The sequence below is a fragment of the Mastomys coucha genome, unplaced genomic scaffold (assembly GCF_008632895.1).
Source record: "Mastomys coucha isolate ucsf_1 unplaced genomic scaffold, UCSF_Mcou_1 pScaffold13, whole genome shotgun sequence".
Taxonomy (NCBI): Eukaryota; Metazoa; Chordata; class Mammalia; order Rodentia; family Muridae; genus Mastomys; species Mastomys coucha.
The window spans coordinates 24,620,571-24,680,512 of NW_022196895.1; the positions used below are offsets into that span (position 1 = coordinate 24,620,571).

The following is a 59,942-nucleotide window of genomic DNA, read 5'->3' on the forward strand; positions in this document are numbered from 1 at the left end:
TCTGATAGTCTATGTCTTTTTATTGGAGAATTGAGACCATTGATATTAATAGATATTAAGGAAAAGTAATTGTTGCTTCCTGTTATTTTTGTCGTTAGAGCTGGCATTCCATTCATGTGTTTATCTTCTTTTAGTTTTGTTGGAAGATTACATTTTTGCTTTTTCAGGGATGTAGTTCCCCTTCTTGTGTTGGAGTTTTCCATTTATTACTCTTTGAAGGGCTGGATTTGTGGAAATATGTTGTGTGAATTTGGTTTTGTCATCGAATACTTTGGTTTCTCCATCTATGGTGATTGAGAGTTTTGCTGGGTATAGTAGTCTAGGCTGCCATTTGTGTTCTCTTATGACATCTGTCCAGGATCTTCTAGTTTTCACAGTCTCTGGTGAGAAGTCTGGTGTAATTCTGATAGCCCTGCCTTTATATGTTACTTTACTTTTTTCCCTTACTGCTTTTACTATTCTTTCTTTGTTTTGTGCATTTGGTGCTTTGACTATTATGTGGCTGGAAGAATTTCTTTTCTGATCCAGTCAATTTGGGGTTCTATAGGCTTCTTGTATGATCACGGGCATCTCTTTCTTTAGGTTAGGGAAGTTCTCTTCTATAATTTTGTTGAAGATATTTACTGGCTCTTTAAGTTGGAGGTCTTTACTTTCTTTTATATCTATTATCCTTAGATTTGGTCTTCTTATTGTGTCCTGGATTTCCTGGATGTTATGGGTTAGGGTCTTTTTGCTTTTTGCATTTTCTTTGACTGTTCTGTCAATGTTATCTTCTGCCCCTGAGATTCTCTCTTCTAACTCTTGTATTCTCTTAGTGATGCTTGCATCTATGTTTCCTGACTTCTTTCCTAAGATTTGTAATTCCAGAGGTGCCTCATTTTGTGATTTCTTTATTGTTTCAACTTCCATTTTTAGGTCCTGGATGGTTTTACTCAATTCCTTCACCTGTTTGTTTGTGTTTTCCTGCAATTCCTTAAGAGATTTTTGAGTTTGCTCATTAAGTGCTTCTACTTATTTACTTGTGATCTCCTGTAATTCTTTTTTTTTTTCCTCTTTAAAGTCTTGTACCTCTTTACCTGTATTCTCCTGTATTTCTTTAAGGGAGTTATTCATGTCCTTCCTAAGTTCCTCTATCAGCATTGTGAGTTATGATTTTAGATCCAATTCTTGCTTTTCCGGTGTTTTGGGATATCCCGAACTTGCTGCAGTGGGAGTACTAGGTTCTGATGAAGCCAAGTAGTCTTGGTTTCTGTTGGTAGGATTCTTGCGTTTGCCTTTCTCCATCTCTTGGTTTTTGGTGTTAGATGTTCTTAGTGTCTCTGACTAGAGCTTGTTCTGTCCCTGCCACCCTGCAAGTCCCCTAAGACTAGTGGGGCCTGTGCTTCCCAGCTGGCTGCTCCTGTCTTAGAAACTCACTGGAGAGAAAATGGCAGATCTCACCGAGTCTCTGAGTTAAGATGCTCCCTGGAGGTAGGCTCTCCACTTGCAGGGAAGGGGCAGAGAAGGATGCTGATCCACCTCTGTCACTCGGAAGCTGAGAGGATCCAGTCCCTGCCACCCTGGAACTCCCCTGCAACTTGTGGGGCCTGTCTTTAAAATTATTATTGAACATGTTCATGCACATACATGCTACAGTGTGAAAGAGGATGTCAGGGGACAGCAGGTGATGAGTAGCTGTCTTTGCTACCAGTCTAACTTGGGTATAAAACTTGGGTTGCAATGCTTGACAGCAGATGTCTTTACATACCAAGCCAACTATCAGCACTCACATAAAATTGTGATTAAATAAAAATGTTATACTTTCCTCTCAACCCCCAAATTAGTTGTTACAGCAGTTTCAGGCATGATCTTTATGACACCCAGAGACCAGTTTCTCATGTTTGGACGAGCTTGAAGTTCACTTTCTAAAGCTCAGTTTCACTCAGTGACTCACTTTCTCTCTTCTCTATCAGTGGGTTCACAGCTCCATCCCCACCCTCCACTTCTAGTGCCTGTCCCAACAATACCTGACAATCTACATGTTGCCATTTCTGCCTTTACAACTTTTAATTTCATGTATCATGAAATGTCATGATATCCTAACATATTAGTACTAATCTTTATTAATTATTTCTGTGTTGTTTGTCAACATTTTTTTTTTTTTTTACTGTGAGAGTAATTGAGGCCTTTAAAGCTACTTAATCCTCTCATTGAATTTGTTAGGTTACATGCCTTGTGTATCAAACTTGTGACTTTAAGGAATTGTGTAGGGGATAGATTATCTTCTTCCTGTCTCAGTACTTAATCATTAAAACTCTGTATGTTAGAGCTTCATGCAGATCTTACCAGAAGGGATTGTCCAAGTCTCTTCACAAGAATCATAGATACAGGAGCTAATAATGTGAGAATATTTTCACCATACAGTTTCTTAAAAAATTTTGAACCAAGTAAGAGTTAATATTTAAGGAGGATAAATTCTAAATTCAGCATTATTCAATTAGTTTAAAAATTTTAAAATGAACAGTATATTTTATAATCATTCTTATATTTCAAAATTCTAAGTTTCTAGTACCTTCAAATTAAAGAACATTTAAATATAATAACAATGTATATGAGTTTTACTATATATTAACTCACCATTAAAACAACTTAATGTGTATTATAATGCTTAGAAAAATATTTTTAAGATAATTGTCTATTTAAATAGCTGGGGAATAAATTCTAAAGAAAAATGTTTATTCTTTAAATATTTTTAAAATAATTCAAAAGCTCTGAATGCAATAATAATTATTTTAATAACCCAAGCAAAAAACTAAAGTCCTAATCAAGAAACGATTTTATGTACTTTATTACTACATTCTAGGTTGTTTAATGAAGATTTATTAGTTTTGAGATCCATTTCTCTCGTTCTTAAAATAGTTTACTTAACTTTCTTTGGTATTCAATGCAACTGGATGTTATCATCATTAATCTAAATTGGAATTATTATAAAATTTTTGAAATGATGATTAAAATCATCAGCACCTTGCATGCTGGTTTGATGGATTCTCTGCTGGATTACTTCATTTCCTAATTTCCCAGTTCTCAACATCTGTCAAACTAAATTTACTAGCAAATGGCCAAGACCCAAACAAGAAAATGAGAAACAGCAGCTGCAGCACAAGGACCCAAGAGGACCCAAGATCTGTTCCGTCCCTTTTCTATTCATAGATAGAAGGATCACTTTGACAGGATGTCATTTTATAAATTTTATTTATTCCTTAGCAACTTTACCATCTCATACAATGTTCTTTGATCAAGTGCTCCTGCCTCTTATGCTCCTTTACCTGTTACCAAATTACCCTTTCTTCTAAGTCTTCTTCCTACTTTGATCATGGAGGTGTTCTCTATGCACCTTGCCTCTTGTACAACTGTAGAGATTTGATGCTATCATTAGTAAAAAAGAGAGAGAGAGAGAGAGTGTGTGTGTGTGTGTGTGTGTGTGTGTGTGTGTGTGCCTTCTATGCAGCTGTTCTCAGTGAGACAGGTGCTCTGGGACTGGGGATGAAGCCAATATAAGGAATATGATAACAAAAAAGAATGCTGTAGAAAGTGTCTTCTCCCTCTAATGTCCTTGCTGATAAATTGTCCCAGCTATAACAGAGAAAGAATTCTGTGATTTCTGTGCAATAGACCCTTCCCTGACCATCCTGCACAGCAATTACAGACTTTGAGCTCCCTGCTCTAATGTAAACACACTGGCTGTTGGATCCTCCACCTCCCTTCCCAGTGTAGTTGGACACCTCCTTGCCTTTTTGTTTGTCTTGTAAGCAACTTTCTCATGTTTCAAAAATAAGCTTAACCATGACATTGTATAGAGATCTTCTTCAATAGTATCCTTGAAATCAACCAGACTCCTCTCTACTGAGAGCCTAACGTATCTCCGTGGTGGTTATTCCCTCATTATCATCCACATGGGCTAAAGATCTCTTACTTGAAACAAAACTAGGATTATAAGTATTAAAAATTTGTATCATTTCCCCCTGTATTTTAAACATCTGCATATGCAAACAGGGATTAGATCTCAAACCACAATATAAAATGCATTTTAATTTTACAGAAGCTTTCTAGATTTATTTATTTGTGTGCCTTTTCACTCATGTCTTTATTCAACAAATATTCACTGAGCACTTATTGTATTTTGGTGTCTTTTTTTTTTTTTTTTAAGGCTGGAGAATTTTGGTGCACAAAAGGCCAGAAGTCTGCTCTCATAAATGTTGTGGTCTAGCAATGTAGATTCATATAAGTACATAAGCAACAGCACAAATATAGTCTTCAGTGCTGTGTGGGAGTAATGCCTGGCAGTTGGAACAGGAAGCTGTTCTGCTCTGGGCATTAAAGGGTAATTGGCAGGAAAGCATGCCTGCACAGAATTCTGAAAGAAGAAATGTTTCATCAACTGAGACTTCAACAGGAAATCAGTCCAGATTTAAAACAGTTATTTAGAAGCAGCATGGGAGCTCTGCATTGAGTAAGCATTTGGTCTTCAGTAGTCCTTATTCTCTCTGTGTTACTGATTATATGACACTGAACTTTTGAAGCTGCATCTTCAGCTTCCTACTTCTGGACAACCATCCTTGAATTATGAAAGCCTGCATCTTCTGCATCCAAGAAATATACTATAACAATTAAGTTTCATTTTCATCCAAGGTCTGAGAATATTTTGTGGAAAGGCACAATTTAGGAGAAATGAGAAAACCAAGCTATGAAGTAGACAGTTGTATACAACAGAACTGGCACTGGGCCTGAGAGATGGCTCTGTATGTAAGAGGGCTAGAGTTGCAAGAAGCTAAATTGAAATAACTAAGCCTCTGTGTATAAAGCCAGGCTGTTTGTTTACATCACACTGGCCTTGAGACCCAGAAGACAAAGGAATCTGTGGGTGAAACTAGTAAGCTTCTAGTCCAGAAAAACTGTCTCAGAGGAATAAAGCAAATAGCAATAGAAGAAGAAAAGTATTGCTCCAGCACCTGCATGTGTGGACCTGGCCATATGAAGCTACACACTGAAATGCATGGGTTACACATAGCACATGGACACATAAATATTCAAGTATGTAAAGAAATCAATAGTGAGGATTTCACTGGGACTGGACAATAAGAGTCACTGTTAGGAGAATTGGGGAGAATACACATCAACAAGCTCAATGGAGAGAAAGAGGAGGGAAGGGTGGGGATTTGGGAGAGGTCCTGATTTAGGTTCTCATGTCACTGAAGGATGGGTTACTGTGTGGAGTGATGGGAATGTTAGAGTGGTGGTATAAAGGATAACTGGTAATTCTGTTGGGGAAGACTGAATTCAAAATGTGTATGAAACTTCTGAGCAGAATTGTCATTATGTACTTGATAGAAAAATCGAAATTTATTCATCCATATATATAGCTAACCTACACTTTAATGAGAATGGTTTCCTCATTAATTGCATTTGTACTCTGAAGCTGTGTGGCATCACGACTTTGCTTCCTTCTCCACAGACTTCCAGATGCCACTTCAAGATCAAATCCCCAGTGCTCTTGAGGCACAGGCTGGACATGTTCTCTTCCGTGAGCAGTCCCTGAGGCAGCTTCAAGGGCTAGACACATATCACAGTTCAACTTTGCCCTTACTAATGGGACGTTCTTGTGAATTTGCAGGTCGTGTGTCTTCTGTAGTATGCTCGTTTTGCTTGTATCTTTTCCCCAGTGTAGACACCTTTTCATACTTCTTATTCTTATATCAGTGTGTACTTTGTGAGGGTTGTGGGGGTCCCTCACCATTTTTTTCCATGAACTTTAGGTCTAGCGTGTAACACTTTATCTGGGATTTTTGATCTGGTAAATTTGTGAAGAATCCAATCTGTATCAATAAGAAATTCCACACCTTTATTCACAGTCTATACTCTGCCTGAAGGTCTCCAAAATACTAAGTGCAAAACCCAAGCAGTAAGTGTTTAAAATTTTCTCTTTAGAGGTGGCATGTGACTGCTGTGTCCAGTATGAACTTCCATGTATCCGGAAGAAGCAGAACCATAAGTGTATATTAATTACATGTATTATTTCGGGAAAATATGGTTCCAAACACAAATAAAAAAGAATACAAATCTGTCATTTAGTAATTGTTGATGTAAAGAGATAATGTGTTGGGGATTTGTCTGTTGCTATCTACATAAATGCTAAATTCTGAACCCCAAGATCTGGCTGCCTCCTGATAAGTGAATTCTCATAAACATGGACCAGCCTTTTTGGTGTAAATCTTGCTCCACAATTTGAAGCTATTGGTTAATAAAAGGCTAGAGCCTGTGATGGCACAGTAGAGAAAGAAAGGCTGGACCTGAGAACTAAGTGAGGGTTCTCGAGAGAGACCACAGAGAGAAGTAGAAAGAAGACAGAGAAAGGGGATCTCTCTAAAATGGGATGAACCAGGAGCATGTGACTGAGAGAAATGCACCCTGAAGACAGACTAATAGAGCAAAAGTAACCGAGGTCCGTCTCAAACAGCAAGTAACAAGGGCCTTAAAGCTGTGAGATGGGTGAGAACAGCATGGAATCTACCCAATCTAGGTTTACAGCTTCTAAATAAAATAGAAGACTTCTGTGACTTTTATACAGACTAACTACAATACAATTTCTTTACAATAAAGAAATTCAAACATTTTCCCCATACAATAGTGGTATACGAGAGAAATATTTTCTTAGTTCTTTCCCTATTCCAGTGCTAGTTTCATGGCTGAAACCATTGTAACAAAGATTAATAAAAGAAAACATATTGTTTCTTTCTCTGTTTGTTTATTTAATTTTCGATTCTTTGAGATAAATTTAAGGTACAGAATTTTTGTCTCAACATCTTGAGTGGCAGTCTGACCACCTCCACGCTTATTCATTTAAGTGTTTCTATTCTTCAGGATTTAAGAACCCTTGTAAGAAAGGGAAAACAAGCAAACGGAAAATCCGTGTTTTTTTAGAAAGTCAAGTTGTCAGATTGGTGATAATTTTGACCTGGAAGCAATGATTTTGGCAGAAGTGTGCTTTTTCAATCTACTCTCAATGTCTCTGGATAACTTTCTTTCCCTCTGGGTAAAAGAGCAGAAAGCGCCATACTAGGGAGTCACCAGGGAAGAAAGGGGTTGGGGATAGAGCCAGAGAAAGAACTTTGTAGGTTATGGTCTATTTCAGGAAACTCTCATTCTGTGTGCTTCTTGGGGGAGGCATGGTTTCAGGCATACAGGTTTCTTTTCTTCTCAATTTGCAGCTTTCTCAAGTTTGTTTCCCATGTTTTCACAAAGTGCCTCTGTGTCCCTGTATAAGTCAGGGTTCTCTAAAGTCACAGAAATTACAGGTAATCTCTATATAGTAAGGGATTTTGTTATGATGACTTACAGTCTATAGTCCAACTCCCCAACAATGGTCAGCTGTGACTGGAAGTCCAAGAATCTAGTAGTTGGTCAGTCCCACAGGGCAAGCAGGTAAAGAAGAGTGAATTTTTTTTCTTCCAATGTCCTTCTGTAGGTCTTCAGCAGAAGGAGTGGCCCAGATTAAAGGTGTGTACAACTACACCTGGATCTGGGACTTGCTTTATCCCAATGACCTTGAACTCAGAGATCTTCTTGCCTTAGTCTCCTGGGATTCATAGTCACTATGCCTCAAGATCTCCATGCTAGGATCCAGGTCAGAAACTTGTATCTCCCAGCTTTAAGATCTGGATCACAGGTGAGCCTTTCAGTTATGGATTGTAGTTCATTCCAGATATAGTCAAATTGACAATGAGGAATAGCCATTACAGTCCCCTTAATAGGATAAAAGGTTTCCTGATGACCATCGGAGCAATAACCTATTGGGGTAGTAGAAAAAGACTCTCCATTCTTGCTTGATGTTGGTTAAGAATTATGGCAGAACTGATTTGTTGTCTCATACTTGAAGGATGTGTAAGTCTTAGTGAAGTCAACAGTAGGGTTCAGGGTGTTATGGTGCTCATGTTTTGCAGCACTGTTCAAATTGTTTTGTTACTGAGATTTGAAGAAGACATTATTATTAAAAGCATAAGGCAGATATTCAAAACTGTATAAGTTAGTGGTTAAATTACTGCTAACATGTTTACTCTGCACTTTGCCCCATTCCCATTTACAGATTCAGCATCTCTGGAAGCAGTCAACTATTGGTGGAGAACAAATGAAATGAATTTGGTCTCCACAGAACAGGTACACAGAATTTTCTTGTTATTATTTCCTAAACCATATAACAAAACTTTTATTAATAGCAATAATATAGTCTTAGAGGTAAATTCAGATTATTCGACATACAGAGAGAACTATTATAGGCTATGTACAGGCAGTCATTGGCTTTCACTGGGGCTTGGAGAATTCATTCCTGTTATCTGTGAATACTTCTGGACACACATCTTTACAGGCACTACAAAAGATTAAATTTTTTCTTTATCTCTTCTTTCTGTCTTCTTCCTCTTCTTTCTCTAAATTAGGCCAATTCAATGCCTATTTACTTTTCTATAGTATTAAAGTTAAGAATTATTTAACAGTTACCAATCATATGTAAACATGATGGTATAATATTCATTTATTTTCACAGTATAGAAGACTGAAACTAAGACCACATCTTCTTTACTACCTCCATCAGACAACATATGAACTTACAACACTGTCATCTTTATTCTTGAAGTAACATGAAACAAAGGAAAAATGAACGTAATGGCAGTTTCATTTCTAAACAAAGGAGAGACATTCATATATGTCAAAGATAAAAAATACATTTATACAAAAGTTTTGATAGGCATTTTAGCTTTGTGATTTTCTAAATATATAGCATCATTAAACTGGTCTGTGTGAATGCTGCATTATGCTGAGATACTCTTTTTTCCAGCATGACCCATATTTTCAGCAATGCCTGGAATATTTTTCTCATTGGAAACTTCTGATGGAGTTAGTATCCTTGTCTGGACCATATGTATCACACACACACACACACACACATACACACACACACACACACACACACACACACACACACACACCTGTTTGTTCAAAATCTTATCTTTGTATCAAAATTCAGTTCATCTCAGTAGATGCATATTTATGTTATAGGATTCTCCAAGATGTTGACGAAGACCCAGCTGATAAGGTTTCACATTCAAGCTCTATTTTTAGCCAAGTCAGATATATTTCATTAAATGTAGGAATTCAGAGTTTATTTGTTTGTGAATGGCTTGTGATAGATATGGTCATTTTTGCCACTTTCAGCCAACTTACACAGCAAATAATATGTTCACTGCCCATTCAGAAATAAGAATGCCCTGTTTGCACTTTTAAAACTTGCATTTAAGTCACTATGAATATCTTTCATCCTTAAGTCATGACAAACTTCTGCCAAATTTCACTCATGAGTTTTTCCTTGGTCCACATGTCCTACTTTTGAGTTTATCTCTCTGGTGTACACCACTTACTGAATTAATGCCTGACTATGTGAATGAATAGTGATGGTCAGAAGTATCCATTGGAAGGCTTGACAAATATTATTTTTGTCCCTCTCTTTTGAATTTACTTAGGAGCCAATGGTTTATCTGTCTATCTTCTTTAAGAGAGGACTCCAAGAATTTGATAAAGTTGAAACATTAGGGGAGAGAGTCAAGCAGCCAGTCTGACATCCATAAGGCACTTATTTCAAGTCAGGGTTTATTGTAGACAAGGCTAGCATAGGGAAACAGAAGTAATGTTGGATAATGTTGCACTATTTTTATTCCAATTTGGGTGGCATCTTTTTCTGTTTACTTAATAAAATTCTTGAATAAGGATCTTTTTCCCGTCTGGCAGTTGTGGCTCATGCCTTTAATCCCAGCACTTGGGAGGCAGAGACAGGCAGATTTCTCAGTTCGAGGCTAGGCTGGTTTACAGAGTGAGTTTCAGGACAACTAGGGCTACACAGAGAAACCTGTCTCGAAAAACCATCTGTAGCAGTCGTGCTGATTCACAATTATGAAAGAGTGTGCTCTGAGGTTCTAGGAGCAGCCACAGAAGGAAATGGAGGCTGAGTTCAGGATTCCTTATGGAGATCCTCACTAGAAATTGAGGATAAAACTGGTCAAGGAGAAACTACTTTGACTTTGTCACATTGTACCTTGAGACCAGGGATGCTTTTGAGCTTAAGCTCCTGTACACAAGATACTATAATCCCTGTATCCAAAGAGAGAAACCCATGATATTCATAACAGATGAATGAGCACATAGAAATTGCCCTGCAGCTCAGGTCCATTTACTTTCATTGTTTTAGAATATTAAATTTGGTACATATAAGACAATGTTTTTATCATTTCTCTTTAAAGAGCAATGCCGTGTCTCAATGATTATATGGTGCTGTTGTTGATATAAATGCTACTGGGTATGAAGGTTCCTGAATGTGTCTTCATGTGAACTCGGGCACATGTGAAGACTTTTTGAAATTCATAGGTAAAAATGACAGAAATTGGTTTCAGGTATAAAAGAAATCACCTCATAATAAAAATTATGCAAAATTATTTGTCACGGACTCTATGATAATAGTCACACTTACTAGGGCTTCACAAACATATAGCTGTATTTATTTACTATGGGCTTTATTTCAGAAAAAGGCACTATTTTTATTCCAATTTGGGTGGCATCTTTTTTTGTTTATTTAATAAAATTCTTGAGTAAGGATCTTTTCCCCACCGGGCAGTGGTGGCTCATGCCTTTAATCCCAGCACTTGGGAGGCAGAGACAGGCAGATTCCTCAGTTTGAGGCCAGGCTGGTCTACAGAGTGAGTTCCAGGACAACTAGGGCTACACAGAGAAACTTGTCTTGAAAAACCAAAAAACCAAAAAACCAAAAAAAAAAAAAAAAAAAGAAGGATCTTTTTCCCATTTCCTAGATTCTCATGGAATGGTCCCTTATGGCTTTTATGTGTGTTTTTCTGCGCTACTTAAGACTGGCTCCTGACCATGAGCATGCTAATAAGACAGTCTTCTACAGAATGGTAGCTCTAACTATTTGGCTGACATTTGAGATATTTAGGAAATTTAAACAAGGAACAATATGTGGTAGAGATCCAAATAAGTTTTTGTAGTAGAAAAAAGAGATTGCTCTTGCAAACCTTTTACACTATATTGCCCTTCCTCTACCAACCAGGAGCTTAACTGGTAACTAATGTACGTCTCTGGAAAACTGATTCTATGTCTGGCTCTTTAAAGTTTCCTCCTTGTATCTGTAATTTTTTTTTTCACTTAGGGCTTATTATTTGCTATTGAACTTTGCTTTTGATCACATAATTTAAAATATAATTTTGACACTAAGAACTAAAAACAAGTTTTGGGATTTTGTTACTGAACCTGTGAGTGTTTTGTGGAAGTTGCCTATTTTTTTTAACATCGCCTTCTCCTATATATAGCAGCAATGAATTCATGTCATCAAATATATTTCTCACTTACGATTTACATATTTGTCCATAAGATGTTTGTAGATTCTATATTTCAAAAGATTAATGTTCAACTTTTGGAGTTTCATAGTGTAATAATTTATTTTTTATATTTTCCAATTATACACAGTTTAAAGAAATGCAATTTATTGCATATATTCATTTATATCTAGCAATTTGCTAAATTATCATAATAATTTTCAATCCAAATGTCCTTAGGATGCATAATCTGACTATTCAAAAGGAGAGTTCAAAAGTCTTTGAAAAGGGAAGGCAAAAGGAGACAAGCTCGAAAATCTATAAGCCTTCCAGACCACACCATCCCAGTGATGGAAAAATTTACAATAAATGCCTCATGAATGGATTTTCACAAATCCAGCTTTTGTGTTTGTCCTTGGAATGTGTCTACTGCTAAGAAATAGTGTTCTGCTGTGTTCAGATACCAGGTGCTATTCTTGTTGGAATAAGGCTTTGGGGTTTACGATAGATAGAAAAGTAAAATATAACACCTTTGCCCATACCTCCATCCATACTTCAAAAGAAACAGCTTGTTTTGATCCTCTTCCTGGAGTCCCTATAGACAGGCCATCAATCATCTTATTTGTATACCAGTTTTCAGAGCCTTAATATTTTTTCATGGGGCTGGTCACATCCTAGTACCTAACTCAGACTAACGCTGTCATTGTTCAAAGTGGAGGCTTATCAAGTGTGCACTGCTTACCTTTCTCGTGCACACTGGTACTTACTGAATGGGAAATAAGGTAGAAATTTGGTACCAGTGTCATTTATTTGACATCAAACAGGCTGCAGGCTGCTTGGAGACTGCCTGCAACAGGTAAGTAGGCGTGCCACATTTTACAGCAGCCTTTTGTAAGGAACTCAGTTGCACAGCACACGGATCTTCAAGATGAAAAGTATTATGGAGGACAAACCATCTAAGAGGCAGCACACAGCAAAGAAAGACGACTCACACAGGTTAGGTGTATTTACATAAAATTAGATTCAAATATCACTAACTGCCAAGTACACAAATATTCTATTAAAAAGTCATGTCTGCTCCACCCACCACAAACACAGGAGCCGTTGAGAGACAAACCAGTCAGGTCTTCTCACTTTATGTGTAAAGAATTCATGGACTCCATGACACTTTTCTCAAACTGTCAAGAATTGCTTCCCCTGTCTATTCAATAGTCTTATTATACTTACCTGACTCTTAATCCTCAGCAGAATGATGCAATCACAATTTAAGCTACAATATCTGGGATATATGAACATATGTATTTAAGCCATATGGGATACACGTATGTGAACATGTTTCCACGCTGTGTAAAATATATTCATATATGAGCATCAGTTTTGTTGTTCTGAGACAGTGCATGATGTGGATTTCTGATTGAGTTCAGATGGCCAGGTATGCAACTGTGATGCAATTGTTAACACACACATGGAGATATTAAACATTATTATTCCCGTGTTACTTTGAGAAATCTCCTAATTTACATTGTTTGCATATATATTGTGTTAAAATATTCTTACAAACTCGAGAAGAGTATATACATAACTGTTTTTTAAATTCTGTCTGGAAACATTATAACAGAACTACATGTAATTAGAATATACATAACAGTTAATACCTAGCAGTTGCATGATTTGGAAACTAAGAATTGCAATGCTTTTGATCAAAAGTAACAGAATATGGTAACATAAAGATTGTACACATTTTAATTATTATTTAAGTAACTATAAATATAATTATGTATGTGCTCAAAGTAATACTTTTCTATGCATAAATATTTTAAAGTATTCAAGAAGCTGGGCATTTTTACTATAAAACATTTATGTATTATACATTAGAATTTTGGTTCATAATTATATAAATGTAATTGCAGGATGAAGTATTTATTTCAATAACTGAAGAAAAAGTAAATGTCTAATGTCTATTTTTATTTGATTTCAGTGGATTAACACTTTAGGACAGCAAAATCTAGTTGTTTTCATTAAATAAACCAGTTATAGCCTGGAAACTGTATATTTGGAGCCTCTAACTTGTGCAAATATTTCCCTCTCAACAAATTCCTCTATTAACAAGTACATGCAGAGACATAAAGCAACCTTTAAGCTACATTTTACTAAGCCCTACAGCAGATGAAAGTCAAATGCAGATGTGGAATGGGATCCTAACAGATGCTGAAAACACCATCAGTACCCTAGAGGAAAGCATTCCCTATCAAACAGAAACTTAATTTCAACTATAAAGAATTTGATTATGTATTGTTATACAAAATGTGATTAATGTTTTGTACTGATTAATCAACTACAAAATATATAATTATGCCATCTGTATTTCCAAGCTTCTTGTCACTTACTCGTTCCATGGGGAAGCTGAGAGATAATGTAGGGAACTTGTGGCTTTTGAAGAGCTTTTAAACCCTGAGGACTAGTGAGTGGAACAAGAGCAACTTAAAGACTCATTCTAATGGAAAACAACTAGAGATCATAAACAAAGAGAAGCCCAAAGACCACAAGCTCCTTGTGGACTGGAAGACTAGCAAGGGAGGCTGCCAACCTCCCAACATTGCAAGAAGAACTCTGTAAGATAAATCATAATTTTTTTCTGCATCCCACACCACACTTCTGACTTCTCTTGTCTTTTGAAAGTTAACATTTTAATATCATGCAAGATTTACCATTTATTTCAGAATGCCAACACAATGACTCTGCTCATATTCCAATTTCATATCAGTTAAAGATGCAAATCTAGGATTAAGGTGTTTGTCATGACTAGTATTTACATCTTTCTCAAGTGAACATGGTGCTGTATTTACATCCGAGTCCCAGCTGGAAAAGTTTCAATATGCTTGAAAGTTGCTTATTAAGTTGTATTCTACAGAGTATCTGGGGTTTTAATATATATGATTTTAACCTAGATAATGCTGGATAATGTATGTCATTGATTTTTCTCATTGTACCCTTGCTTGGAGGGGCATGATAGGTAGAAACAGTTTCAGATGAGTTCTTCTTAAAGCTCCTTGTGGTTTTTATGAAAGTAGTGCCCTCCCATAGTAGAAAGAGTTGCTCTTGAACTGGCTTCTTTTCTCAAAGTGGACTTTTAACCTTGAATGTACATGAGAATTTACTCTTTTTATGCAATAATTAAGCATAGCCATTCTAGAACAGCTTCCAAACACCAGGTTTTAGAAGTTCCAGATAACTTTTCACGTGATCATCACCTGCAATGAATGTCAAGCAAACAATAGTTCATCAAGTGTGTCTTCAGGTCTCCATTATCAGCATCACTAGGAAGCTTTGCCAGAATTCATGAAGTCAGTCAGGCTCTGTGGCAGCTTCATACACATAGATCCAAGTTCAGAAAGCACCTGTTGAGATTTCCAGGTTCTGGTGTGTCATAGCAAATAATTAAACCAGGAACACAAAAAGAATGGTAGAACTCAAGTTTATTAAGAAAAAGAAAGATATTGTTGAGTGTGTAAAGACTAGTAAGCTCAGAAGGAGTACAAATCTTACTTCTGTAGCTATAACAAAGGTGATCTTTGTGGGTTGTTTACATAGTGGCTGGCCTCCTGACCATGTTTCTCACACATGGTCTGGTTTGGTATACATGGCCCTGGTTTGGAGTGCTTCTGGTCTTCCTCAGCCACTAGCTTATTTCATGTGGTAAACCCCAATGCCTACTATCCTGACACACTACTAAATATAATACTCCAGATGAGTATCCATAGTTGTGCAATGCAATGAGCTGAAAGGTGATGTCACTGTACATATGACCCTGAAAACTTCATCCTGTATCACCCTAACTGATACAGCTGCTATGAGGCACGTAAGCACTTAGCTTAGTAGATGGAACAAATAGCTCTCATGTGAAGGATGGTGGCCTGACAACGTGGATCCTTGTGTTTTAAATAGGAAAGTTTCAATGCAGTAGCAATTTCCTGAACTTTCAATAGTGTTAGAACAATGAAAGCCATAAGGAATTCCAAATGCATTGGTGGGTACTTGGGGGCAGGGAAAACATAGTTTACAGCAAAATGGGGAAAACTCTACTACTGGCCTTGCCTCACATGCAATCTGACAGCATTGGTATCTGTTAGTTTGCTTGGAACAAGGGTATTTTTCATACATTTGAAAGGAAATACCTAATTATCTTTTTGTCTCCATCTCTGTCTCTCTCACACACACATACACACAGGCATACACACACACATACACACACAAACACACACACACACGCACACATACACACAAAGATAGTTCGCACACAAACAGCTACTTAGAGACACAAGTTTTCCCTACATAATTTGATTTTGGATGCGTAACATCCTTATGTCTACATATCATTGAAGTTCTACTCAGCTACCCATTCTTTCAGCCAATGCTTCCTTCTCGGAATTCTCCTTCACAGCTTTATTCTAAACTGACCTGTGGACTCTGTCTGGTGCTCTGCTCCCATAACCCTTGCCTTGGGTGCTCTTGGACTAAAGTATTCCTGCGAAGTCATTGTGGTAACTATGAAAATGTGCTTAAGGATTGTTGAAGTCTGTTGCAGAGTATATTCTTTTGCTAAATCCAATCTTTCACATAAGGTAGCCTGTAGTTTCAGACCCCACCAAGTAACATTGGTGAATTGCAATCCTCCGTCTATAACAATAGTCACAACTAAACCAGAAGCTATCAGCATTGAGTCTTGAGAGCTCTAAAATTAGCACAGACCAGCTTTCCAAATAAGTAAGTAAGTAAGTAAATAAATAAATAAATAAAAATCAGAAAAATAAAGGCATTATTGAAGATATATTTCCACTCAATTCAGTATTAAAGATGTGGGCTACAGTTCTATGTTATCATTTCCGTATTTGTTTTATTTCTTGACAGGTTGCTTGAAACAATATCAGTCAAATACATTTCAGTTAGGAGGCTGATTTTTTTTTCCAGTTTGGAAACCACAACAAAGGCTAGCTAGGCATGTATTGGGTTTGGAGCCACGATTCCTCGCCAAAGTTAATGAAAGTTGTTTGGATGCTGTGGCTTCAGTTACTTACTATTCATATGGCTTTAAAGTCATAAGAATAAAGATAAGCCTTTACTCTTGTGTTGGGCCCTGCTGGTTAAGGTACAAGTTTGTCGTTGCCCAGATAGCCTTCTATGCTCATAGGCAAAGGGGGGGTGGATCAGGGATTCTCCTTCTCTGACCTTGTCTAGTGATCTCAAAGCCCTGTACCCACTACCTGCTATCTGCTGACTGTCTTATAGCCTTGGATATCCTTGGTGAGATTACAGGTTCAGCTTTGTTTCTCCCTCTGAGGAAGTACCTGGGATTCCTGGAATTCCTTTCCATGCAAAGGAGACGTCTGTAGAACTTTAAACTCTAGCTAATGATTTTTATTAACGCTGGAAACTCCTTCCCACTCTCTAAAGTCCATTATACAACCCTGGTTCACCCTGAGTAATATGTATGCGTACAAGCCCAACACGAATAAAAGTATATGCACAAGCTAAGGCTCAGAGAGGTGTTTCATTGAAGATCTTCACAGAACGCCTTCTCCCCTCCCTCACAACCCTCTCAACCCTGGCACTCCCTCCCAGATCGACCTGGATCCCGCACAATCCCACTTGCCCTGGACTCTTTTTCATCTTTCAAGCTTGGTATGTAGCAGTGATGTCTGAGAGGGAAAAAGTAGTGGACAATGCTAAACCACAGCTGGACCACAAAATGTACTATCACACTCTTCCAGCCATAAAATGATGAATCTGTTGTTACCAATTAACACAGAACAAGGGTGGCCACCATGTATGGGGAAAGCATATGAGGAAGAAAGAAGATGTTCAATAAGAAATTAGAATAAGGAGTCCTCCTTGTCAGTATCTTCACAAGAACTGGATCCTAAATTACTTCATTAGGGATGCAGTTGTCTGGCCCCATAGGGCAACTGCCCAGGCTCAGTGCTCTGACCCCTTGACCAGGACTGAACTTGATCAAGTTGCACTGCTTTCCTTTACATTATATTTTCCAGACAGAGATTGTACAATGGGAAAATGATTGTATTGTGGCTCTTATTGACACCAGTGAATCAGTCCTCATCATGACTAGAGTGACATGATAGGAACTTGTTCTTATGCACTCAGGAAAGCCACAACAATTATGCATGGATTTCATCCAAATGGGGAATCCCACTGTGGTGATTTGAATGGGCAATATTTGCCTTAGACTCATGTTAAACACTTGTTCCCAGGCATCCCAGGTGTTAGTGCTTTTCCTAAAGATCCTGGAATGTTTAGGTGGTGCAGCATTGCTGGAGGAAATACGTGATTTAGGTAGGACTTGGGAGTTTATAGCCTTGTCCCATTTTTTTTATTCAATCTCTTTGCTTCCTGTATGTGGATGAGATATGATCATCTAGCTTCCGGTTCCTGTTGATTCTCCCTGTTGCCATGCCTTCTCCACCATTATAAGAATGAACTTCCTGGAGCCTTAGCCCAAACCAAGCCTTTCTACCATAATTTGCCTTGCTTATGGTACCTTGTCACTGCAATCTAAAAGTAACTAATTCAGCCCCTGCAGCTGGTTTGCCCTCTGCTCTCCTTAATGCTCTAGTTACTGCCCTGACTGCTGTTCTCCTGAGTGCACTCAATAAGGCATTTCTGTTCTGGTCTAAAGGACAGAATTATTTCCTACTTTGACAGCACTTTCCTGCTGCCACAGTGGTGGCAGGCATCCAGAATTACACAACTCTTTTCTCATTCCTTACCCATTTTCTGATAGCTATGGAATATGAATGGACATGCATATGTAAGAAGCTTCATTGCACTTGAATTAGGTTGGGGGCAATCTTAAAATTTTGTAGACAATGTGTAGATTGCAATAGGACAGCAGAAAGTGGCAAGGAACATTTAGGAGGCACATGTCTTTTAGAAGGGCAATGGCTTTTCTTCCCCTTCACTAGGACAAAAGAAAGAGGTGATTTGATCAGTTAACCTTTTAGGACAGAAAGAATAACTCATAGGAAGGAGTGACATGGATAGTGTAGGCTCTTCCCTACAGTTACCTGGCAACAGCCAGGTGTGCCTGACTTACAATAAAAGGGGCTGCTTGCGCCCTCCTCACTCTCTTCCTCTCTTCTCTTGCTCTTGCTCCCTTACCCTCTTCCCCTTCTCTCCCCATTCACCTCCCACTTCTCTCTCCACATGCTTATGGCTGGCATTTACTCTCTCTCTCTCTCTCTCTCTCTCTCTCTCTCTCTCTCTCTCTCTCTCTGCCTTTCTCTCACTTGTAATTCAGGGAGAAGGAATGCCTCAGAATGGGCCTGCAGAGACACCCCCTCCCCCATACCATACGGAGCCTCCACCAAACATATTCCTGGCCTTCTTTTCTTTTTATAAAACACAACAGATAGAGTCGTAAAATTTTTATGATGAACAGGATTTTGACACGTTCATCTTGTTTTTACAGAAATTTGGGTGCAAGTCTCAACACTTATAAGCCTGCTCGGGAGCAGACTTTGTACTACCATGTCTCCCTGTGCATCAAAACATTGTATTTAACATATTTACCTGTATCACAAATTACAGCACAATCTAATTAAGCATATTTAATGAAAAAAATCAAAGAAGACATTAATAACTTGGTTGATTCATTTAAGTAAGGGCATGTGACTTGAACCACACATTTCAGTTGGCCACTCACTCCCTTAAAAAAAATCACAAAATCTGCAAAGAGCAATGATGCCAATGGCTCAAGCAGCTTTGCCACTCATTCTGATAGCAAAGCACACTGAAATGATTGGTTACTTAGAATTTGGAGTTGGTCATCATAAAGAAGGGTGATAAACACTTGCAGGAGAAAAAGAAAATAAAATCATAACTTAGTGACCTGAGAAATCATATTTTAAGCTAGAAGAATAGTGAAACAAAGCATTTGTATGTAATCTAAATGCATGGTAAGTTATGCCAATGGTCTTATGATAAATACAATAAAACAGACAGCTATATTTGTTTAAGACAGTCTTTGTATGTTTCCCAGGTAGTCCCCAAGTACATGACTCTCCTGCTTGACCTTCCAGGTGGATTATCCTGGGACTGAAGGCAATCTTCCATCACATCTAGCCAAAACTTCAAAAGAGTTATCTAGATAGAAAAAAGTGAATCAATATGAAATATGTGGTAGCGTCTAGTACAACATGAAGACAGGAATATAATTCACAATTTAAAAAGAACTTGAAAACAAACTGTAAGAGTCACAAATTGTGATCAACTTGAGTCCAGGGCTAAATCTATCCCTTGATAGTCAGAAGGACAAGGCTAGATACAAAAATCAGCAGCTGTCACACATTCTTGGTGTTGAATTTCCTCTTTTTGAAGATTAAATTTCTTTATAATGCCCCAAGTTTCAAATATCCAATAAAAGTAGAACTCATCATTTGCGTACAATTATAATATTATGTTCGAATAATACAAGTTAGTTCGATTAGGAATAAATGGAATAATCTATACAGGTGTGATATGCAGTTAAAATTGTACTGTTGAGTGAAAGAGAAATCTGGAACACAATGAGAATCAAGCTACAGGACAAGACACAAAGCTCTGCAAGTTTATGCTCGGTCTCTGAGAGTGGTTCCCCCAAGATTACCTAAGCAGGAGAATATTGAAACATCTGCAGTCTGATTAGACAAAAAAAAGTACAGAGAATTAAATGTTTTTCTCAGAGGTCCATTAGATCTCATTCTTTTTACTTTAAGAAGTGCAAAAAATACACATAAAGGGTACCACGTAATTCAGCCACTGTGAGAAGCAAAAAAACTACGAGGGCTAAGGTGAGAAGTAGCTCAGAGGCAAAACGTTTGCCCAGCGTGTGCCGAGCCCTGGGTTCAATTACCAGCACTGAAGGAAGGGAAGGAAGGAGGAAGGCAAGGGAAAAAAGAAGGAATGAGAGGGAAGTATTGAGTGAAGGGTGGAAGGGAAGGGAGAGGAAGGGAGAAGTGCTACTGGGATCCTGTGTTGCTTATTCCCTCAGTAGACAGTTCAGGAATGAAAAGGCGTGGTAATTAAAAAGATATGTCCCTACATGTGAACATAAAAAGTGTTTGAAAGATCTGCGTTCCCTTCCTTTTCTCTCCCATTCTTTCCTTTTCCTCCATAGTGTCACTTCCCCTCCCCTATCTCCCCCTCTCCTCCTCCCTATTTCTCCACTTTCTCTGTGTTCCCTCTCTCAGGCCCTCTCTCTATCCCTTCATCCTCCTGTTTCACACCCCCCAAGCACTGGTACTACAGGTATAAGCCACCACACCAGGATTTTGTGATTTTAAGTCCTCCTCCATGCCAATGAGAGAAAATGAAAGGAAGCTGAAATTTTAAGAAACAGTCCCTGAAACGTTGTGAAGTCTTATGTAAATAGATCTTACTTGACAGTGCTATCGTCTCTGTTAAACTTTCATATGGTTGGACAAATGAACTCAACTCAAAGGAAATTGAACTATAACTGTTTTCATTAAATGGTCTAATATTGAAAAAACATTATTTCCACATGTTTGTATCATTACAAGCTTTTAGAGGAAAGCAAGCACTAATGCCTTATTTCAGCCCTTCAAAGATATCATATCAGACTAACCAATTAACAGGACCATTAAAGAAATGCATTGCAATTAAGTTTACGTTCACCAGAAAAGGCTTGTTGGTAGATAAGAGGAATCATTACTTGCAAGACATTTATTTATTTTTACATTCTATAATCTTGGTTACCACTGTCTTTTTCAGTTGACAACATTATGAAAAAAAAAAATGAAAAAGCCAATATGAACAGTTAAAGGTATCACTTTTTACCTCTATTCACAATGGAAAATAAGCAGGTAAGACAAGAGCATGCATACACTGTGTTCTATATTCTTGCTTCTGGGGCAGCTCTAGGGACATGTAACCTTGGGTTGCTGGGCAGAGACTGCCATCCCTCTCCAGGAAGGGAGTAGAATTCAGCTGAGTCAGCCTGGAATGTGGATTCCCCATCTTGAAGAGAGATGTTTCTTGTTCACAGGTAGGGTGTGTGTGTTTAAAAACCAGCACTTAATGCAACGGCATCTGTGCATCCTTTCTCTCAAAATAAGTCTTTCATGCCAGTCAGCATCTTGTAAGTTTGTAATGTGAGGCAACACACACACACACACACACACACACACACACACGTGACCGATATATGATGATGACAGAGAAGCTTGAGAACATGAAGCAGTAATTAAGGGTTTCTGTCACTTTGTTTAAAACAAACAAGCTAACCAAAGGACACCGCCACCACAACAGGATAAAACCACATATATTCTTGTGGACCAAGAAATAGAAGAGAGAAGAGCTACAGAGGAGAGTGAGGCCAGTTCTGGTGTTTGTCCAACAGGACTCCATCAGGTAATTACAGTTGCATGTAATTTTGTGAGCCCAACAGAGCTGATGGAAGTGTTCTTCTTTGAAACTGGCTTTAGAAATGAGAGATGAGAGATTCAATGAATGGAATCTAGGCATAAGTACAAGGTGATGTGACAGAAGACTTAGGAAAGTCACATGGCTACACAAGGTTAGTCCTGAAATTTTTGAAGATATGGAGCGCAGGTCAGGGTGGAAGCTGAGAGATGAAGAAACAGAAGTCAGAAATAAGAAGAAGCTGGATGGCAGAGAACTGTATAGGGACATACAACTGCTCATGCAAGCTAACATTTAAAGAAAATTGGAAAACAGATGATGACACTTGGAAAAATATACATATTATACATTCTGCCTGAATTTTGTGATATATATTTTAATATAAATTGAACTACTACAGAAAAAATTAATTTTATGTTAATATCTTAGAATAGTTTTAAACATATTCAATTAAAATAAAATTAAATCTAAACTTCCCTTGAGAAGGGCACATAAAAACAAAGTTAATGAATATCAAACAGCAAGAAAATACTTAAATTATCCTAAATGACAAGACTATGCTCTGGAACCCATGAAGAACTTAACAAATTAGTGGAAAAAGACAACTCAAAAATTTATGGACTGAAGACATAAAAGGCCAAATGTTCATTACTGATATGAAGAGACATTTAATAAAAATCATCAGACGCTGGAAATTCAGATATTTCTCCTGCAGCTGACTGACAACACATAACATTTTGACACTGGGCAAATGATTCAATTTATTATGTTAATAAAATTTAAAGACAATATTAGTTTTTAAACATGTAACTTAAAAAGGTAGCAGTATAATATACTAATGTTGTAATTTGTGTAATCAATTAAAGTGGGAAAATATGAAGACAGTAGAGTACTCTCTGACATAGTAGTAGACTTTAATGCATAAATACTTACACCTAATGGCTTATGTTAGGGTTTTGTAGGTCTGTCACTAAGAAAAAACAGCTAGGATGCAAACTACAGATAACATTTATAACTCAGTGGAGCTTAAGAGGTAAATATTAATGGTATGAATGATGTGATTATTCATAGTAATGACTGATATACAATGTAAAAATATAGCAATATATAATATGCATGTTGCATATTTATAAAAGCACTATATATTAATAAACTCCTGTACAAATAACAACAATGCATGCATATATCTTCCTACATATTCTGTGATGGTCTCAACCACTGAAGACTCAGTTCAGATTGAACCTGAGTTTTTATGAATGCTCATTTTCAGTGTGACAGATAACTCTACACTGTTTCTGCAAACAAGCTTTGTTTTTTAACATTCATGGACATTCTGTTTTATATTCCATTAGGTGGTGTACAAAGGATTTCTTCCTTAAGTGCAGTTTGTCATAGATTTCGGATCCCACCAATCTTTTGGTATCAATTACAGTTTGAAATTATCATAACAAATCACAAGCAGAATCATAAAGGTCCAATTACTACTGGATGAGATTCTGTCCCGTGCAGACCACTGACATGTGTGGAGCAATATCAGGACATTGACTCTGTGAGTCGTAAGTCATTGGCTCTGTGAGGACAGTCTGTTAACTAATGACTTAAAGCCATTGTCTAGTAGCCTGAGATTGTAGTCACTAACACTTGAAAAAAAAGAGTTCAGGCCTGGGCAAAAATACATTTGATTATTGCATTAGCAAGAATTGAACCCATCAAGTATCTACACATGGTAGGAAGCAAATATCATATCCTTACAAAGACAACAGTACTCATAAAATGTTTTGAAGTCACATATGTCAGAATCGATTAATTTCAGGCAATATACTATTCAGAGAAAGTTGAAAAGTTTGATTACTATTATGGAAATTTTTAAATCATGTGAAGTCCATACCTCATTTAAAATACATTCATAACTAGTGGACAGACAGTGGTTCACACAGAGTGTTGATAATCTTCTGCACTTTAAAGGATAATGGTATTTATTTACTTAACAAAATATTCAAAGTAGAGACATCAAGATGTTTATAGTTTTTAGCCTGGCATATAATTATTTTTTATATCATTTAAAAAATTATTTGGAGCCAGGCAGTGGTGGCACATGCCTTTAATTCCAGCACTTGGGAGGCAGAGGCAGGTGGATTTCTGAGTTTGAGGCCAGCCTGGTCTACAGAGTGAGTTCCAGGACAGCTAGGGCTACATAGAGAAACCCTGTCTCGAAAAACCAAAAAAAAATTATTTGAAGTTTTGTTTACATTTATATATATGGCAAATGAAAGTTGTTATCTTTCCCAGGACATTCGATTTATTTATTAACATTAGAGAGAAAAGATTTCCTTGTGCATTTATCTCATGGTTGAAATGCAACCTCAAAGACAAATTAATTAAAATAAAGGGTTTTTCAATGTTCAATGTCCAAAATTTAATTACAATTTTTTTGCATAAAAAATCAAAGGTGTTTCTGGTAGTGCTCACCTACATGAATCTTTCAACTTCCCTGTAGCCTGGGTCTGAATACAAGATATATGCATTCCATGGATATACTCTCCATTGAAGCGCACAATACCTATGAATGCTTCATAATATCTCTGCTGAGATTCAAGAGTATCCTGTTACGAATATTGATGTTTTCATGAAACATACAAATTTTGTTTCTTATAAAAACATAATGGCTTTATTATAGAAAACAAAGATTTAACGCATTTCTTAGTATCATTCTATAGTGCATATGCATCTAATTATTGTAATTAGGATCTTTCTGCACCAGCATGTGTTACTATAGTGTTCCTGTTGGAATTTCTGACCTTGTTTCAACTAATAGTCATTAGTAAATTTTTGCTTGGGATTTATACAAAATCATTGGTCATTTCTGAAATGGCCCCAAGTATATTTCTGTCATTTTGCAATATATGTTCATGAAGCAATATTCTCAATATTGACAAGTATAAAAATATGATATAGGTAAACAGTGATGTGCACTGAAGATGCTCCACACCAAACACAGAACAAAGACTTAATTTGTTATAAATATAAGCCGATAGATCCTTTGATAATCACATTAGCTTTTATTTATTTTTTATTTTTTTTTATTTTTTATTTTATTTTATTTTGTTTTTGAATATATATAGGAAAGCTGAGTGGCAGGTGCAGGCACTGTGATGACCTGGGATGTCAAAGTCTCTCCATTGTTACTCTGGTATGCAGTTGGAGATCCCATGGCTACACGGAGCCACAGTCCTTTGGAAACATGCTTTAGCTTTTATTTTTAACTAACTGTATTATATACTATATACAATATACTGTATACTACATGCTAAATATTATATGCTATATATTATATATTGTATGTGGTATGCCATACGTAATATGGCATATGTTATATATCTATTATATATGTGTATATACATTACAAAATGTATATCCATATGATTTTTATCAGTGGTTGGTTTGTATATATATTTTATTAGTCAAAGATAGTATAAAAATTCTTGAACAAAAAGAGGTCGTTAGTGGAAAGAGTATAACAAGTCATGACTTGGATAACTTAAATACCCCTTCTGTTATATGGGAAAACTTTATTTATTTTATTTCTTTATTTTACTTTTTTACTTTTATTTTTACTTTTATTTTTACTTTTTTTACTTTATTTATTTTTATTCTTTATTTATATTTTACTAAATAAAGAATGTGTAATATACATTTTTCATTTTATATTCTAAAATAACTATAGTGTGTTTATTCCTTGTGGGAAATACTTAAATATCTTGAGTGTGGGAGAAGATTATGTGTGAAAATAAAAACAGATGGAAAGAGTGCCCTATACCAGCTAGCGCAGATTCACACTGGAGAGATGGTTCATGAAGTCTCATAAGTCATAAAATGTCAAAATTATTTCATAGACTCGATTTGTGTAGTGTAGAAACCATGTACCATATTAGAAGAATATAACTTACTTTTACTTATGTTTATTTTCCCCCTCCTTTTTAAATTCCAAAAATATGTACACAAAAATTACTATCAGTGTAGTACATAAAGCTATGCTCCACAAGAGGTGAAAGCTCATGTCTCCTTGGAGATTTCTCTTATTTGATGGTGTTCAATGCTTTTTTGTGGTGTAACTGTCAAATAAAAAGGACAAGTATTTATGAGCTAGGGAGATGGATCAGTCTTAGTGATGTGGACCTGTAACTCTATGGCTAGAGGAACAAAGACATATGGAAACCCAGACAGAGATCAAGCCTGGCAACTGGTGGGCTTAGGGTTAGTAGGCAACCCTATGCCAAGAAATAATGTGACTATCAATGGAGGAAAATACCTAACTTAGCCTTTTAGCAATCAGGATATAGGCAATAAATATAAGCAAATTATAAATAAATAAGCAGTATTTATTTATTCATTCTCTGTGTCTAACATATGTATATATATGTATACATATGTATATATACATATATGCATGTGTCTGTGTGTGTAATATAATATAATTTATACTTTACATATTGATTTTCAGTGAACATTATTGGTGGTTATACATCTGGACTACTTTGCATAATGTACAAGTGGGTCAGTTTATTCTTTTTGGATATATATCAAGAAGTAAGATTACTGGATTAATTTCCTATGTATATATATCTAAAGAAAGATTACAAGATTAAATTTGTTCAGATATATACTTAGAAGAAAAATTCCTGAGGCAAATTTTTAATTTTCTGAGGAACCTTCATATTGATTTCCTGTATGATTATAACAAATCACAACATCATCATAAGTATTCAAGAGCTCCATACTAACAAACAAGTACTTTATCTTCACTAAGAGTTTTTTTCCACTTCTTTGTTTATAACATAGGTGAGTATACTGCTTGAATATAATTTTATAATTATCTTTTATGACTATGATATTAAGCATTGTTTTCCTAACATTTGAGATTTTCATACATGAATATTTCATTATAGTTGCCTCATTTAGAACTTACCTTCTCGGTCGTCAACACATATCATATCTTGGGTCTCAAATTTATAATCTCTCTATAATAAATTATTCTTGTTTTATATATGTCTATATAGATCCTACTGAGTTCAATGTGTTATTCATGTGTGCATATATTTAGGGCTGACAACTTTGGATTGGAAGCTTATTCTTTAGGAAAACTGGATCTTTTTCCATTAGTAGTCATTGACTGATAGATAAAGAACTCTCTTCTGTCTCTCTCTCTCTCCCTCTATCTCTCTATCTCTCTCCCTCTTCCTCTCTCTCCTTCCCTCCCCCTTTCTCTGTTTGTCTCATACAGAGTCTCTCCAGGTATCTCTGGCTTGGCTAAAACTCATTAAGTAGACCAGGCTCACCTCAAGTTTTACTTGCTTCTGTTTCCCAAATGATGGGATTAAAGGTATAGTCTCTTGCTAAGAAAGAAAAGAGGGTGCAAAATTAACTTTTAACACATCACACAAATCTTTGAAATATATATATACTTCTTGTCTACTATGCATATTATTTCTACAAATAATCTCTAATTACTGTGGACTTGTCTCTCAGCTAGCGAATATATATTATGAATATGTTTCTTGATGATAGAGCCCATTTGCAAAAGAAGACAAGCTTTTAATTTGTTTTATCCTGAACAAACTATAGAATCTCCAAAACTAATTCCGTGATTATATCTGGACATTGTTATTTGTAAGATGTTCATGTTCATTCAATTATTTATGAAAACTCTGCTTCCATACCATTCACATGGTATTCAAACACTAAGAGTCACCAGGAATGTGCTCTGCCTTTTAACTTACATGAGCTGCTTCCTCTACGACTTCATTTAGTACTGTGTATTCTAGTTAGTTTTAAAATACTTATGTTTGGTACTTAGGTATATTATGTTTATTTTTGTAATTAATTTTTATATTTCAGTGAGTTTTCCCCCTTGTAACCGCAAGCACCCTGAAGATAGAAAATGTTTGCTGCACCCAAAAAAAACTTCAATACACATCTCAGTCAATCATCACTCACTTCTTACCCCAGGCAACTTCTCTCTGTCCTCTATCATTGCAGATTGAATCTGTCTTTTCTGTGTTTCACACTGATGGGATGAAACAAAACTAGTCAGTTTTCCCCAAGTTCTTTCAATCCGCATACTGTTTTTAGATTGATTGTGTGGCCATGTCTGCCAATGAGGTGTATTTCACTGTCAGTACATCCCAGTTGGTTCTTCCATTCGTTCCATGGAGGACATTTTTAAGACTATTTCCTATATGAGGTGTTTATGAAGTGTTTCTAAACAAGCCTGGGCAAGGCTTTGCTGAGACTCGTTTTCATTTATAATCCTCATCCCATTTTAATTCCTCTATTATATAAAAGGAAATATTAATTTTCTACGAAACTGTAAAACTAATCTCAAAGTGGTTGATTCATTATTAAGCTCAATGACAATTCATTAGGCCCTCAGCAACTACATGGCCATGTCTGCCCATGGTGATTTAAATACCTTATGAATCTATCTCCATGAACTGAAGCTTTATATACTGGGTAAGGCTAATAACATGTTGCATTTTTCCTTGATTTCATTGACTATTTCTAAGTATTTATTCATGATGTATCACATTGATTGTTTTTCTCATTGAAAAATTAGGATTCAATAGTGCAATAGTTAAGTAAGAGTAATATATCCATATATATAAATATATTTCATATAAAATTTTATACTGATAATCTGGGCATGTGGATACTGTTATTTCAAGATAATATTAAAATAGTAAAATACAAATGCCCTCATATTAAAATATTGTAGCATAACATTAAAATTCCTGTACCCTTCATAATAATTTTATGTCTTAAATGCCACAGCAAAAGAAACTACTGATTTAGAAAGCATATGGTAAGACAATGAGCCACATCTCAAATGGATGGTGAATCTGCTTCATACCTTCAATATTGCTATGCCACTGTCCTTTTTACAGTAAGCAACTTGTCAGAAGAGCTAGCAGAGATAACAGGAAGGCAAAGTACGGGAAGCCAGTAAACCTTCCTCCCACAGTCTCTGTCATGGAGATGACTGACCCTATCAGTCTGTTCCAGGGACTTGGGTAGTTCACAGTTTTGAGTAAGTAACATATATGTTGAATAAATATCATAATTCACTCCACCATTTCTAAGAGTTTCAGAAATTATAAACTGTGGGTAAATATCTTTATGAAGCATAAATATAGTTGGGAGTTTTAGTATAGATTTGCAATTTTAAAGTATTATTCTCTAAATGAAGATCATTGTTGTAATAGTGTTAGATTTCAATTTGTGAAAATCACCTGAGACATGGGCCTCTGGCATGTTGGTGGGAATCATCCTGAGTAAATTGATTAAGATGAACAGACACACCTTCTCTGGGTGGCACCTTTCCTTAGGAAAGGTTCCTGGACTGGAAAAAGTAGAGAGGGTAGGACACTATATGTTATGAACTTGTAGATTCCACCTCCAGCAGAAAGACAAGTCATCAAGTGACGGATGTGGTTGCCATCCCACAGTCAAAAACTCTGACCCATAATTGTTCTTGTCTGAAAGAACTGCAGGGACAAAAATGGAGAAGAACCTGACAAAAAAGAGGTCCAGTGACAGGCCCAAGTTGCGATCCACTCAAGGGGAGGCCCCAAGACCTGATACTGTTACTGAGCCTATGGTGTGTTTACAAATAGAGGCCTATCATGACTGCCCTCCGAAAGGCCCAACAAGCAGCTGAAAAAGTGAGGTACAGATAGTTACAATCAACAAATGGTCAGAAGTTGGTGATCCCTGTGGTTGACTTAGGAAAAAGCTGAATGAAGCTGAGGATGAAGGTGACCCTGTAGGAGGACCAACAGTCTCAAGTAACATGGAACACCTCGAGATCTCTCAGACACTGGGCCACCAACCAGGCAGCATACACCAGCTGATATGACACACCTAGTACATACACAGCATACTCAGCAGAGGACTGCCAGGCCTGTACTGGAGAGGTCTGATGGGGTGCGGGTGGGAGGTGGGGACATCCTCATGGAGATGGGGGTTGGGTAGGAGGCATGGCATGAGGAACATTCAGAGGATGCACCGAGAGGGGAATAAAATCTAGACAGTAAAAAAAGGTTAAATAAAATTGAAACACACACACACACACACACACACACACACACACACACATGGATTGAAAAGGACCGTTTTAGATTTTGTTTTTCATGTAAACACCACTTTAACTGTTATTTTCATAGGTAAAATTAAAATAAAGTGATATATCAAAAATAATAAAGATAATAAAGAAATTAGTTCATTTGCAACCAAAATTCTTAATTCTTGCTTGGCACCTTATGTATTTTTTTTCTTCTGTCAGTCATCTCCAATCTAGTATTTCATAATATACCTTCTTGTTGTGATTTCTGCTTCCCATAAAGAAATGTTAAGTAATTCCATGGGGGTTATATTGCCTTTGCATCCTTCAAGGAACCTAGCATACTGGTATGGAACTATTCTGTAATATATTAGTCCATGGATATTTCTTGAGAAAATTGGTTACCTTTGGATGTTATCTCATAGGAGATCCTGTTTCTTAGTCCTTCTCCTGGAAGTGTAGACACAATAATAGATATTTGTCCCATTTCTCACCTACAAAGCACTGTCCTGACTGTGTATCTACCACCTTCACCTAATAAAAACTCATGATGTCATGAATTCTGCTTCACTGCTTTCCTACAAGAGCTCTGGAGGTTTAGCTAGGCTGCATTGTAATTTCTTATCAACTAGCTTGCTTGACATTTGATTTTTTTTTTTTTTTTGCACTAGACAACCACGGATACTTTCATTACAAACCTTATGGGTTTTATATGTTTCATTATAATGTGGATCCACAGAAATTTGAGGATTAGGAAGTAATATCATTAGTTATATCTTCAGGGGATAACTCTGGTCATCAAAAACATTCTTGTAAATTTATCACAAAATGGTATGTGAGACATTTTAAATGACTTATGAAACAGGAATGCTACTGGGCAGCAATCTCTCCTATAGAGAAGGATACAAGAATCATTGTGCTGGAGAAGAAGACCTGAAGTGTCCCACACATAAAACACAGGGCTCATGAATATTTGAAGGCACCATTTAAACTTGCAATGAAGAGGACAGTTCAATCTTCTATCATTCATAGAGGCAGGCAGAACACAGTTTTCAGAAATGGGTTTATTTCCCTCCATGTGTGTAGTATGAATTAAGCAGAATTCTATCTTGTTAGTTTCTACAACACAGCTTGTCATGCAGGTCCAGTGAACTTTTCAATGGTATGTCAAAATTGCTGTCTTATAAACCCTTTGCTTGTCCCCTTGATAAGTTGTTCTTACCATCTATAAAGTCATCTCACACACAGGTGATTTCAGTGACCTTATTGCTGATATCAAACTCTGCCACTGTTCACTGGCAAAAGTAGCATTTTAAATGTTGTTCATCATTGGTTTAGAAATCTTGCATTCCCAAGCCGTCTAATACAGAGTATAACAGTCTTTGTTTGTGCTACATGAGTCTTCTCTCCCATTTACTATAACATTTTTGTTTGCCCACCCCTCTCTCTTGCCTTTCAGGCACAAATCCTTCTTTCCCTGACTATTTGAATTACTAATTTTTCTTCTTGAAATATTACTCAACATGTTAAGTTGGTTAAATGAAATTGACAACCAAAAATCTATTTAAGTATTAATATTCAATGTTCAATATTGTATTAGTCAGTTTTCTCATATGGCCAGGAGTAAGAAGGACATACACAAACAAACATAGATGTTTTTTATATGAGACTGTGTTTCAACAGAGTTTGACTCCTAAGTAAAAGCCATGAAGTCCCCTGGTAATCTGGTGGTAACCATGTAAACTGGCAGATATGAGATATTAATGGTGTATTTTAGACCAAGTTTCTAATGTAGAACCCAGGGAATCCAGTAATGTGAATCTTCCTGACAGACCACTAAGAAACATACTGTGAATTGAACACATGAGGGTGTTTCCAAGGCTAGAGAACCCATAGTTCCCATTTCCAATAAAAAGAGTGGAAGTCATCCTTTCTAATTTTGATATAGTCGTTCAGTCCAGGCCCCATTCAGTAGATGCTGACTTTTCACTTGGCAGAGGATTTCTCAGGCTTCTCGAACAGCACTCAGACTTTACCACCTGTCTAGAGACATTTTAACCCAACATGTTCAATTCCATTGTTAGCATACACAAAGTTCTAACAGTTTTATGACATTTGTAGAAGACCAGTTAAAGATTGTAGAAAATAAGAATTTATCTAAAATTTACTTCTAACCCCTTCGAATAGAGAAATGGAAGGAATGACCCATGTATGTCTTAGGTTTCTGTTTCTGTGACAAACACAGAGACAAAGCACACACTCTGTACATGTTCAGTACACTTACTAGGTGGTTTTTATGCCCCCAGTCCCATATAAAAATCCAGTGAGCCTAACCACTGGACACCTATGCAAAGAACAGGAGACATCTGTTGCACCCAGTCTAGTATGATTAAATATTTTCATAGTTCTCCATGGCTATGGATTAGTAATTCAAGATACTTGAATTTTTAGTATATACAAACTGGGCCTACTATATTTTATACTATAGCTCAGATAATGAGACAAATTCCAGTTCTTAGGTAAAATGATGAGAGAAAGAAAGATTAGTGTTTAGTGTTTATTAATATATATGTATATATAATAATTACATATTAATATATATGTATATACATATATATTAATAAACACTAAACACTAATATATATACATATATATACATATATATATATGTATATATATATATATGATCTTTTCTTTCCTCAGATCACTGACCCATATACCAATATTCCAGGCTCCTCTGGCAGCACTCAGGTATGACTTTGCCACCTGTCTAGGGATAATATATATATATATATGTATTATACATTGGAACCACCTTTTATTTTTTACTTAGAAACAATCAAAAAAGTATACAAGATGAAAGAAAAATTACCCTTTAGTTTTCAAAAGGAGGTAAAAATAATTCTCCTCTTACAAGTGTTCTATAATAAACTACTAAATAATGTACTTGAAGATTCTTTGAAAAACTTAGTTTATTCAATATTTTAATAGGCTTATGGGTGACATTTTAGGCTACTAGAATTGTTAGAAAGAGAGTATATTGAAGTTGTAACTGCCTCAATAAAAAAAATTGTGCCTTTTAATATGGATAGTACATACTGTGAATTGAAGTGTACCTCTCTACTATGATACATGAAAAATAGAAGTTATACAAACTTATCTGTATTCAAAATGTGCATAGTTCCATGGTATATAGTTACCTTTTGATACAGTCTTGGTATATTTTACATACTTAATGGATTTCCTATGTAACATCAGAGTTAGTTCAACTTAAATAGCCTTCCAAAGTTTTGTTCTGAAAGGAAGAAGTTCTTTGAAAATCCCAGATGACCATGACAAGAGCAGTTGGTTTTGATGTTCTGACGTCAGGGAGGAACCTGGGTATGGAAAATGTATTCAGCCTTCTTCTATTTTCAGTGTTTCAGCATTTGACATCAGGTACAGCAAGTGACACTGACATTCTTATTCCCCCAAGGCTTAGCTGGTAGTTCCTAGGAATATGGCTTATGGCATGGCCTTTAAATGCAAAGCAATCAATCCCATGAGACATCCACATTGACTTCTACTTCTGTACAGCTATTATACATTGGTAGTCTCTCCTGTTCCATTACTTCTAGGCTAAGGACAAGGGGAGCATATCACTGTGCCACAACAGTCAACTCACAGTTTTTGGATTGTCTCTTTCTCAACTCTCATTTCTTCCCTGACTTCTTCCTACAGAAATCACACTGGAGGCTCTTTCCCATATTTCCTGTTGGTACCTCGACTCTGTTTCCAGGTAAGACAAGTTTCTAAGATTTGTACTATGGTTTCATACTCTGGGGAAAGAGAAGGAAATTACTTCCTGCAAGTTGGACCTTCTCATATCTATGTGTTTTACAAGATTTGATGAAAATGAGTCTTTTGTGTCCATAGTTGAAAAAAAAATGAGGTTGTTTTGAGCCATGCCTTTTGAGACTCCTAAATATATGTTTTACACCATACAAGTTACTATATTAAGGGATCATTTTCCTTGGACATATATAAAAAACATAATAATTTTAATAACAAAGGGATTGAGTATTAGAAATATTTACATGCTGTTTACAACAATACTTGTTGTAAATCAAGTGTTCCCTAAATATGAGCCATTCCATAATATAACAGGCCTGATCTGATACTGTTATTTATTTATTAGTTTCTGAATTTCTAAAACAATTTTATCTATATGATCCAGCACCTGACTTGTATGTTTTATTTAACAGCTCATTAGTCCATGTATCTATCTTCTATGTATCTATTTAATATATTGTTTCTCAATTTGTAATTTTTTTCATGTTTCAGGGTCTAAGAGGTAGACAATTACCTCATGACTATGCTCAAAATATCAGTCTTTTGAACTGTCTATGGACACTTGGAAAATAAGTTTGTTCAAATAAGCCAAAGTATTAGATAAGTTGTAATCATTGCTCTCCTTCCTTAGAGATGGGCATAAATGGGTGAAAGTAATTATTCTCTGATCAAAATTCCAGAATTTCCTACATTCATCTAATTCTACTGGTCACCCCTAAATTTATTATTTGGGATCCTTTCACCAATTTTCTGTAGATGAAGCCCTAAGCTTGACTTAGCTAGCTCCTTCTCCTAAGTAGTCACTACTGTTTTCATAGAAAGAAAGAAGAGAAAAAAATATTCAAACACAAGAAGCAAGGATCAAAGTGCAGAAAAAACACAGAGGAAAACACATTTATCTCTAAAGGACTCTGTAGATTTGATCACTATAACTCTTGTCTCAGGTTCTGCGTTAAGTGGCTGATAGGTGAAGGATGGTGGTGATTTGGTGGTCTATGATGGGCTCAGCACCTCTCATGTACTTCACATAGCATCTTGGTTATGTTATTTGTGCAAATATACCAATTGTAATAAAGAGGGCAACAAAGTTTGACCAGATCAAGACATCACCACACACAGGAAGCCCAGCAATGGAGATCAAAGTGCTCCAGAATCATAAAATGCCATCATCATGGGTAATCTTTTCTCTGAAATGCTTGAGAAAACTTGTTGTTGCATGGCATTCTCTCTCAAATATTAATCATGAGAAGCAATAATAACTATTGCTAAATTTCCAGACAGTGAATATCAATCAAATGCAATGATGAAGCCTAATAAATGCTGAGGTAAGGTGCTTCAGTTTGCTCTCTGTTCAGGTTTGTCATTTCTCGAATATTTTCACAGTAACTGTTCCATTTATACTTTTTACATATTGGATTACTTTCTCCTGTTGAAATAAATTTGCAGCATATTGAAAAAATTATTATTATTATTATAGTAGAAATGATAAGAATAAAATGAGCTCCAAAACATGATTGAAAATAATCCATATGTCAAGCTTTGTAAGACAACATGTACTTTGCAAAACTGGAAAAGTGAAAGTGTCATTTAAAATTAGAAATGTAGAAAGTCAATGGCGATTATAAAATAAAGATTAGAGATTGAGAATCAAGTTAAAACACAATAAATGAAAATAATGATTGAACAACACAAAACTAAAAAAAAAAAAAAAAAAAAAAAATAAAAAAAAAAAAAAAAAAAAAAAAAAAAAAAAAAAAACAAGGAATATTTTACCTTTGGAAATTGCCAGAGATTATTTTTCTTGTAACAAATGGGTAAAGAAAATTCTGAAGCCTGAAATTTAAAAATTATGGAGAATTTTATCTCTGAGACATTTTAGAATCGTGACCTACTTGCTTGCTGTGTGTTTCCATCTACACTAGGGAAACAGGTGGCTCTATGACAAGTAAGCAAAAACTGAAGTGGGAACTGATCAAGGCAAAAATTATGAAGCAGGATGATGTAATCATTTTACATGCATTTTACATATAAACTTAACAGAGATACTTCAAGAGAAAAAGAAATGCATGTTGATGAATATAGTTTGAAATCCCAGTGCTCCATGAGAAAACAAGATCATAATGGGGTTGGAAAATGTATTTCTCTATTCTAGGCTTATAATTTGACATTCTTCTACATGAGGGTTATAAATAATATAAAATTTACATAGTTAAAACTTAAATTTGGTAGTGTCAAAATCATGAAGACTTATAGGTATGTATATAATCTACAGGTTTGATTTTATTATGCTTCATTTTCATCTTATATTAATTGTACTTTTAAGTTATAAGCAGGTTGCAGGCTATAGTTTAGATTTTTTGTTTTGTTTGTTTTTGTTTTTGTTTTTTGTATACTAACACTATTCTTTCCAGCCTTCTTTGCTGATTAAAAACATCTTTTTTACTCACTATAATATATGGGACGATATTAATTCAAAATCAGTGTATCCAGGCATAGTAGTAAATGCTTTTAATACCAATACTTGGGAAGAAGAGACTGCAAAGATTGCAAAGATCCCAGATTGATCTGATATACAGAGCATTATAAACCCTGACACAAAAAGCATTAAAAAGAAATAGAATATGTGATGGTTTATTACACCGTCACAAGTCCCTGAACCTAGGCTGGGCCTGCACATGATTCGTTCTATTAATGAGCAGTCATAAATGGTAGAAGAGCCCTTTCCCTCACAGAATAACACACACACACACACACACACACATATACACACATACACAAACTCAAAGGGGCATTAATGTGGAAAATGGCCTTGTGAGTAGCAGCAGTGATAGACAACTGATCAGAGGGAGAGGGGATGGGAGGGCAGGGATAGTAAACACAGTGTATTATATGAATGTAGGAAACTGTCTAAGAGTAAATTTAGCTAATATAACATTAAAACTTAAGAAACAATATTAATACATAAAGCTCCCAGATAGCCAGAGGATGGGGACCTTTGGCTACAACTTCCTCATAGTCCACATTTCAATGACTTGGCCCATGCAAAGTTTTGGCAGGGTAGTCTGGCTAGATAAATACTTTAGGATTATAGAAGTTCAGATAAGGAAGGGTATACACAGGCTTTTCACTACAAGCTCAACTTCAAATTTGTATTAGAAAGGAAACGTGATAGTTAAGTGTCTGTGAAAACATTCAGCAAATAAAACTCTAGGCACCAGTGTGACTATCAGTGTAGCTAGTACACATTAGAAAAATGCTAGACACAAAGTTATCATAGGATCCAGAAACGAACTTAAAATATGTACTCATATAAAATTGTTCATGTGAGTGTTCATGTTATAGAAACAAAGTCAAATAGTTAGTGGTTAAGAAAAAAATGCATAATGTATAAATGCATATGTATATATGCATAATACACCCAAATTTGGTTATTTAAATGAACAAAGGAAATATTGACACAAATTGTTTTACAGATGATCGCAAAACATGATAGTAGAAGACACTAAATAAAAGTGTTATGTGCTATGTGCTTTCACTTGTACAAAACGTCCTGAATGAAAACAAGTATTGATGCAGAAAACCAAGAGTTGCTTCTCAGATCAGGAAGGAGTGAAATATAAAGAAGCTATTAAAATTTTAGAGATTGATTTTCTCTCAAGTGATATTCTAAGGCAGGAGGCAGAGGCCACATAAGCTGCAGAGCAGCTGGGACAGGGTCCTTCCTGCCTCCATCTACAACCAGGAGGTGGGGCTATTCCACAGCCCTCTGTGCACCATTCCTGCAAGAGGAGAGCTAGTCTCCAGGGAGTGCTCTGACCCCAGGACTCAGGTGGGATCACCATTTTCTCTCCAGTGACTTTCTAAAGCAGAAACAGCCAGGAGGCACAGGCCATAGAAACAGCAGAGCAGCTGGGACAGGATCCTTTCTTCATCCATCTGCACCCAGGAGGGACTGTTGATCCACAGCCCTCTGTGCACTGGCCTTACCTGGAGAGAGCTGATCTCCCAGGAGTGCTGACACATGCTTACAGACTCACAGGAGGAGCTACCTTCCAGCCAGAGAAAGCAAGAACATCTAACACCAGAGATTACCAGATGTTGAATGAAAGGCATACGCAAGAATTTTACAACAGAAACCAAGACTACTTGGCATCATCAGAACCTAGTAAGAACCACAGCAAGTCCTGGATACCCCAACATACTGGAAAAGCAAGTCTTAGATCTAAAATCATACCTTATGATGCTCATAGAAGAATTTAATAAGGACATAAATAATTCCTTTAAATAAATACAGGAGACTACAGGTAAATAGGTATAAGCCCTTAAAGAGGAAAGACAAAAATCCCTTAAAGAACAGAAAAACACAACCAAACAGGTGAAGGAATCAAACAAAACCATCCAGGATCTAAAAATGGGACTTGAAACAATTAAGAAATCACAAAGAAAGACAACTCTGGAGATAGAAAACCTAGGAAAGATCTCAGGAGCCATAGATTCAAGCATCACCAACAGAATACAAGAGATAGAGAGAATCTCAGGTGCCGAAGATACCATAGTAAACATTGACACAACAGTCAAAGAAAATGCAAAATGCAAAAAGATCCTAATCCAAAACATCCAGGAAATCCAGGATACAATGAGAAGACCAAACCTAAGTATAATAGGTACAGAAGAGAGTGAAGACTTCCAACTTCAAGGGCAAGTAAATATCTTCAACAAAATTATAGAAGAAAACTTCCATAACCTAAAGAAAGAGATGCCCATGAATATACAAGAAACCTACAGAACTCCAAATAGTTTGGACCAGAAAAGAAATTCCTCCCATCACATAATAATCAAAACACCAAATGCACAAAACAAAGAATAAATAATAAAAGCAGTGAGGGAAAAATGTTAAGTAACATATAAAGGCTGACCTATCAGAATTACACCAGACTTCTCACCAGAGTCTATGAAAGCTAGAAGATCCTGAGCAGATGTCATACAGACCCTAAGAGAACACAAATGCCAGTTCAGGCTACTATACCCAGTAATACTCTCAATTACCATAGATGGAGAAAACAAGATATTCCATGAAAAAAAATTACACTATATCTTTCCATAAATCCAGCCCTACAAAGGATAATAAGTGGAAAACTCCAAAACAAGTAGGGAAAAGACATCCTAGATAAAGCAAGAAAGTAATCTTTTAATAAAACTAAAAGAACATAGCCATATGAACATAATTCTAACTCTAACAACAAAAATTAAGCCACAATTACTCTGATACCTAAACCATACAAAGACCAAACAAAGAAAGAAAACTTCAGACCAATTCCCCTTAGGAATAGAGATTTAAAAATACTCAATAAAATTCTTGCAAACTGAATGCAAGAACATATCAAAATGATCATCCATCATGATCAAATAGGCTGCATCTCAAGGATGAAGGGATGGTTCAATATATGGTAATCTACCAACTTAATCTACTATATAAACAAACTCAAAGAAAAAAAAACATATGTTCATCTCATTAGATGCTGAGAAAGCATTTGACAAAATCCAACAACCCTTCATAGTAAAATTCTTGGAAAGATCAGGAATTCAAGACCCATACTTAAACATAGCAAAAGCAATATACAGAAAACCAGAAGCCAACATCAAACTAAATGGAGAGAAACTTGAAGCAATCCCACTAAAATCAGGAACAAGACAAGGCTGTCCATTGTCTCCCTACCTATTCAATATTGTACTTGAAGTCCTAGCTAGAGCAATTAGGCAACAAAAGGAGATCAAAGGGACATGAATTGGAAAGGAAGAAGTCAAATTATCACTATTTGGTGGTGATATGATAGTATACTTAAGTGACCCCAAAAATTCCACCAGAGATCTCCTAAACCCTGATAAACAACTTCAGCAAAGTGGCTGGATAAAAAACTAACTCAAGCAAATCAGTGGCCTTCCTCTACAAAAACAGGCTGAGAAAGAAATTCAGGAAACAATACCCTTCACAATAGCCACAAACAATATAAAATCGCTTGTCGTGACTCTAACTAGGCAAGTGAAAGATCTGTATGACAAGAACTTCAAGTCTCTGAAGAAAGAAATCAAATCGAAGGTCTCAGAAGATGGAAAGATCTCCCATTCTCATGGATTAGCAGGATTAATATAGTAAAAATGGCCATCTTGCCTAAACCAATCTAATGATTCACTGCAATCTACATCAAAATTCCAACTCTTCTGCACAGAGCAATTTGTAAATTCATCTGGAATAACAAAAAACCTAGGGTAGCTCAAACTATTCTCAACAATAAAAGAACTTCTGGTGGAATCACTATCCCTGACCTTAAGCTGTACTACAAAGAAATTGTGATAAAAACTGCATGGTACTGGTACAGTGACAGGCAGGTAGATCAATGGAATAGAACCGAAGACCCAGAAATGAAACCACACAACTATGGTCACTTGATCTTTTACAAAGGAGCTAAAACCATCCATTGGGGGTTGGGGGGAAAGACAGCATTTTCAACAAATGTGCTGGCTCAACTGGCTGTTAGCATGTAGAAGAATGCAAATTGACCTATTCCTATCTCCTTGTATAAAGCTCAAGTCCAAATGGATCAAGGACCTCCACATAAAACCAGATACACTGAAATTAACAGAAAAGAAAGTGGGGAAGAGTCTCGAGCACATGGGGACAGGAGAAAATTTCCTGAACTGAATACCAATAGCTTATGCTCTAAGATCAAGAATTGACAAATGGGACCTCATAAAATTGCAAAGCTTCTGTAAGGCAAAGAACACTGTCAATAGAACAAAACAGTAACCAACAGATTGGGAAAAGATCCTTTCCAATTCTATATCCAATATATATAAAGAACTCAAGATTGCAGACTCCAGAGAACTAAATTACCCTGTTAACATATGGTTTACAGAGCTAAACAAAGAATTCTCAACTGAGGAATACTGAATGGCTGAGAAGCACCTAAAAAAATGTTCAGCATCCTTAGTCATCAGGGAAATGCAAATCAAAACAACCCTTATGTTCTACCTCACACCAGTCAGAATGGCTAAGGTCAAAAACTCAGGTGACAGTAGATTGTGGAGAGGCTGTAGAGCAAGAGGAACATTCTTTCATTGCTGGTAGGATTTCAAGCTGGTACAACCACTCTTTAAATCATTTTGTCAGTTCCTCAGGAAACTCTACATAGTACTTCAAGAGGACCCAGCTATACCCCTCCTGGGCCCAGAAAATATATATATATATCCAGAAGATACTCCAACATGTAATAAGAACAAATGTTCCACTATGTTCATAGCAGCCTTATTTATAATATCCAGAAACTGGAAAGAACCCAGATTTCCCTCAACAGAGGACTGGATACTGAAAATGTGGTACTTTTACACAATGGAGTACTACTCAGCTATTAAAAACAATGAATTTATTAAATTCTTAGGGAAATAGATGGATCTAGAGAATGTCATCCTGAGTCAGGTTACCCAATCACAATAGAACACATAGAGTATGCACTCACTGATAAGTGGATATTAGCCCAGAAGCTTGGAATACCCTAGATATATTCGACAAACCACAAGAAACTCAACAAGGAAGACCAAAGTGTGGATACTCCAATCCTTCTTAGAAGGGGGAACAAAATACCCAGGGAAGGAGTTGCAGAGACAAAGTATGGAGCAAAGGCTGAAGGAAGGACAATCCAGAGACTGGGAATCCTTCCCATATTCAGTTGCCAAACCCAGGCACTATTATGGATCCCAGCTAGTGCTAGCTGAAAGGGTTTGTAGCCCTTTAGGATGAACAAAAATATGAATTAACTACTACCTTCAGAGCTAGCAGGGAGTAAACAACCAGCCAAAGAGTACCCATGTTGGAACTCATGGCTCCAGCTGTATATGTAGCAGAGGATGGCCTTGTCTGTCATCAATGGGAGGAGAGACCCTTGGCCCTGTGAAGGCTCTATGCCCCAGTGTGGGGAAATGTCAGGGCCAGGAAGTAGGAGAGGGTGGGTTAGTGAGTAAAGGGAGAGGGGAGGGAACAGGGTTTTTTTCTGGTGGGGAAACCGGGAAATGGGATATAATTTGAAATTTAAATAAAGAAAATATCTAATAAAAGAGAAAGGAAGAAAGAAAGAGACAGAGAGAGAGAGAGAGAGAGAGAGGAGAAAGAAAGAAAGAAAGAGAAAGAAAGAAAGAAAGGAGAAAGAAAGAGAGAAAGAAAGAAAAAAGAAAGAAAGGAAGGAAGGGAGGAAGGAAGGAAGAAAGAAAAAATGTTAGAGATTTTGATATGTGATTTGGAATTTTGCTAAAAAGAAGAGAATAGGCACTATACAGTTCTTTTTACTAAAAGTAAATGAATGCAATGCATACCTCAAAATGATAAAATTTATTTTGTGTGTATGATAATTTGATAAAAAGATGAAAACAGCAGCAGATTCAAGTTAAGTGAAACAACTGTGTACATGTACAACTCAATTTCATGAACGCTTTTAAATCTTAGATTTTTTGTCACATGATTACTGGCAAACCATAGGTACAAGGATAAATCTGAAATTACAGTCAGGTGAAAGGAGAGGAAAATTAGAGGGAATCTCAGGACAAAGAAAGATAACATATTTGATAAGGGGAGGAGCTAAAGGCTGATTGGTCCTGAGAAGGGAAGGTGTACTAAGGAATATGTGAAACGTGAAGAAGAGCCATGTGGGACAAGCTGTAATTAAACCTGCATGCTAGGCTGGCATCAGCTCTGCACTAAGATGCTTTGCAGGGGTGTGGTGGAACCCCTCGGAGAAAGCAGCCCCTTATGGAACTTAAAAGATTTTACCATATTATATGTGTTTTGTGTTTGTTCAGAATGGGAACATTTTTCATTTTTATTAGAGAGGTGAGGGAATTCTCAGACTCTAAAGATGCATAAAAGACATTCATAGAGAAAAGAAGATGGCTTTCTTGAAAATTGCTGCTTAAGCATCAAGCAGGCTGTCCAGAGAACACTTGTGTGCAGAGGGAGCAGTTTGGTTTAGGAGCATGCTCCATCCAGGTAGTGAGCTGTACTCTAGCTCACTCACTGTTTTTAGTGACTGATGCTCAGGTCCTTACTGAATGACACAGAAAAATATATGCATACATAAGTTATTGAAGCCAAATAATAGCAGCATGAGCTTTATCTTTAATAAAGTCAGGGGTGGGGATCAGTTAATAGATGGGTTATCATGCACAAGATTCTGGCCTTGTTGTCCACTGCCTTGTCAACCCTATGTGGTGGGACTCTCCCATAATCCCAGAACTAGAGAAGTGGAGACTGGATGATCAGAAATTCAAAGTCATTCTGGAGGCCAGCATGGACTTCCTGGAGATCCTATTTCAAAAATCAATTAAATGAAAAAATTCAAAATGGCTTGAAACAGTTTAGACAGAAAAGTACAATAGAAAATGAAGGAAATATTATTGAAGTGTACATACAGCATGGACTCCAATTTAGTCTACAGGAACTGAAGAAGGAGGTCATTTGAAAATGGTATGGCAAAGTGCTAGGGAAATGGCTCAGTGGCTAAAGTGTTTGCTGTCCAAGTATATAGTACTTAGTGTGGATTCCCAGGACACATGAAAGCCATGAGCATACACACATTTATACATGGTAGCTCTGTACAATTCATTTGCTGCTCATAAAGAATGGCAGATCACTGGGACAGACCAACTTGCCAATATATTCTCTAAAAAAACTAAGTTTCAGGTTTAATGAAATACTGGCTCTCAAAAAACACAGTAAAGGCGAAAGAGAACATCCTGAGGCCAGCTTTTGGTACTCCAAAACATTGTACGTACACACACACACACACACACACACACACACACACACACACACACACACACACGAAGAGAGAGAGAGAGAGAGAGAATAGAAAAGGAAAGTTGAAAGTGCTAGGTATGTGTGTGTCTAAGATCTCTGACACAGATATGTGAAGTGGAGTGTATGGAACCCATGGATTAGTACCAGTGAAGCTTTACAGCAACAGTTCATAGCGTGGACATTGTCCTTCTAAAATACACATCTGAAGGAAATGAAGGGTACATATCAAAAGAGCAAAAGTGTAAGCAAGGAAAAGGTCTCTGGAGGTTTGTGAAGAAGCAGAGAACTCCAATTACACAGGTGTCAGAGAAAGGAAAACACACACACACACACACAATAACAAAAATGGAAACAATACAGGATAAGCAAATCACTGGTAAAAAAAAATGTTCAAGTAAAACCATGGAACAAAAGTCTGTAGAATATCACTGAGTATATTTTGTATTGGCCAGGTACTGCTTAGCATGGGCATATTCTAAAGTCTGGTTAATACATCTAGTGAAAATCCATTGGAAAAAAACTAATTTCTTTTCTTTGCAAGCAGATGTGAAATGTAGATAGTTTCTTGTTTGGAGTGGAAGCTTGTATGAGCCTACCCCTCTCAGCATTGAGACCCCTATCTTATTTGAAACTATATAGAACCTGTACATGCTTCCAAGGTTTCTGGGTGTTCATGCATGCCATTCCTGTTGAGTATGGAAGACAGCTATTTACTTAGAGTCATCCATGGCCCTCTGCTCTTACTATTTTTTTTTTTTGCCTTCTCCTCCTCATAGAGCCCTGGGCAGAGATTCAGAAAACTGGTCACTGCCATCTATGAATAATAGTAATTCGACCTGAGGATATTGCTTGTAATTCTCCAGAAGAGGACGAGAGTGTGCCATGGCCATTAGTTTCAGTAGAATAAAAATTGCTCATTCAAAATTTTCTATGTGTGGTCTATGAGCTGTAAAGACCACTTAAGGTCACTGCTTCATACAGTATTAGGTAAACATTTAAGAGGTAAATACTTTTATCCATCTTTGCTTCCAGCAAAGAAGTAGACCATGAAAACTCCAGAGGGCTGGCTTGATAGATGCCTTTGCTTCTATTATTTTCCCTGAGCTGAGTATTCACTAATGCTTTGTGTAAATGCAGGTAACTGGACCATGTTCACTGTGAAGGAAGAAAAGTAGATGCATCTGTTAAGCATACATCATATATATGTGACTATATGCACACAATATGATAAATATGAGCAGTAGACAGAAGGCAGAGGCTGTCTCTCTCCCTGCCCATGAGAACTGCTTTAATTCACAGCAAATAAACACATCTATGAGTCTGTGAGGTCACCAACAGGTTGTATTAAGAGAGAAGAAGATTAATTACTGCATTAATATGTGGCTGTTAACACTGATTGCTACCTAATATCTATGATTCTTGTGTTTATTTGCTTATAATAGATAACTATCAGCTTTTTTCTCATGTTTATTCCTATGTTAGTTTTCTCATGTAACTACTGTCACCTCTGAGGTATGCTAGCAGATGGCCAATGTAAGTAGACAATTAAAATGATACTCTATTGATTGTAAGGATGATGTTTTCATTGCTTTTAAAAAGTCTTCATGTTATATTTGTTGATGTCCCAGTTGTGTTAATAAGTCATGTGAGCTCATATGTTAAGAGGATCAAGTCATATCTTTGTTGATGTCATTTCTCGAGCTTTCTATGATTTTTGATTTTGATACACAATTCTTATGTAAGTATTTTATCAATACAAAGCAGATTAATTGTCAAGAGTCTTCATTTCTGTTTCTTTCTTCACTTTTATAATTGGTGGACTTCTGCTTGCCTCCAAACAGGGAACAATAAAGATGCAGTGGTTGTAAATATCTTGCCTGCACTGGCCACTAAGTGCTTTGGGTGAAAAACAAACAAACAAAAAAACAAAAAACAAAACAAAACAAAACAAAACAAAAAAAACCGCTGAGTAACTGGATTTTCAAAAGAGTCATTTTAATGTAGGTAGATATGCCACACTTAACATCATTTCTCTGTGTGTGTCCTTGGCCACTTAGGAACCAGAAATTCAAATTCTATTTGGGTTTGGGGGGATTGGTTTTGGGTGAAGACCCAAACAAACAAACAAAACACCAAGCAGGTCAGTGGAGCTGTCTCTTTACTCAACTCAAATATTAACAGTAGCCTAACACTGAGAAAAAAATTTAACTACTAAATATGGAATCTTATTGCAGAAATGACACCAGAAACTTCCGACTTGTTTCCTTACTTTCATGGGCATACACATCTTCACATATACACATATAAACACTGTATCTTCCCACTGCCAGGGAAGTGTTGAAGGTGAAAAAGGAAGAAAGCCAGGACACATCTCTGCCCATTAAGGGAATTAAAGGATTTGCTGTCCCTGGGAGAGTGTGATTTAAGGGCTAATCAGCACCATGGTCCTTGCACATTATCTAAGAAAGTGAAAATCACTGGCAACTGTGTCTGTGCTTGGCCGCTCCAGGGGAATCTCTGCAGGCCCTCTGATAACTTTTCATGCAGCGTTTGAATATTCCTCCCCGTGTAATTGGGTTTGTTTGCAATATATAAAAAGCAGCCCGTGGCTAATGGTCTGATGCATTCTGTACATGTTTGATTAGGACAGTTTACTTGGGCAGAGGGAGCATTGTGTGCCCCCTCTGCAGTGAGGACGTGAACGGCTCTGCTTGCTCTGCATATTCCCATTTGATCACTCAATGGCATACAATTCACATGTCTTTAGAACATTGGCTCCAAATGAGTCATATTCAAAAAAGGCTTTATTTTTAGGCCATTGAAATCAGAAACAGTATCATCGAGGAGATGATTTTAAAAGTAGATTTAGTTCATTCATGTGGGTCTCATAGACTCTTCTAGAAATTTGTATGTCAAATGCTCTTCAATGCAAGGCAATGATTTCTGTTGGGGAAAAAAAAATATATCTGTGAATTAGTTTAGAAGAGTTCAGGCAAGAGAAGAGAAGACGAAAGATGTAGAAAGCCCAGATAATTCCTTTCTTTTGAAATAGCTATATGAACTTGGAGTAATATTTCTGTCTCCCCTGAGGTTGGCACCAAGCATTCAGAACTAGAAACTTGCAAAATACCACTCATTCAAAATTGTTATACCTGTGAGAGTCACAGTGGTATGCTACACAAAGGGAATGGGTACTCACACTGTGTAGGAATACTGATGAAAAATTTAATTAGGGCATATCAAATGTCTCCTCCCCCACTGCACTCTACCACTCCACTGACTTGAATATTATGGTAGGTCTGGAAAACTGAAACAGCTTCTGGGTTTTGTCCTGGTGCTGTAGTGCCGTGGTCTTAACTATGGCAGCATTATCACTCTACTCGAGTGGTGTGAGAACATTCAAAAATAGTTGTCTGTCAGTTCTCAAGACTGTAGTAACATTTTGGTTGCAGAAGTAATTAGGATTCCCTGTCTAACTGTGCTATTCCTTTATTCCCTCTGGTCAAATGACTTCCCTCAGCCACACATCTTTTCTTCTCTCAAAAAGATATCAAAAAATATCCAAGGAATATTCAGATAATACACACACACACACATACCCTCACACACATGTAATGTTCTTAATTTTGGGATGGAATCTTAGATTATATATGCATCAACACATCCTTTTTTCCTCTCTCTCATGGAATTTTTGTCTACTTACACTTTCTTCCAGGAGCATTCACCATCTTTTCCAGGCAATTATGAGACTTTAGAAAGTATTAAGAAATTGTGTGTCAAAGTATGGTCACTTTCACAGGTTCAGTGACAGGAAATCAATTGTGTTTGCCCTTTAACCTGATGTTATTGTCACCTGCCAGTCATAATGACATGAACAATGTAAAGAATGGTTGCTTAGAAGCAGGAAAGCTGGAGTACGATAAAAACTAAAGTATATTTGGATTCAAAGATATAACTTAATTTTAGGGGAGTTATTAGGGGGTTAATTACGGCCAATCTATCTTACTATCCATTTTTCTTTGTAGCAAATGGTCTGCTGCTATTTGTAGTCAAATGGTGTTTGATAAATGGGAACCATGAGGTCATTTTTTTTTAAAAGCCACTATGAACCTCCCCAATAGGGTTACAATCCTACTGAGTTGAGTGAGAAACTAAACCTAGGTCTCACATTCATTTGACCACCACTATTAGAGATCAGGATATATCCAAGGCCTTGATTGTGGCTGGAACAGAGAGAGATTGATGAGGAGCAGTGTTGATCACTGATGACAAGAAAGAAACTTGAGCTGCTCATCAGGTACTTGCTTGTGACTCTTCCTTGCAAAAGATCACACTAAAAACAAGTAGGTGAGTCCACTTTCTGTTAGTGTTTCTCATTGGAACTCTCTGGAAATGCTTTTTATTTTATACAACACACATGCATTTAGAACAATGCAATTAATATAAATCTTTTTTACTTTAGACTCAGGTAGATGCTTCAGACAAGGGCAAATAACTGCCACATTCTTCAATAAAATACCACAAAACCAGTCTCTATGTCACATTCTGTAATTCTTCTCCACTGAAACCTCTGGGGCCAGATCTGCACAGTTCAAATCATACTTAGCAATAAAATCTTCCATATTCCTATTAGGATAGACCATTAAGCCCAATTTAAAGCATTTCAGTGCTTTCCAAAGTTCCAAAAACCACATTCCTCCAAATAAAAGCATGGTCAGGCCTATCACATCAATACCCCACTTCTGGTACCAACTTCTGTCTTATGGTTTTGCTGCTGTGAACAGACACCATGAGCGAGGTAACTCTTATAGGGACAACATTCTGGTTTATAGGTTCAGAGGTTCAGTCCATTATCATCAAGGTGGGAACATTGCAGCATCCAGGCAGGCAGGGTGCAGGAGAAACTTAGAGTTTTACACCTTCATTTGGAGGCAGCTAGCATTATCCTGGCTTCTAGGTAATTAGAATGAAGGTCATAAAGCCCAAACCCACAGTGACAAATTTATTCCAGCAATGCCACACCTACTTCAATAGGTCCACACCTGATAATGCCACTCCATGGACTAAGCATATACAAACCGTAACAAAAGAAGTATTGAAACAAATACCACATTTACTGCTTCAAACAAATATAAAGCAATCCATGCAAGTCTGAGCCTAATAAAGATGCATTGAAGTGATTTTAGCATTAGCAAAACACTCATATAGTGTAAATTATAAGCCTCACCAAGAGAAATAAAACAAAACATAAGTAACTTCCATGGAGTGGAAGACACAATATTGTGAGAATGGTTATTCTCTTCAAATTAATCAGTTTTATTTATCACAAGTTGAACAAAGTTTTTCTTATAAAGTTTTTAAAACTTTTATAAGTTTTTATAAGTGGTATTAAAGTTAGAGTATAAAAACAAAGAACACAGTCTATGCAGAAATATTTTGGGGATTACATGGCAGTCTACTCAAGCATTCCCAGCACTTGTATGAATGCAGGAGGATCACAAAAGTGATGTAGTTCAGACCAGCTCACAATGCACATACAAAGATACGAATGTATGGTGCATGTTTGTGCGCACACACACACACACAGACACACACACACACACACACTCACACCACACATTCTCACGTAAATAAAATATGTTCTGATTTAAAAAAGGAAAACAACAACATTAACAACAACAACAAAAAACTTGCCCTAATGTTATAAAACTCAGGGTACAGTGCTATTGGCAGGAAGACAAATTTTTATAAGGAAAATAATAATATATGAGACTAAAGATAAATTATGCATTAAAATTGATTGCATGCTTTTAAAACTTCAATTTAAAACAGTTTTTTTAAGAGTTTGTATAACTGAGTCTACGTATGAAAAGATTAATGTGAAATTCTTCTACCACAAATAAAAGTTAATTCAAAATGAAGCACAGACCAGAATGAATAATTTAAACAATATTATGTTTGAAGGAATACAGTGGCAAAAATCTCAAGAAAGTTAGATTTTTGCTAGATTTTGGAGTATAGCTACAATAGTTAAAATCAAACATGAAAAAATTAATAAATTTCCTCTAATACAAAAGATATCCTTAAAATTTACAGGCCACAAATCAGGAAAATTGGTTTCAAATTCCTTAACTGTTGAAAGATTCATTTACAAAATACATAAAAATATATATTTATGTGGTCAACATTAGGGTTGAAATCCATATAAAATGGGTAGGCACCTGCAAAACCATTCCATTAGAAAAATTATATAGATAACTATGACTTAAACATTTTAAAATGTGTTCTTAAACTAGACAAAACAAACTAAACCAACAAGATGCAGAATCCTCCCACCCAGAGTAGCTACAATGGCAGAGCTCAGCAAAAGGCACACGATATTTTTTTAACTGTAATAAATGTACAACCATATTTATTAAAAATATTTTATAAACATGAAAAGATATATATGAAGGAGAGACAGGGAGAAACAGATTTGGAGAGAGGGGAAGGCACAGAAGGGGGAGAGTGTTGCCATTTACTTGTAAGGGAAACATAGAGAAGCTACAAATGGATAATAGGGAACTGGTGTTCTATCAGCCACATTCCAGTGGCAAGTGACAGAATACATGCTGGCTTTTTTACACTTTCCTCTACAGATATTATGAAGCAATTGAAATACATGTCTTTTGTTTTTAATTTCAAGAAATGAGTACTCTATTTGTATAACACGGTCTTCTTACTTTCCAGACCAGGAATCATAAAATCATAAGAACATTGTGTGAATGTGTGTGTGTGTGTTTCTGTGTCTGTGTGTGTTTGTGTGTGTCTATGGGTGTCCTGTTGTCTTTCTGTTCCCTGAAAGATTGTTCTTTCAAAGATGAAATTATTTTAGAAGCCTCCAAAGTTACAATCACTACAATACATACCACTAAGATGTCATTTGCATTTTTTCAAAAGCTTCTTACTCCTGAAATGGGATTCTTACAACATATCAAAAATGAATTCTCTCACTGTTTCACTGGGGCCATCTCCACTCATTCAGATCTGTCCTTCTAAGAGAGGTCCTTTCATTAAAAACCCAAACATTTCTGTCCCCAAGTTAACATTTGTGTTGCAGTGAAGTCTTATACAATACAAGCTCAGATGTGAAAAATGCAGTGGGATTAGTGAGGGAAAGTCAGGACAATGAAGTGATGATGGACTTTCAGATATGCTGCCTGACATGTGATGTTCCTACCAGAGCTGAGTGGAGATACTAATGCCTTTATAGAAGCAAAAGAATTTATGTTTTTTTATTTATTAAGTTATGAAAATTTAAGTAGACTGACATTTTATTACAAAACTCATCTTTTAATTGATTCAAAAGAAAATCAAGTGATTTTCTTTCTTTTTTAAATTTAATTTAATTTTTTTTTGCTAATTCAATTTCTCACTTACTGTACCTCTCCCAGTCACCCATCCCCTCAGAATGCTTCCTCCATTCCCCTTCCCCTTAACCTCTGAGTGGGTGGGGCCCACTGGGTATACTCCCACCAGGGTACTTCAAATCTCTGCAAAGCCAGTTGCTTTCTTTCACACGGAGGCCAGACAAGGCAGCAGATAGAAGAACATATTCCGTGTATAGGCAGCAGCTTTGTGAGTAGTCCCCATGACAGGTGTTTGTGACCCACATAAAGAGCAAGCTCTACATCTGCTACATATGTGTGGGGAAGCCTAGGTCCAGCATGTGTATGCTATTTGGTTGACTTTTCAGACTCTGAGGGCCCCAAGGGCCCAAGTTTGTTGACTCTTGCTATTCCTGGGGAGTTCCTATACCCTTCAGGGCCCATTATCCTTCTTATAGTCTTCCATAAGAGTCCCCAAACTCCATCCACTGTTTGGCTCTGGGAGTCTGTATCTGTCTGAGTCAGTCGCTGGGTGGAGCCTTTAAGAGAACAAGCATATCAGAGTATCATCACTAGAGTTAGGGACTGGTGTTTGCCCATGGGATGGGTCTCAATTTGGGCTGATTATTGTTTGGCCTTTCCCTCAGTCACTGCTCCATCTCTCAGGCCTACATTTTTTGTATACTGGATGAATTTGGGGTTAAAAGTTTTGTGGGTGGGTTGATGTCTCTCACTCCCCTAGTTTTTCTTGCCTGACTATGGGAGGTGGCCTCAAGTTCTCTTCCACCAATATAGTGATTCACAGCTTATGTCACCCTTGATTCTTGGGTATGTCCATTATGCCAGGTCTCTGTCTTATCCTACCAATACTCCCCCACCTCCTCACCCCTGCTCGTTGCAGATTTCCATTCCATTTTCATGGCCTCCTTGCCATCTTTTCTGTCCTTACTCACATTTGATCCTGAATCTCCCTATTCCCTCTCCCTCTCAGTTCCCTCCCATCATCTGCCTCTTATGAGTATTTTATTTCCCTTTCTAAGTAAGATTCAAACTTCCTTGCTTGGGACATTCTTCTGGTTTAGCTTATTTAGGTCTGTGGAGCCTAGCATGGTACCAGATTAAGTAGGCTTTGATCTAAGAAGGCAGGGATGGCTCAATATATGAAAATCCATCAACGTAATCTACCATATAAACAAACAGAAAGAAAAAAAAAGTAACAATTATCTCATTAGACACTAATAAAGCCTTTGAAAGAGATCAGGGATACAAGACACAAATCTAAACTTAACTAAAGCAATATTCAGCAAACCAACAACCAAGTTCAAACTAAATGGAGAGAAATTAAAGCATTTCCACTAAAATCAGGGATAAGACAAGGCTGCCTACTTTCTCTCTATCTATTCAAAGTTCTACTTGAAGTTCTAGCTAGAGCAATAAGACAACTAAAGGAGATCAAGGGGATATAAACAGGAAAGTTAGAAGTCAATGTATCATATCACTATTTGTAAATGATGTTAGTATACATAAGCAATCCCAAAAATTCTACCTGAGAACTCCCACAGTTGATTTTATTTCCAGGAAGAGAAAAAAATGCATTTCTGTTTCAATTCTGACCCCTTTTATGATCTAACTACTGTTTACAGCATGTTATTAGGAAGGTCAAGCCCTCTAATATTTCTATCATCTCTCTTGATGGATAGCAAAGTATGAAACTAGACTTTATTTTTAAGCTTTGTGAACAGTTCTTCAAGTATGCTTTCAAGACTAGACAAAAAATATGTCATGTCAGAAAAGACAATTATCTACCATTTTATATAAGATTGGCCAGGGCCAAGGGCTAAGAACAAACAAGGTTGAAGTAGAGCAAGACATTTTGAAAGACCAGATCTTAGGGCTTTGATAGCATGGTGGTATGGTTCAGGACATGGTGCTCCAACCAGCCACCTTGAACTTTGTGCTGAATCTATTGAAGAAAATAGAATAGACAGGTTCTTCTTTACCTCTTTCTACACACCTATGGCAGGACATGGCTCCTAAAAGCCTAGAAAGCTCTCAGGATTCCCCAGAAATACAGGTAAGGCCTTGTGAAAGCACCACATGTTCCTATAGTCAGAGGAAAGGCACATTGTTATATATGAAGGGGCACAGGAATATATATATATATATATATATATATATATATATATATATATATATATATATGCAAAGTTATACTTAGAATCTTATCCTACTTTCCTACTCATAACTTTTTTAAATATATGTTTTTGCAAGACTCTACCAATTATTTTCCAATTTTAAAATAGAGGCAACCATTTCTGGTCTTGATTTACCTATTAAGATGAATATACATCATAAAACTTAAATATACAAATGGTATATGGTACTGATTATTGTTCGTCTTTCTCTACACTGATATACAGACCTCAGATAAGAACTTAAGGGGATAGAAGTTTGTCCCACTAAAGGACACATTATTTGAATATTGCTGGAAGTGTTCTGAGATATTAGGTCATAATGTGTATAAGTGGCTACCATCACTGTTGCAATGACACTCTCATGATTGTTGCTGATTTGTCTTACCAAGGCTGTGGAGATCCAGGATTCTTTGAAGTGTAGTTATGGGCTGAGAACAGAAGTACAGTAATAAATCACATGTATAAAACCCAAGAGGCAAAGGCTTCAACAGTAAACAATACAGAACAGCAGTAAAATGAGATTAGGATTACAAAAGGAAATTTGCAAAATATTTATTTTGGAACTCTTACTAGAATTAGTTGAACAATAAATCTTTGTTAATTATAGTCAGTGAACATTTAAGTGTTAGTGTTTTGGTATGAATTTCAAAATACTTTAACTTCATTTTGAAAATATTTTGCAACTAAAAAGAAAGTTTTATCAGTTCTTTTTAAGGTGATGCTAGCTGACAAACACACACACACACACACACACACACACACACACACACACACACATACACACACACACACACAAAACTAAATACAACCTGCTCAGTCCCTGTAGTATTACTCGTATGTATATGGTTTTAGAGCTGAAAACTTGGTATTGGATAACCAGTTAAGGATCTTTTCTCTGAGACTATCTCTCCTATTCTCAGTAGAGCAGATTTTGAGAGGCTGTAACTTGAGAGAGCAAGAGAGAATGGGTTACATGAGAGCATTTGGAAGGAAAAGAAATCAGAGGAGAGGAGAGGAGAGGAGAGAAGAGGAGAGGAGAGGAGAGGAGAGGAGAGGAGAGGAGAGGAGAGGAGAGGAGAGGCAGGAGAAAAGGATATAATGGGTTTTCACACTTCAATCAAGATAAATAAGACCATCCCACACAGATAGATATGCAAAGTGGCCTGCCTATCTAGGTAATCCTTCCCTGGACTGCCTTCAGAGATGAGTAAAGATTGTGTTACTTGATACTACAAATCACAGGTGGTAGCTCCATTCATTGGTTTCCTACCTAGCATGAGTCAAGGCCTGTGTTAGATCCCTAATAACCCAGAAACTGTGTACTGAGACATCTCTAATCTCATCAAGATTCAGTACAAAGCAGAAGAAACTAAAATTCTGATCAATCAAAGCCAAGAATGTCACCACTTACATACATCATATACATACATGTGTGAGACTTACTCTCTCTCTCTCTGATGAACTTCAAAGGAAGAAATCATACTCTTCCATATCTACAAAGAATGGAGCTCTCCAGAGTCCAAGAAAATAGTGTAGAACACAATCACCTCAAATGAGATGAGAACCCATAAAAGAAGGTTCTCCTTTCTTGGAGCCTCATGAGCCAGCCTAGCATTAACTGTAGTATGAACTTTTTGTGTCATGCTGCTTGGTTATATCTTGTCCAATCAGAATATAGCTACAATTTTCATTTTTCCTTTGTCAGTTTTAAGCCCTTTCCTGATGACAATTTCAGATGTCAGCTAATCCATGAGGAATTAAAAATCTCAATTATTGAGCTAAGACTATTCCTCAGCCCTCCATATTTTAGATGGACCAGTAACTTTCTCTGAAGATTAAACAAGAATCCATGGGTGTTGGGTGGCCTGGGTTCCTGAGATTGATAAATTAATGATAGCTCTGGGACTTGAGTTCAATCAGAGTGAATGTCTGTCAGGGACAAACCACCACTTTTGTCCAGTTTTACATTTCACTGAGAAGTTTCAGAGTGACAGATTTGCAAAAATGTACAACTCAGCCTCAAGCAACATTGGCACAGACTGTAGCACAGTAAAAGCGTAAACATGAAAATAACATATTATTACTTACCACCATTGCCTTTATTTGTATTTACCTAGTTCTTGCTATTGTTTTTCTTCTGTTCCAAGATGGAAAAATTGGATCCCAGGCAACATCTAGCTGTTATGATTTCAATGTGCTCTCAAGCTAATATAGCTTCTTCATCTTTTTTATCCTTTATAACCTTGGCATTGTATTGGTTGATACTTGTGTTCAGTGGGTGCTTACCATCACCTAAAATAAGGAAATACAGAGATTTGTGTATAGTAGTGTCGACTGCCTTACCCGTCCAGTTAGAAGTAAGGGGGCAAACACCAAGCCCTTCTCCATGCAGTTTAATCAGGAACCTTTATTTTTACTTCTTCTCTTGCTAGCTAGCTTCTTTTATATTCTTCTATATCTTCTTACATACATCTTACTAGCTACATCTTACTTATTACTACTTCCTATTTACTTCTATTCCTATTCTTACATACATCTTACTTCTATTCCTACATCTTACTTATTTCTATCTTACTGCTTACATCTTACTACTTACATCTTAATTCTTACATAACCCATCACTAGCCCTAATTAAACATACTTACTCACTACTTCTTATTCTCCCTTCATACTTACTATCTATCTTCAGCCCCCAGCCCTTGTGGGTTAAATACTTTCCCTGGTCCCAATCAGCATCAGCTACGTGGCAAAGCACAATAGGCTGCGGGAAATCATGCCAGCTTGCATCACAAACTAGAGGCACACAGCTTCTCCAACTGAGGGCTTGTTTATCAATGCTCTCTGCTCTGGCCGGAGACCAGGTGTTCAATATATATGTATATATATATAGGGTGGCAGCTGCGGCTCCCCACATAGTAGTAAATCAGAGAATATGAATATATATTCTCATATTCATATTCTCATGAATATATATATATATATATATATATATGAAGTGTGAATGTTTTCAAATTGAGCTCTCACTTTCAAAAGCATCCTATTTTTAAATATCACATAGAGATTCCATTGACATCCTGGAAAGAGTCTTTAATAGAATCACAATCTTACTTTCCCCTTAGATCGTAGATCATGCTGGTGTTATGGTAAACAAGATAGGACTGTATAGAACTTTTTGAAATCAGCACCTTATTTCAGATTCCACATGTAGACAGAGAAAGCAAGAGAATATATTGTCCTGCTGAGCAGGTCAAAGCTTCTTTTGTTCCTAGTGGGGTCATCACTAACTTCTGAGATCTCATTTATTGGACACCTGGTTTGATTTCTTTGATTATGTGTGTCCTAAAATCTTGGAGTGAAGTCTTAAAACAAATAAGATGACAAAATTCATCAAAATTGACATGTTTTGTGAACTACTTCTATATAGAATATCATAAAAGAGTATAGCTGGATTATGCAGGAGCAGCCTATGTCAGCCTCTGAAAAGACCTGCCTAAACTCGTAGTCTGCATCTTTGGGGCATCATTTGCTGTTAGAGACATGCACTGTTTATACAATTTCACAAAATTAATTCTAGATAGGTGATGAGGGAAAACAGACTGAAGCAGCCCTGGGAATTGTGAAATGAACTATGTGTTTGGCGACCTACAGTGAACAGAGCAGAGAGCGTGTGTCTGTGGTACTTCAATAAATTCATGGGAATATTGACCCCACTGTGCCTGTCAGTAATGTAGTCACCTTCATCAGAAGATAGCTGATTTGTTTAAAGCTTCTGTGTGGAGATGTGATTTCATCCCATTCAATACCCCACTGCCCCATGCACTACTTTGGTTTTGCTTCCCCTAAAGAATGTCAGAGAATAGTGGAAACAGGGAGAGAGGATAGAATAGGCACAAACAGAGTGGAGCATGAATCAACATGATGGATTTCATTAATTAGAAATTGAAATTAAAAACACCAACTTGTGAAAAATTGTGCCTCTTGAGGTAGTTCTAGGACAATGTCTGTTCTAATTTTGGTAGTCAATTTGACAGAAATGTTTAAACTATGAAGTGCTGTGTAAAAGAAATATGGTGACCCAGAATAAAAAGCACAGTAGGAGGGAAAGAGGCCTTGCATCGTTTTCCTTTCTTGTAGATGCTTGACTGGATAGAACTCAGAAAGCCATCTTTGATGAAGTGCTGTAATTCTTTACATATAAAAAGTTTTTTTAAAAGACATTTTGTCCATTGTTCAAACTAAGAGGTATCTGGGTGGATGTTCAGCCAATATTTAATTATAAGAAAATATGTTTTGAAGTACATCACGTCATCTGTACTATAAGATACTTTGATGAGTAAACAAGAGGTGAGAATGTGATTTTAAAGAGATGGGGGAATGGATAACCAAGCGGAAAGTGATCTTCCTTACATTCTGAGTGGATTTAAAAAAATCTGTTAAGGATAAATTACTACAACCTCCAGAACCAGAGTTCCTGTGTCTAGACCATCAAGCTCAAAATATTATTTTTTGTTATAAGGAGGGAATGATGAGATAATAATGGTAACATTCATGGAAGTAGAAATCAAACTGAACAGCAATGAGTGATAGCCATGGGTGATAGCCATAGCTCAGTCTTTTTCTAGTACCTATGTCTCCATCTCTCTTATTTTGATAAATTTCTCCTCCAGAAGACTTATCAGAAGACTATCTTGAATATTCTTGCTGTCAAGACATGGGATGTGCTTAATAATAGAGGATGATAACAGAATACCAGCTTGCAGGAGGTTTAGAAAGTTCAGTTCCAGCAAATTAATTACAGTAAATGATCTTAACCATATACCTGCCTTTCTCAAGAATATAAAACAAACTAGTAGGGAAATACATGAAATAAAATTTAATACATAAATTAAATGTCAAAATTAGGAAGAAAAAAGCAAATAATTCACAAAATTAATAATTCTCCTGAATTGTAGCATATCACTAGTGTTGCTAATTCTTTCAATTTGTGAAATTAAATTAACTTATCCTGGGGGCTGATGCCATAAGATAAATACCAGAGTAAAAAATTTTTGTTTAGAAGGAAAAGAATATAATCCTAGACCACAAATAACTTTTTAAACAATTCTTACTTAGAATGCATTAAAATAATTATATGATGAGAGGAAACAAGGAAAAAAGTAAGTGAGAGCAGATCTCTAACACAAATACAACTTCAAAAAGAAAGCACAGAAAATGCCCACTGCTAAAAGCCATCAGTTCATGAAGGACAGTCTTCAGTTTGAGTCAGGTCTGAAAAGCTTCTCTGAGGGAATCAGTGTAGTTATGAAAACTCTGGAATTTGCTTTGACAACCATGGCTGAAATTAATCATTTTTGAAAGCAGAGACTGCTAGCATGATAAGGAAGAACTATCTAGTAAGGTTATGTGAACTATGTAAAGCCCCTTTAAAGGGCACCTGATGTTTTTCCAAAGCCATGATAATTTCCATTCAAACTCCATAAATGGCAATTCCCTACAAGAACTACAAGAGCTATCATTCTTCTTTGTAGCTAGGATTAGTGTAACTCCTCAACTCATGCAATGGGATGAAGACTTTTGGTCTCTCCAGCAACAGCCCGAGCTCAGGTTCAGCGCCACTGCTGTGTAAGTATCAGTGCTGAGTGGGTTGGGAGAGTCAGGACTCACTGGAGAGTACTTACACTTTATAAATCACCTAATTAATAGGTATGGAAACAATTTAAAGCCAGAAGAAGTACACAAGACAACTAAATACATGGAAAAGTATTCAGTACCCTTAACTATCAGCAAAACCAGGTGATCAATCACCAGGAAAAGGAAAATGACAGCAAATGCTGGCAAGGATTCAAGACAAATCAAATGTGTATTTACTCAAGGTGTGAGGATAAACTGATGGGCTGCTCAAAAAGCAAACTACAGAGTCTTAACTGCTGAGCTATCACTCAGTCCCTTCTCGCAGATTTTTAATCTAAATTTAAATATATGTATATGTTATATATATATATATATATATATATATATGCATATATATATGTGTGTGTGTGTGTACACACACATACATTAAAGTTTTTAAAAGACTATTTTGAGGCAAAAGCAGGGTTAGAAGGAGGAGAGGATCTCCATTACCTAGTTTCAGTTCCCAAAGACAAATTCTACCATCCTCCAAACCTACTAGCTGCCTCATGGCCAGGCCACTGCCCTTAATTCCTGCAGACTCCTACTGCTCAGGTGCAGGCCACAATAGTAAGAACAGGTGAATTGCCTGATTGAAAACTCAACTGACCTATTCCCTAGATTTGAGTCCAAAAGTTGTATTTACTGTACAGCTCCCAAACAGCTTGCACCTCAATGCCCATTTCATGTTGGGGTCCCTGCTTCCAATTCTGACAGACACTCACAGCTCAAGTGTATGCCACAACAATCAAAAGCACAGAGACCCTTGGCTTCAACAATGGTCAACGTTGTCTAGAAGTCTAGTTCCAAACCTAGTCAGAGACTCTGTATTGGATCAGCTGGCATGTCAATCATCAGAAATCCAAAGCACAGAGACCAGAAGACCAAAAAAGAAACAGAAAGAAAGGATTGAAACACCTTCCCAACAAAGACAGACTAAGATATTCATCAAAAATCCAGATGCCTAAATGCTTCTGTAAGAATAAAATCAACAGCAGACAGGGCAGTATGGCATTACCAGAGAGCAGCTATCCTAGGACAGCAAGACCTGAATATTTCAATGTGGATGAATCACAA

General features: G+C 36.7%; 1 non-coding gene and 1 pseudogene across 1 annotated transcript; both read right to left on the bottom strand.

The window, feature by feature from the left end:
• Positions 1-5,465: 5,465 nt before the first annotated feature.
• On the bottom strand, positions 5,466-15,945 carry LOC116087805 (annotated as a pseudogene).
• A 9,011-nt stretch (positions 15,946-24,956) lies between these two features.
• LOC116087876 lies at positions 24,957-25,089 on the bottom strand. Its single transcript, XR_004117667.1, has one exon. It is a non-coding gene; the product is annotated as a small nucleolar RNA SNORA44 (small nucleolar RNA).
• Between the last annotated feature and the right edge of the window lie 34,853 nt (positions 25,090-59,942).